General features: G+C 37.3%; 2 protein-coding genes across 5 annotated transcripts; both read right to left on the bottom strand.

Annotated features, from left to right (window-relative positions):
- Positions 1–33,766: 33,766 nt before the first annotated feature.
- LOC113275175 (protein SUPPRESSOR OF QUENCHING 1, chloroplastic-like) lies at positions 33,767–44,472 on the bottom strand. 4 transcript variants are annotated; one of them, XM_026524621.1, is made up of 31 exons: positions 43,808–44,472; positions 43,606–43,706; positions 43,414–43,470; positions 43,242–43,336; positions 42,697–42,796; positions 42,417–42,475; positions 42,114–42,244; positions 41,562–41,682; positions 40,979–41,066; positions 40,729–40,807; positions 40,308–40,368; positions 40,122–40,197; positions 39,746–39,856; positions 39,562–39,657; positions 39,186–39,308; positions 38,907–39,104; positions 38,481–38,585; positions 38,268–38,332; positions 38,075–38,168; positions 37,653–37,810; positions 37,420–37,469; positions 37,213–37,334; positions 37,008–37,115; positions 36,612–36,704; positions 36,483–36,519; positions 36,090–36,337; positions 35,810–35,959; positions 35,121–35,619; positions 34,850–35,047; positions 34,585–34,724; positions 33,767–34,097 (listed from the first exon to the last, which is right to left on the bottom strand). In XM_026524621.1, the coding sequence occupies exons 1-28, from the start codon at positions 44,187–44,189 to the stop codon at positions 35,455–35,457; spliced, it is 3,273 nt and encodes a 1,090-aa protein (XP_026380406.1). In that variant the 5' UTR covers positions 44,190–44,472; the 3' UTR covers positions 33,767–34,097; positions 34,585–34,724; positions 34,850–35,047; positions 35,121–35,454. The 4 variants fall into 4 exon arrangements, with proteins under 4 accessions (XP_026380406.1, XP_026380404.1, XP_026380405.1 ...); XM_026524619.1 differs by having other exon boundaries at positions 34,850–35,052; positions 35,147–35,619; XM_026524620.1 differs by having other exon boundaries at positions 35,147–35,619.
- A 1,849-nt stretch (positions 44,473–46,321) lies between these two features.
- Positions 46,322–50,014, bottom strand: LOC113275176 (peptidyl-tRNA hydrolase ICT1, mitochondrial-like). The gene is made up of 8 exons (XM_026524622.1): positions 49,653–50,014; positions 48,773–48,832; positions 48,579–48,661; positions 47,945–48,009; positions 47,822–47,855; positions 47,536–47,606; positions 46,734–46,852; positions 46,322–46,620 (listed from the first exon to the last, which is right to left on the bottom strand). Exons 1-7 carry the CDS (start codon positions 49,924–49,926, stop codon positions 46,762–46,764), a joined length of 678 nt encoding a protein of 225 aa, XP_026380407.1. The 5' UTR covers positions 49,927–50,014; the 3' UTR covers positions 46,322–46,620; positions 46,734–46,761.
- Between the last annotated feature and the right edge of the window lie 22,075 nt (positions 50,015–72,089).

The following is a 72,089-nucleotide window of genomic DNA, read 5'->3' as shown; positions in this document are numbered from 1 at the left end:
TTCAGGTCTCCACATACCTTTTAGTCGATGAAGATCCACCAGTTCCTTGAGTAGTCCTTCGTCTTGTATGATGATTGGCATGGAGTCTTGAACTCAACTACACTTTTGTATCCTAGTCCGAGACCTTTAGCTATATAGGCTAGAAATCAAGACTTATAGTTTTGATCACTAATATTGACAAACATGCTTGAGATAGCAACGCATGCGAGTTCGACCAAGCAATGCTCTAACAAATTGTGTACTAGAAATCAAGATATGGTTTGACAACTAAATTTAAAAACAAGCTTGAGATAGTAACACTTATGAGTTCGACCGAGAAATACTCTAACAAGTTATTTAGGAGTCATTCGAAATGGCATACGCATGCGTATAATCCGTTTTTAAAATACTAACTCGGTGCTCAAAATTCGGATATTGAATAGGACTTTAGAATAGAACATCACATAGAAAATATGATATAAATTTGATATATACATGATATAAGAGGAGATATTAGCAATTAGGGCATAGTCACATAGTTATGGTAAGGAGTTCAATACCCCAGTATTACAAAAGAAAAAGAATTATACGCAAAATTTTACAAAATAGGGTAGTGGGTATATATATATTCACTATCAATGACCTTGATAGTATTTTTTTAATCCTCCGAAGACTCATCTGTTACAACTCGTTCGGTTGGGATAACTGGAAACCTAAGAATCCAATTACGGGGTAATCCAATTCTTGGATTCCAAGGAATTCGATTCAAATCCTAAAAATTCATGTTCGGTTGAGGTAATTCAATTACCTTTGTTTTTATCCAGGAATCCAATTCCATTGCACTATTGGACGCAACGCAATGGAAATCTATAATTTTAGAGGGAATTGGATTCCTATGAATTAACATTCTTAATAACATAGAGTTCATTCTCCCCGTTCGGTTCAAGGAATTGTGTGCATTCCCTAGGAATGGATTATCCAGCATCCAATTCCTTGAAACAAAGATGTTGTTATATTTTAGTTATCCATATGAATCAGTTGTAATTAAATAAACAACTTAATATTTTCCATAATAACCTATGAGAGGCTGAAATACTTGCTTTTTCCATCGCTTTATGTCATTCTTTGTTGGCATCTATATTTCTCGGATTTTGGAAATGTAAACCGATGGATTTTGGTAGTTGTGGTGTTTAAGGCTTCTCCAATGATCATTATGTGTGTTTCTTATGTGGCAACACAAACAAGATATCCCCTTCCCATTTTTCCTAAAAATTAGCGAGAAAGAAAAATCGATCGCCAACGGTATTGTATTTGGCATATTCTTTTGATTAGTATAGGTTTTATTCAATAATTTAAGCTTTTATTAGATCTGATTAGACCTAAAAATTGTTATTTAATATATTAATGTCAATTTAATTAAGTAAAAGCTGACATCTTCAAGGTGAATGCCTATTTTTAGACATTTATCTTGAGGATGTCAACCCAAAATTAAGCCACGTCATCTATACGTTTATTAAAGAAGTTAGGGTTGGAGAAGAATCTTAGCGAAAATGAATGTATATCCTACGTGGATTTAGACATTTATCTTCACACACATTCAATTGGAGAATCTCTTAGTATGTGTTAGAGCATAGCTTGGTTGTACCCTCCAAGTGTTGGTATGTCAAGTTTGGTTGTCATATTTTAGTGAACCAAAACTCATTTAAAGAGTCGCTTGATTATTTATTAGAGTCAACTTCGTATAGGTTATCCAGAAAGTTACTAGGATATGAGACTTACAAGTATTACGTGAACACTTGAAGAATGTGAAGAAGTAACAAGCTACATCGACGACATCATCCTTCCTCTTGAGGTTAGTAATATTTGACTTGTATTGTTTCATTCCTAACGTATCTTTCAAGTCGTGCATATTGAAAACATAACTGCGAAGCTGTGAATGATTATACTCTAGTTAGACATAGTATTAAGGAATTACAATACGAAATATAACGTCTATCTTTTGGACTTCGTATATAAGACATTGACATAATCGTATGAATGCTATTGTGATTATGTATGGGTATGAGTGAAGATTTCGTCCTAGGAAACAATGTTTTACATTTGTTTAAAGGAAGTACAATTCATAAACTTGTTTTGTGAATCGAAAGGTAAATATCTAGGCATATTGGTATTGTTATTCATTGCATATCTTTGGATTACCAATATGTGTGTTTAGTATAACCATTCATAACTTGTTTATGTATCTTGGTAAAACTATTCACAATGCCTGACTTTTGTATTGGTATGACTTTTATTAGTGAAACCGATCTTAAGTAATCACCTGAGATGGTACGATCGATATATTGTAATTGGTATGACCAACTCTAGACATTGGGGAACCGATCCTAGTAAGAGGTGCAACTGATCACAAGCATGTGGAATCGATCCTTGTAATTGGTAATCGATCCTATGACTTGTGCAACTGCTCACAAGTAAAATACCATAATTATGTGGTAATCGATCCTAGTACCTAGTCAACCAATTTTTGGAAAGCTAGTGTGACCGATCCTAGTACCCGCATGGAGGTAGAACCGAAGCTTTGTTTTGGTAGAACCGGGAAACCCATTAATGGTGATTTGATATGATAATCAACCACATAGTTCTTGGAAGTCAGATAAACCAATTCTAAACTCGTTTGGAAGTGTGGAAAATCGGTTCCAAGATTGTAAATATGAAAAAGGATTTACAAAGAAAATATGTCAACATACTTTGAACATGTGCAGTAATTCTTATCTTTTATTATTCAAATATATTCTTTAATAACTAAAGGAGAATCCCGGATCGAAATAAATTGAGAATCTTTTAATTAAGGTTTTTAGTTTTATGTGCTTTTAATTTCCAGCAATTAAAATGCATATCTTTAGAAAATAAAAATCGGTAATGTGCATTTACTAATTGGAGATTTTCTACTGAGATTTCGTTCAATATTTGGACAGAGCATTTCCAGAAATTATGAAAATCGAATTTGGAAATATATTGCATATCTTGAGAATATTTTCGGTTTTGGAAATTCCTTGGTGTCCAAACTTCTTTGGTCTATAAATATTGAAGTTTGCATTTCGAGCAAACTAATCCTCAGAGCCAGCAAAACTACCTAGTTGTGTTGTTACTGGTGGAGTCGTCTATTCAGAGAGGAAAGTACCCTAATTAGGAGAAATCTCTTACGACCGCTCGTTTTAAAGACTTCTTTGGGATTGGGAAGCTCTACGAGTACCGTTGGTGGGAAGCTAGATAATTGCAGTTTATTATTAGTTTTCGATTGATTTGATTGACTAAAGGTTGTTGAACTTTGATTGCACCTAGTTTGTTTATGCTTGAGAATCTTCTCTTCTGATATAAGATTCACTCAAAATAGATTGAAGTATCGACGTGGATCTTTAGAATTGTTTGTATATCTAAATACGTCTTGTGATAATCCATAGTTAACAGACTCCGTTCTGCGTGTTATTTATCACAAGAGATTCAAGTTGGTTGTGTGCATGTGTTTATTGAAGATCTAAGAAGATTTGAAGACAAAAAATATTTCTTGTTTGAGTTCATAATCTTTGGTGTGCACAAAACTTGATCGGCTGGGGATCCAACTATAATCAGTTTATCTTTGTGATAATCTTGATTGATTGGTTGAGTAGATCGGCATCAATACATTTCTTTGTGATTAACCGTATTGATTGCATCTTGTTATTAGCCTATGGCTATAACTAATAACCTATTTACTACAATAAACATACTCAAACTCACAATGTCTAAGGATATAAAGAACGGGCATATGACATTTCTCCCCTTTGAAAAGATCCTTGTCCTCAAGGATAAAAATTTGGATAACGAGCTAAAATGTCAGAAACATGCTCGCATGTGGCATTATCTAGACTTTAGTAACACCAACGAATTAGGAGTTGTGGGACTGAGTGGTCATTTCATTAGATGTTTCTGTTATCCATAATTGCATTAGATGGCACAATAATCTGACTTTCATGATCAACCAATGAAAGTGTAGGAGAAGGAATAAAAGAACTTATATGGTTCTTGAGGTGAGAAGAACATGAAACACAGTATGAGTGCGTGCTTCAGATGGTAACTGAAACTTATAGGCTAAGGTTTCAATTCTTTTAGTCATAAAAAATGGCCCATAATACTTAGCATAATCTCTAAGTAAAGTCTTCATAGTTGACTCTATCTTAGAAACTAGGACACAAGAGTGCCAACGATTAGTAAATCTTGTTGCAAGAGTCTCTCTATTTATAGATTTTCAAGAATCCTAGTAACTTTGAACTCAAGTTAAGGTTGCTTTGAATTCAAGCAAACACTTTCTCAATATAGATAAAATTCTAATTAGGAATTCATGTAAGCATGTGAGATGTCTTCCTTGAAATTACACTGAAAAATATGCAATATGGTCAAGGGTTCTGTAACCGTGCACAATTATGTTCATAGAGGCCAAGTAGCCTTTGAACTTACAAGCACAAAGTGTTGTTCAATAACTCTCAATACTAATCAATGATCCACAAGCACATGATGATTTTATGAATAAAATTGTCCCACAAGTGTTTATGATAATTGTAGAAAAATCGAACATAAATATGTAGAGTAGTTCGTGACTTCTAATAATAATGGAACTTGACAGGTTTGCAAACCTCTGAAAGTTCGCGAAGTCATGGCACAAGGGTTTGCAAACCTAAAACAGTTCGCGAAAGTCAGGCCACAATGGTTTGAAAAACTCGGAAATTCAGATGATAGGGGTTTGCAAACCTACCTAATTCCCGAACGCATATGTAAAGAGTTTTCAAACCAGGTTTGCGAACCTCTACAGTCTGCGGAATTCAGACTGATTTTGGTAAAATATACAAGTACGTTTACGCTAAATAATTATTTTTCTCATATAATTAACTTAAAACTCTCTCAATAACCATAAATAGTATGCAATGTTTCTTGGGAAATTTCCAAATGATCAGCTTGAAACAAAAATAGTTGATACATGACATCATCAGATAACATACATTAAACTAGATAACTACATCTCATTATTAGAAAACGTCTATAACTTATAACATATTTCTATGATAAATACACCCAAACTCGCAATGGATAAGGGAATCTACAATGGGAACATGACAAGTTATACGTAATTTAAGTTATCCAATGTTTGTGAATTCTTTTTTGTTTTTGAAACGATGTATTCTCTTTTGAATTTTGGTAGTGACCCTTCAAATGGCCAACTGGATTGCGTCTACAACAGTTGTGATTGTTGGAGTTGAAATGATGTGCTTTCTTTAGAATTTTAATAACGACCATTCGTATTGCCCATTGGACTGCATCTAAAACAACAGTGACTGTTGAAATAACCATTTAGTTTCTGATGGCAGGAAAAGTAACTATTGACGTGGCTTCACAAAGATCAAGAATGATAATAATCGCGACATGTGCCGACTTAAGGGTCCCTTTCAAAAGGAGAGGGTACCAAGTACACCACCAACGTTTTTGTTCGGTAACCTGTATGCAAGTATACCGACTTAATGATTTTCGACAATATGTATGTAGAGTTTATATCTTTATCTCTTCTCAATCAGAAAGTCTAAACTCAAGGGTCCATGAACCTGATTGTTAAGAAGAGTACTTGGACTATCTCAAAAATCAATATCCAAGATCAATCTAGTTGTATCCAAATAATTAAATCGGAATTATGTCAAGTTTGAAACTTGTTATTTATCTATCAAGATAAAAATTCTACAAGAACAAGTCTCGTAATCGGTTAAAATTAATATGGAATTATCTATTAGAATTGAATACGTACTACTTGTGTTATTCCTATTATAAAGATAAAAAATATAATACGGAAAAGGAAAACAAACAAGACAACATAAGTTTTGTTAACGAGGAAACTGTAATTGCAGGCAAACCCCGGGACCTCGTCCAAATTTGAACACAAATGGTATTAAGCCGCTATATAAACTAGCATACTATCATACTTTAGACTGGAATATAGTTTAAACTGAATTCACCCTCCAAGCAATTTAGCATTAGTCGTGCTCCTTACGTCTCTTGAACCTCGTGTTATACTTTTGGTTTTGCGGTAAATAAGAATTCGTTGCTCGGACTTGAAAAGATTTTTAAAACAAAAATATATACACAATATTTGTCACAGGATGAAGAGACACTAGGACGCAGGATTTCACAACTTTTCATATTCTTGTGGTTCAGTCATTAACTCTAGACAATATAGCTCAAACAAAAGAAGTTGTGACTCTAATTCTTTGCCAAAACTAGATTTCTTAAAACATTATATGTAAGTCGTAAGCATGACGCATCAAAAGTAATTTAAACTAAGCATGCGACATCAGACAAAATAACAAATAATTAATAGAAATCATTAAACAATTAAATCTATGCAAAAAGTCATATAAAGAATTAATTCATTTACCACAATCATGAAAAGTTGCTTCCTCCGTTGTCTCAGTGATGGGTTCTAGCTCCGCATATTGGAAACACGCTCAAAAGTTGATTTCATTGCTCAAAGGAGGTGTACAAATGATGAAAAGGAGAAAATACTGAAAATCGGATGTTTGCAACGTTTTTAATTGTTGCAAACACCGTTACAAAGAACAATAATTGAAAAGTGTTGTAGTATGTATGACCCACAGATGGCTGTCGTTGTTACTGTAGCTTAAACGATTGCCTCTGTTGGTGCTTTGTTCTTCGTGTTCTCCTTTAATGGCAGCAGCAGAGACAAGCTTTGCAACTTTTTCTTTCTCGTTCCTCTCGGCTCTGTCTCGACCCCAAACTATTCATCCCCTCTCTCCCAATGACTTGTTTTGTATTTATAGTGTTTTAGGACCAAAACTCCCAACATTACTTGCGTATATTCTCCATTTAATCCGATTATTCTCCACTGCCAATAATAACGATAATTTCCAAAATTAACTCTGTCACACGTTAGAATTGGTTCTGCACACTCCAATTCATCTCTCCCACGCCTATTAAGTCGTCGAACGTCCCTTAATCACTTCCATGCATAGACAAAACACACACAATAGCGTGTACAAGGTGTGTTCAGTCCATGTAGCTCTGTTTTGAGCTCGAGAATCAAATCAATATTTCCAGCCAATTCCGATCAAATTCGACACCCAAACTACCTTCCTTAGGCTAAATGATAACTTCCTACCAAGTTTGAGCGATTGAATCGCACCCTAACTCATTCATTTTGACAATCAAAATTCTGCCAGTTGAAAACTTCATTTCCCGCCAAAAACAAAAATTCAAATTGTTGAAGAAGGTGCCCCTTATCCAGAGTGTTGTGGTGCGAATAGCAGGTGTCCACTGAGGTGCCCCTTAACCGATAGTGAGAGTCCGAATAACAATTGTCCTTCAAGGGTGCCCCGGGCAACTTTTCGAGCTGATTTTTCCAAAAATGTTTATTTCCAAAAAATACCTAAAAACACACAAAACACCATAATAAGGACGAAAACGAGTACTAACAAAATACACAAAAGAGATGAAAATAGACACATAAATGCGTCTATCACCTCGCAGGGCTCTACGCAATTGATTCTCTTAGCTGGCGTCCTTTACATCCTATGAGTTTCTTCGGCCCAGGTGAAGACTTTTGACACGAATCTGCCTCTAACAGATAAGCATATTTGATTTCCATTTAGATCAAATAGATTAAGGCTCTAAATCTGTTTGTAATTTCTTCTTTGCAAGAAAATCTTTCAAAAAAAATCTTGATTGTGAGTATATACTAGAAACTGTTTGTAATTTCATATTTCGATATATTTAACAAGAAAATATTGACTCGAATTTCTTCTTTGCAATCTTAAATATACTAGAAGTCATACGACATAGTCTCATAAAGGTAGAATGGTAATGCATGTGAGTAAATAGAATGGTTCAGTCTTCATATACTTCTTTTATTGACGAAGTTATCCAAATATCTTCGTCGATATTCAGTCTTCAAGGGTTATTCAATGATGTATGATACTTAGATACCAACTTATGTACCTAGTCCAGGACTTGACTCTAGTAGACTAGAAATCAAAATATAGTTTTGTGCATCTAACATTGACAACAAGCTTGAGATGGCAAAACTTGCGAGTTTGACCGAGCAGTGGTCTAACACCCTTATTATATAAAAAAATAAAACTTATCATCATTATTCCTAGTCCATTACATTATACTCTATTTCTTCTCTTCTATCTTCTCTCCTTAAAACGAAATAAGTAGTATATGCGTTAAACCACCTCTACAACTCCATTTCCACCACCCACCACCATCCCTTACAATTGTTATTTCACTTTCAGCCTTCCGATGATATTCTGATTTAATAGGGGTATTTTTCTATGTATTTTCCTTAGATTGAATAAGCTTGATGGGAAGCCTTTCTAGAGGAGTCTCTGCTGGTGTTGAAGATATTGTTATTAGATGCCTTTTTAACCGGTCGATTATCGTGCATTATAATTTTGTATTTGGCATCATGTGTTGATTTTGAAAATGATGTTGCTTTGGCTTGTAAAATTCTAGATTAATAACTTACGTCTTCCTTAGGCGGTGTGATCTTCCAATGAAACATGGTTTTATCTTAAAATCATTATATGATTTTTCACTTATCATTGGGAGTTTGTCTACACTTTGATTTCACATATCATTGCTATTTGATTTTCATATGTTATCTTTCATTACTTTTTTTCGTTTGGGTTTTTATGTTTTCTTTTGTTTTAGTTTCTAGGTTTCCTTGAATATATGAGCTAGTGACAATTACAATCTTCGGGAATCGACACTGGTGAAAAATGCGATTTTCACCAGCGGCAATCGATTATTAGAAGTGAAAAGTGTGATTATCATCGATCATGACAAACACAGGTGAGAAATTGGAATTTATCACTGAAATTTCCAACTTTCACCAATCACGTTACTAGGTGGAAACTAATTTTCTCACTGAAAACATCTCGTATAACGTTAATTGCGGGTGAAAGTTGGAATTTTTCTAAATCTCTCGAGGTGGTAGTTGTTTTTTCTATAGAGGATACAAAGTATAAAATGATAGGATCGATAGATAAAGGAGTAAAATAAATTATTTTAAAGAGTTATTATAATAATCAAGTCGTATTATAAATAATTATGAGTTTTCATATATGTAGAATCTCGATGAAGGATTTTTAGTAAAGGGGTAAATAGTTTTGGGTTAGAAAAATGTATCCCAATTTAAAATAAAAACTAACTACGTTAGTTGTGGGACAAAAAAATTGTAAAGTAAAATTAATTTTATTGTAAAGCGCTCTTCAAACACTAAATAAAACCCCATGGCCATCTCTTATTTCTACTCATATTCGGTCTATGAATAGATCTGAACAGGAATTGCTTCCTTGCCTTTGTTTTTTTAGTTCCAATCTTTAATCTAGTTAGTTTTCTTCTTTAGTTCTTCTTCATATATATATATATTTGGAGAATGTTTTAAAATTAGATTTTTTTTGGTTTTATTCCTGCTCTGGCATGGTGTTTGTGCTACCTGGGCGCCTTTATCTACATTGCATGGCGTTTCTTATTGATTTCAACAAGGTTTTCTTTTATGGGTTATTCATGTTATAAATACACCGGAATTCTCTTCCGACCACCGAAAATTTCATCCATAATTCAAGAGCAACAAGATATCAAGCAAACCATTTCTTTCATATATGTTAGAGCATATTTTCATGAAGAAGAAAAGCCTACCGAATTGAAAAGGGTTTTATTGAAAATTCCTTCTACCGATTATATCGGTTCCATCTCAATACTTGTAATCAGTCTTTTTCTGGTATACATACTCTTCTCTCGTTGGTATATGCAACAATGTACTCTTTACAATATTTGGTTACTTAATGTTCTTGATGCACTATTACCTACCTTTTTCTTTAGTTGTTCTTAATGAAAATTTGATCTTAACTATATTTTATGTCCCACTGTTAATGGTATATTTCTAACAAAGGATAAAATCCTAAAATCATAGTTTCGAATGTCTCTGACAAAGCATCAGAAATATATGAAATTCATATTTCTATGTTTTAGAAAAATGCTACAATGATCTCTGACTTATCGTTAACCTCTTCAAAACGTGAATATGTAACGACAATATTAGAGCCTCCGTTGAGATTTCAGTATTTAACGGAAATATTAGAGCATTGCTCGATCGAACTCGCAAGCGTTGCTATCTCAAGCTTGTTTGTCAAGTTTAGTTGATCAAAACTATATACTTGATTTCTAGTCTATTTATAGCTGTGTCTCGGATTCAGATAAAAGTGTGTAGTTGAGTTTTAGACTTCACGGTGTTCACCAATTGAAGAAGAAGATCTACTGAAGAGCTTGGAGGAACTTCATCAACAAAAGGTATGTGGAGACTAAAGTTTATATATCACTCAGAATTCTATCCTATTTTATCTTCTTAAGAGACTAAGTCGTATAGCTATATAGACTTTTACATTATACAAAATTGAAATTTCGATCTGAGTTTGTCTCGTATATAAATTTTTTGGAAATACGCGTTGGAAGCTTTTAGCTTTAGCTTAAACTTCATCATCTACTTGACGAGTTTAGTTAGAGACAATTTATTTGTTGGAAACTAAATATTAAGTCAAGATGATCATGTGAAAATTACCTTGAACATATTACATGATTTGTGTGAGACAATCATTTGATGTTAATTTGGTAAGTTTCGTATTAATCGATTAATCACTTGAAAATTACTTGAGGATGGTGGTATGTGTAAGATTACCATTGTTGTCTTCTAAGGATGTTTCAATGATTAAATGAGAGTTTTAGAATGACTACCAATGCCTGGATATATCACAGTAAGTATACCTTGTATGTGCACTGTGAAGTTCTAGTTCAGGTCCGGAACTCTTGTTTGCGAACGGATTTACCTGTGGAAAGGTCCAAAGCTGTTGTTCGCGTACTCTGTTTGCGAATGGCTAGACAAGGCTAAAGTACGGAACTGTGGTTCGCTTACTTTGTTGAACATAATGGTAATGTTCTAAAATCGGTAAGTATGACTTTTCATACTCATAAACTCAGGTTCGTTTGCGAACTCAGTTTGCAAACTAAAGTCCCTGGAACTTTGACGAAATAAGGTATGCGAACTTGTTTTGCAAACCGTGGCATTATGTTCATGAGTTGGTTCTTGTATAAGTACTTTGTACAATTACAAACTAAACCGATTATGTTTCAAATGGTAAATACATATTTCTATGAGATTACAACTCTCTTGAAACACATTTAGACATTTGATTATCTATCACGATTGTTTGATCATCATATTTTATCTCGAAGTGTTAGATGAATGTGGCTAAACTATAAGTGTTCATGTGGATAACTTCTATTAACTTTTATTGAGCCAACAGGTTATACATGTCTAGGTACGGTTTATCCATATCTAAATAAAGGTAAATTTCATTTGTGTGTATCAAGCTAATACCATCTAACATTGGAGATTGATTGCTTAGTTTCTAAGCAGACTTAGCTTGAATCTTAAATCAGGAGTTCATCTAACGGTGAATATCAATTGCTTTATTACTAAGCTATCTGAGCTTTGATTGAAAGCAACCCTGATTTGAAAGACTATATAAGGGAGAACTCTAGCATCTGGAAAACCTAATCCTGACGCGCACGTGTGTCCTAGTTGCAAACTAGAGTCGATTCTCTATTAACCTAGGTTTTCCAAAACCATTATTAGGTTAACGACTTGAAGACTTCATTTGGGATTCGTGAAGCCAGATCCAACTATTTTATCTGTATTTTGCGTATTCTGATCTTATTTTTTCTATCGTATTGGGATTTATCTTCTCTAAGATTTACTCGAGATTTATCTCCGATAGGTAAGATATAAAAAGTAATCAGAACAGTTCTTCGTCTTAGTCTCTTGTGATTCCGCAGTAACTTCTTCAGTTAATCAGTTAGGTTATTGTGAGGTGACTAATATTTCCAGGCTGCTCTTTGGGAGTATAAGACCTGATTATTAGTTGAGTTTCCTGTTCACCTTGATTTATATAAAGATGGAAACGAAACCAGAATAGAAATATCTGTGGGAAACAAATTTTTTTATAAGTCTTCGACTTTGGGTCGTAGCAACTCTTAGTTGTGGTGAGATCAGCTAAGAGAATCAAGTGAGCAGAGTTCTGCTGGGATTCAAGAGGCGTAAGGAACACGATTGTACCTTAATCGGTGTGAGACTTGGTTAGGGGATCAACTACATTCTAGTCTGAAGTTAACTTGTAGTATGCTAGAGTCTGTAGCGGCTTAATACAGTGTGGTGTTGAAATCTGGACTAGGTTCCGGGGTTTTTCTGCATTTGTGGTTTCCTCGTTAACAAAATTTCTGGTGTTTGTGTTATTTCTTTTCCGCATTATATTTGTTTATATAATTAAAATATCACAGGTTGTGCATAGTTCCATCACAGTTGATAAATCTGACCTTGTTTGTTGGATAGAACTTGATTGACACTCGGCCATTGGTCTTTGGTACCATCCGAGTTATTCTCATATCAACCAGTCTCATGGATATCTATCTAGTTGATTTACTAATTGTATTGAGAAAGAGATAAATCTCTTTTGATATATTTATTGATTCAGTCTCGCTTTTAAGTTGGTGCTCTCATAATTATGTTTTGAGTCCATACAGATTGTCGAACGAAATATTGGGTGAGGTTGTTATACCCCCGCATTTTCATAAGCGCCTCCATTGAGCATTCAGTATTTTACATATTTCAGCATAAACATATAATGGCAATATTAGAAACTCCCCAGCCGAGCAATATCCTATATATTTTATATTGTACGATTCAGTGTTCACCTTTGTGTTGAATCTTACATGATTGGACATCCCCTAGATGGATTGACCGCTAGTATAGAGCAATAATGTCTTCAGGATGTCGTTAGTGTTGATGGTAATCCCTCATCAGATGTTCCCTGACCTTACAGAATACACATTCATAACGATGATGCTTCTGTCGTCCCATACCTTGTTCTCGAAACAGGTTTCCTACTAGTGTATAACGATTTATAAATAAATTATAATGCTATAAAAAAATACAGGACCCGCTTGCGATGCTACCGGCGTCGTGGATGGTCCCGCACCTTTTTCTACTTTCTTTAAATTTTATTATTATGTTATCGTTCCTTTTTAAATTTAAAGAAAACATCTTGATTTTCCATATCTTATCAAATCTTGCTCCATAGATCATACGAATTACAAAATAAATGGTCTCGCTACCATTAGGCCTTTACGCCATATATTAAAATATTATTAATTAATATTTCCAAATATTGGTCTTTAAAACAAAATCCTACTTCCTATTCAGAGTAAAATTAAGAGTTCCAATCAAGATTAAACTCTTCTGAAAGTACCAAAATAAAGATCGAAGGACCATCAAAAATAACAAAACACTCGGGAATGGTCTGCAACCACCATCATGGCCTGTCCACCACCATGGAGGGTCCCTGATTGGTCCCTTTTGCCACCGTGGATAATCCCTTTTTACACATTAGTTAATCATTTAATCAATCCTATGTAATCCATGTTGGTCTATCCTCTTTACACCAATTGGACCACATCCACACACCTCCTAGTTGGTCCCATCACCACCAATGGCTGGTCCTTTTATCCAGTTGGTCCCTCTCTCTATTATTATTAGGTTTTACTGTCTAATGCTCCGCGGAGTATAATTTTAATCAGGTATAATACCAATTAATCCTTTTTACACCAAATTAATCCTATGCGATCGACTTTGGAAAATCCTCTTCAAAGCACTTGGGCACTGCACGACCGGTCCCATCACCACGAATGACCGATCCCCTCTACCCATTGGTCGGTTCTCTCTCAATTTCTCCTTGGTCCATTACATACCTGATCCAGCTATTAATATTTTAATTAAATATTTTTATATTTGGTCTTGATACCAGTACTTTCATCCATAAATCAATTGGTCCAGTTACCAACATTTAACTGATCTGCGAAGTAATATTTTCATATTGATTCAACTATCAATATTCAATTGCTATGTGAAGCAAGATTTTCATATTGATTCAACTATCAATACTCAATTGCTATGCGTAGCATTTGCTTATCAACCAATATTTTATTGGTTTGTCTATTAATATTTTAATATTATAATATTTGTTTCATCATTCGGCCTACTCATGACATGGTGGATCGAGGATGAATATTCTATAATCACTCAGCATTATTCATCTTCATATTGATTCATGTCACTGCTTCACACATCAAAATATATATTGGTCTATGATTGATCCAACAATCTCAAGACTTATGCTTATCAATCGGAATTTTTAGAATATCATTGTTGTCTCAGATACAATGATATGTCACAATCATCAATAATCCATCAGACTCAACGTATATAATATGTGAAACATCATTGTTGTCTCAGCAGACACTTTATACTTCATCAATCATAATAATGTGTTACGAAGCATTCCACACTCATCACTGAGAATCATGCTCAACTCATCAATGTGCTAAGACTCAGAGTCTAGCACTCTAGCTAGGTCAATAACTGACCAAAAATATATTCTTCTGTAAAGTAAACTTCACATGAGACATCAATCGTGTCACATAGGGGGGTATTCACCAGGGTTTGGATCTGGCGTCCTGCAGCCCGTGCGGTATAGCAATACATCCACGATGAGAAAGTGAGTAAGTCGTGCTGGCAGTTGAAGGAATAAATGGATTAGCGAACTGACAATCAACCAATTCTCTCTCACAAAGCAGGAATGGTTGAACCATGTGTTAGAGCACTGCTCGGTCGAACTCGCAAGGTTACTATCTCAAGCTTGTTTTTCAAGTTTAGTTTCCAAAACTATAAGTCTTGATTTCTAGTCTACTTATAGCTAAGTCTCGGATTAGGATAGAAAGTGTAGTTGAGCATTAGACTTCACGGTGTTCATCGATTGAAGACGAAGAACTTATAAGGGGAACTTGTGGAACTTCATCAACAAAAGGTATGTGGAGACTTGAACTCATCTATCACTCAAAAGTCTATCTACTCTATCTCCTATTTGAAAGAAAAGTCGTGCAACTATATAGACTTCGATTATATACATTTGATATTTTGAGCTGAGTCTAACTCGCTTACATATTTCTCGAAATATGTGTTGATAACATTTTGCTTTAATCAAGTTCATCTTATATTCTTGACGAAAGTCAAAAGATGACCATGTGAAAATCTCCTTGTAACATCTTACATGATTTGTGTGAGACAGTCAATTGATGTAGACTCAGAATGTTTCGTATTGATCATTCGATCACTTGAAAATTGCTCTGAAGCTAATAGTTTGTGTGAGACAGCTATTGTCGTCTTCTAAGAATGTTTCAATGATTGAAATGGGAGTTTAGAACAAATAACCATGATTGGATATAGCACAGTACATGTACTTGTATGCTAACTGTTTCAAGTTATTCCAAGTCCGGGAACCAAAGTATGCATACCCGTATGCGTACTGGTTGGTTAGTGAAAGTCCGGGAACTTAGTATGCGTACTAGCGTGAGTTTCTAGTTCAGGAAGTTCAACTGAGTTTGGAAGGTATGCATACCCGTTCGCATACAAGCGAACCCAAACTTAGTCCGACCACTTAGGTATGCGTACTCATTTGCATACTTGAGTAGGTTATGTTCTAAAATGGGTTTGTTCATGAACTAATACATTTATATATTAAGGAATGCAATCTTTTGCAAACCATGGCTATAATGTTCATGAAATGATTTGAGTGAATCAAAATCGATTTTGCTTCAATTGTGTATTGTATACTTCTATGAGAATATAAACCATTGAACAACTCTAGAACTAGTTTCATTTGAGTCATTTGAACTAGGTATGGTTAACATGAATATGGTTGATATGAAAGTGTTCATATGGCTAAATTCGGTTAACTATTGTTAAGCCAACAAGGTGTACACGTTTAGGTACGGTTACTCATATCTCAATGAAGTCACTTTTCATTTGTGTGTAACAAGCTAAGTTCGATCTAACGGTTGAAAGATATTAGCTTGAGTCTAATCAGGTTTTCATCTAACGGTGAATATTGAATGTTTTGTTACCAAGGTAACATTGATTGCAAACCCTGATTTGAAGACAATATAAGGGAGAACTCTAGCAACTAGGAAACTTAATCCCCACACCTCCTGTGTGATACTAGTTGCAACTAGAGTCGATTCTCCTCTAACCTTAGATTTTTCCAAAACCCAGTAGGTTAACGACTTGAAGACTTCATTGGGATTGTGAAGCCAGACCCAACTATTTTCTCTGTAGTTGCGTGTTCCAATCTTGCTGTTTTCTTCGTGTTAAGTACTATCATCTCTAAGATTTGCTCGAGATTTAATCTCCGATAGGCAAGATAAAAAGTAGTCACAAACATCTTCCTCTCATCGTTTGTGGTTCCGCAATATCTTGTTTCGCTACCATACGATTAAGATTATTGTGAGGTGATTGATATTACTAGGCTGTTCTTCGGGAATATAAGTTCGGTGTATCAATTGGTTCATGTTCACCTTGATTTATCAAAAGACGGAACAAAACTCATAGTTATATCTGTGGGAGACAAATTTATCTATTCAATAAACTTTTCTATGTGAGACAGATTGGTTTATCAAGTCTTCGACTTTGGATCATAGCAACTCTTAGTTGTAGGTGAGATCATCTAAGGGAATCAAGTGCGCAGAATCCGGCGTGGTTCTAGAGGCGTAAGGAACGCTACTGTACCTTGATCAGTGTAAGATTGGTTAGGGATCAACTACATTCCAGTCCGAAGTTAACTTAGAGTAGGCTAGTGTCTGTAGTGGCTTAATACAGTGTGGTGTTCAAATCTGGACTAGTCCCGAGATTTTTCTGCATTTGCGGTTTCCTCGTTAACAAAATTTCTGGTGTCTGTGTTATTTCTTTTCCGCATTATATTTTCTATATAATTGAAATATCACAGGTTGTGCGTAAGTTCAATCAATTGTGAATCCAACCTTTGATTGTTGATTAAATTGATTGACACTTGGATATTGGTTTTTGATACCGTCCAAGTTATTTCTTATATTCAATCGAGCTTGCAAATTCCTATTTGTTTGATTGCAGATTGAATTGAGAAATATAAACATAACTCTTGGATATACTTTTCTTAAGATTGAGTCTGACTGTCTAGTTGATTCTCTTGAAAGTATATTGGAGATAGTCCATACAGATTGCTAAGCGAAATATTGGGTGTGGTTGTTAGACCCCCACTTTTTCACCATGATTTTCCACTTCCTTACTCTTCTACTCCTCTTCAACCGTCACCACTTACTGGAGATCATTGTGTTAACTACTGCTGCTATAAAAATAGGTTCCTCAACCTATGACAAAAAGAAGGATCAGTCACGGATCAGTCACACGACATCTTACCACAACAAAATACATAAATTTTCTCTCGGTCGAACACAAAGAAATCATATTCAAAGCAATTGAACAAATCATTCTCAATCAATCAATTACCACTGATCTCAACACATTCTCAGCTTTTTCCCTACTGATCAACCCTTCTCCTGCCATTGTGACTGAATTGAATCCGGAACGGTCATTTCCTGGCTTAGACCAGAGTCATACAAATTAGTCTCTGAAACTCAAAGTACTCCTGTGCAGTACATTTGTGCAAGGGTTTAGATGATTTTGTTCATCGAGAATCTGCCTACTCCACCACTTTTACTCATTAACCAGTAAAACGTTTTTACCCACAAATACCCATGAAATTAAATAAACAGAAAAAAAACCTAAAACAAACATATTTTTAGCACATGTTAATTCCTATTTTACCGAAAAAGAGATTAGTGTTTGGTATTATATGTCCCACGAACATATGTTGTTTGCAGATGACTGTCTCATTTTCACTCAATCTAATTTAACCAGTATGAATAATCTACTTCAAATTTTAGAAGATTTTAGCTCACAATCTGGTCAGGTCATTAATTTTGACAAATCCTCGGTGCATTATAGTAATAATATGGATCCTTCTGTGTGCAATACTCTCAGCAGTATATTGGGAATTAATTCTATGAAGGAAAATGAGAAATACTTAGGGTCTCCACTTCTTTTGGGTAAGTCCAAGGTTAAGTCTTTGATGAAATCAAATTGTCATTTGAAAGAAGACTTGGACATTGGCAAGGTAAAAAACTTCATCAAGCCGGTAGGACTACTATGGTGAAAGTTGTTCTCAATGCAGTTCCTATGTATCAAATGAGCACTTTTAAAATGCCTAAGAAACTTCTTAGAAAACTTGATTCTCTACAAAGGAAATTCTGGTGGGGGTACAAAAGTAATAGAGGTTTGAACTTAATTGCCTGGAGTAATATGTGCATTTCTAAAGATCTGGGTGGATTAGCATTCAGAGATCTGGAAATGCTTAATCATGCTCTGATTACCAAACTAGCTTGGAGAATCTGTCAGCAGTCCGATCACTTGTTAACAAAGATTCTTAAGGCTAAATACTTTAAAAAAGAAGAGTTTTTACACTTGACTGGAGAAAGGAAGAATTCTTCATGGACTTGGAAAGGTATTGAGCTAGGACTGTCCATTCTGCAGAGCAACTACTTCATGGAAATTAACAATGGCAAAGGGACAAAAATATGGGCTGACAAATGGTTTATTGGTCTTGACCACTGTAGATCTGAAATTTGGATAAGGGGCAAAAGCGTCATCTCAAGACCGTAGGCAAAATTCAACTCTCACGAGGGAGATTAAGCCCTTGGCCATCAAGGCATTCTTAGCCACAATTTCTAGTATACGTCCCCGCGATACACTGATGGTCGTGATGCCGTGACTCCTAGCGCACATCCTCAACGAGATATTGCTGGTCACGTAGGTTCTGTAGAGCGTAAAATGTCCCCGGCAGACTTATGAACCAGAACAGCCACAATTCTAGCATATCTTCGCGAAACGCAGCTGATTGTGATGCCATGATTCCTAGTATGCGTCCTCAACGAGATGCTTCTAGTCATGTAGGCTCTGTAGATGCGTAAAAACGTCCTCGGCGGACTTATGACCCAGAGCGGAGATTTGCATATCTCCTGTAAGCACAACTCACCCTATATGAGATCAAAGACTGATTCCTAGTACATCATCGCGAGATACACTGGTCATGTCTGCTCTAGGCTCTGACTATTGAGGTTTCCGGATAACTCCTAGGACATCCCCGCGAGACACACTGGTTATTCTACCTCTGAGCCTTTTGACAGACTCCTAGAACATCCTTCCAAGATACACTGGTCTTGTTGGCTCATCATATGGACACACAATTGATTCCTAGCACATCTCTGCAAGATACGCTGGTCAAAGACAAGTGATCCAAAGTCTCGAAGAGACATCAATCGGGCGTACAAAGCCTTTTCTTTCTATCCAGGCTAAGTCCCAGCTGACCGCAAAGAAATACGGATCCGTTAAGAAAATCTTTGGGGAGAGATTTTGATCCGTCCACAAAAATCTCGGAGAGATTCAAATCTCTCTGCAAAAATCACAGAGAGATTTTTGAGCCGTCCGAAAAAATCTCTGAGAGATTCAAAATCTCTCTGCAAAAATCACAAAGAGATTTTTGAGCCGTCCTCAAAAATCTCTGAGAGATTCAAATCTCTCTGCAAAAAATCACAGAGAGATTTTTGAGCCGTCCGCAAAAATCTCGGAGAGATTCAAATCTCTCTGAAAAATCACGGAGAGATTTTTAAGCCGTCTGCAAAATCACGGAGGAATTCAAATCCCTTCACAAAATCTCGAAGAGATTCGAATCTCTCCTCAAAATCTCGGATAGATTCACGCCTCTCAAGTACACTCACGACTAGTAAATTGAGCCTGAACTATACATGGCTATCCAAAAACGTGGATAAGTTCTCTTGAGCACCGCATGCTCAACAAAAGGACCTACAAACAATAATACAGTTTTTACATGACATATGTGACCGGCCATGGAGAGAGGGAGATCAGCCTCATATCCTCTCACACTCTGCACACGATTCCTAAGGAATTCCATTCCTTTTCACGTGACTCATCCTAGTCATTCTCATAAATCAGAGAATATCTCTCTATCTTGGTCAACTCGTCTAAAGAGAATATTTCTCTCTCAAACACTTCATCACAAAGGCTGACTCAGCTTCACACAAATGGGGGGATATCGATTAGGGTTTTGGTCTGGCGGTCTACGACACGTGTGAGAAATATCCGGCTTATTTCTCACCGCAGAAGAGAATAAAGGCGGTGGAATAATGAGATAAACTCAACCTAGTTTATCCTTATTCCTGAAGAAACGGGAGAATTGTTCCGCACGGCATGGAAAGCAATCCTTATCTTCACCGACTTAGGATCAGAGAATTCAGCTATAAATAGGTCATCTATTTTCCAAGCTATGATCATCTTTCTCATAACCTCTCAGAGCAATAACTTGTTCTCTGATCTCTCTCTTCATCTGCTTTCCTCCATAAGACCGTCCCTAATCCTTCTTCCCTGTGACTGAAGCAGCCTTTGAATGGCCACTGTGCGTGGTTTAGGCAAAAACTGTTCGTGCTTAACCTCCCGTAATTCACTTTCAGAAACCCAAGAATCCCACTTCTAACCTTTCTCATATTTTAGGTAACTACAACCACAAAGTAGAACCACTACATCCTTCCCATCTTCAATGTGTCTTTGTTAGTGAGCTGATCATCACAGAGACTAATTCCTGGAATGTTTCACTCCTTAACATGTTATTCTCTCCAGACATTGTTGAGAAAATTAAGAAGATGCAACTATCTTTACATGAAGATGATAGCATTAAATGGGTTCCTTCTAGAGATGGTAATTTTAATGTCAAATCTGCATACAACAAGCTCATGGAAGTTAAAATTCAACAACAAATTGCTTTAAATGTTGTCCCTAAGGCAGTTTTGAAGACACTCTGGAAGATGAAGTTACCTCATCGTGTTAATACTGTTCATTTGGAAGTGTCTAAAAGGTATTGTTCCTAAAAGAATGAGATTGGCTCAAACTATGCATACTATGGAAACTCATTGTGAGATCTGTAAACATGGTGATGAAACATTATTTCATCTACTAACCAGTTGCAGTCATGCTAAAGCTGTTTGGAGAATGCTCAATATCAACATTGAACAAGTTTCAGTTAATTGTCATTCAGTTCAAGAATGGATAATCTTTTGGTTCCAAGATGTGCAAAATATAGGAGTGGATGATCTGCAGAAATGGTGTGAATTAATTATGGTTGGTTGCCAGATTATTTGGAAGGAGTGATGTGATTGTGTCTTCCAGGATAAAACCTTAAACCCCATTAACACTTCTACTAGAATCCAATATCAATTCATGAGCTTTAATAATTCTGCGCATGATAGAATAGTTGATACTGCTACTTCTGATTCCGTGTTTGCATCACATGATAAGTACTCTCATGATCACGTGCATAATAGTCACTCACACTACATTAGTGCCTTTTAAGATTTTTACAGATGCTTCTTATGATTGTGATACTCATGAGTGTGGTGCTGGTGTTGTTTTATACAATGTTTCGGGAGAATGCACAGGGTTTAATGGAACCTATGCAGCTGGAGTAGTTGACACGGAAGCTGGAGAATGCATGGCAATATTGGAAGGCCTGCGATGGGTACAAGCTATGGAGCCGGACAACATTCATATTATTGTTGATGTGGAAGTAGTGGTTTAATGCTATTAATAATACCTCACTGTCTCTACGATGGGGAAACAAGAAAATTCTGAGAGATATTAAAACTCTTTTAGGTTCTTTTAAATTTGCTAAAGTCAGTCATGTAAGGAGAAATGCTATTCAGTTAGCTGACTCCATCTCTAAGTCTGTTAGGAAGAATAAGTCAATCCTTGAAGAATTTAGTTGTAATTTTTTGCATATGAATTCATTGTTAGACAGGTTTTCTGATCCTGATAAAATTTAAGTAATAAAATCCTCAGTTATCTAAAAAAAATCTATGTCCCACGAAATTAAATACAAAAAGAGGAACGTATAATAAACATATTTTTAGCACATCTTAATTCCTATTTTACCGAAAAGTAAATGATTTCTTTAATTTCGTTCATCGGGTTAGTGTTTGGTCTAGCAACACCCTTGATTTATTTTTCCTCGTATTTTTTTTAATAAATAAACCAGGGACTAACCCTAGAAGTTACAAGTAACATACAGGACGTGACACACAATGATTTTCATAAGTAACCAGAATCTTCTTGTAATTAGAATCCGCCGTAACCAGAATCCAAAATCAGTAACCAGGTTATCCGACAGCAACGTAACAGTATCATCCGCATACAAAATATTTTTCCTCGTCGTTTCCAAATGATTTTTTTTTTCTAGTCAATGCCCCGAAACCAAAATATTTTGGCAAGTTGTTCTTATAACAAGGGCAAATTACTTATATTAGCACACCACAATTCTCCTAATAGCAGATCCGTAGCACTCCTCGTTTGTCTAGAATTACTATTGTTATGTTACATTCCCTCGTTTGACTTTTTGATGATAAACCCAAACCTCTAAATGACTTTTAAAATGGTACGTTTTGGCTTCGAGAACATTGGGTTTGAAATGGTTGGGTCAAAATTGTACTCCAATTAAAAGACCCTGGTGTGAAATGATGCAACGAAGTAGGTTTGCATTGTTATCATTCCATTAAGACTAAAAGGGTTTGATGCAGACTTTCACATTCATAACAATCATGTGTTGTTGTTGATAGTTAAACTACACATTTTCTACCCTACCACCACCACCCCTAACCAAAATGCCACAAACAACAAATAAAGTCGAGATGTTGAAAACAACAAACAACATAAAGTACATATTAATTGGTAAAACTCCATCATTGTAGATTCTCTGTCCAAAGACACTGAACTATTATTACGCAACTAATGCAATTGTAAGGGCAGGGGGCCAAAGGCTACAGCTCCTTCTCGTGAACTAGTTTGGCCAAAAATTGGCTACTAATAACAAGGATTATGTGATAGATTATTTTACCTGGCTAAATTGGAGTCTATAGAGATTATTTGGGGCCTATGACTAAAAAACAAAAAGGGTCATTAAGAAGTAATATCTAGAAACCCCTTATCCTCCTATCTATGTTAATGTCTAATATGCCCTTATTCACTAGTGATGATTAATCAAGTTAGTATTAGTTAAACTAATTAGTGTTTGAGTTTGATTATAGTATTAGGATTAGAGTAGAAATTCATTTCCTCTTTTAAGGTTTGGAGGGAAAGAAGAAGTAGAGGGAAAAAAGAAAAAACTAGGGTTTGTGCTTTTCTTAGCAGAAATGAAACTTTATAGTGACGATGAAGACTCTAGTAGTGATGAAGAAGTGGGTGCATCAGATAATCATGACTGCGATCCTACAGAATTGGATAATTTGTTGAATGAAGAAGAGAATGTCAACCAAATAATGCTTGAGGATATTATTCAAGCACAAGAACAATTTCTCCGGGAAGAAGAAGGTGATAATGCTTCAAATAGACAGGTATGAGTTGTAATGATCCACAAACATGTATTTGCAAGTCTAGGTCGCCCAAAAAGGGAAAACTTTTCAAAAAAAAATCCCCAGAATCGGTTTATTCGATATCACCACATAAACTGATTCTGGGTAAAATCCCCAAATTGGGTACAACAATCGGTTGTTGTTCATCATCATATAATCCGATTGTAGTAAATTTCTGGCGCGATGAGTACGTGACCAAAATCGGTTTTTGTTGGTGATGTGCATAATCCGATTCCTTCACTTGATAATCACGTAAAATACACGAAGTTTACAATCAGTTCATTTACGTGCATATGTAATCCGATTGTGAAGACGAAAAGTTCCAGGAGAAATGAGGTTCAAAATCGGATTACATGTTATGTAACGTGAACCGATTGTGAACTTTGAAATTTTTTCTCAGAATTAGTCAAGTCCTTAATCAGACTTTATATTGGCACATATAATCCGATTCCTGACAATCGGGTGTATCGACTGTGACACATAAACCGATTCTAAATCCTTAACTTGTCGATATATGTTGTAGATTGTTGCGGCGTTTGACGAAGATCAACCCAAACCCGTATCTCTGCTGGGTCCTGATACCTCTGCCCACTATTTCACCGATTTGGAATGGAAAGAAAGAAACGATGCAAAGCAAAGGTTCATAGACAAGGGCATAGAGATTAGATGCGTGTTAGTTTTAGGCCTTCTTTCAACTAAAGATAGTTTGGAACTTGTTTGTGAGAGAGGTGGAACGCAAGAAAGTCACTGGGCAAAGGACAAACCGTACATGAAGAATACGACAAGGGAATACATTACTAAATCAAAGAAGTATGATTGCCCGTTTCAGATTATGGTTAATAGACCCAATGGACCCAGTGGTAAGGTATACAATCTCTATAAAGTGATGAATGGTTGTCATAATCATGATGATCCGGAATCTCTTATTAGACACGCGGTCGTTTGTGGGTTGAAACCACATCAATTGAAAACGGTAAGGTCGATGAAAGCGTGTAAATCAAGTGACATCCTTAGGAAGATTAAGGAGGATGATAAGAATAACTTGTCCACTTTGAGGCAAATTTACACGGCAAAAGCAGCCTTTAGGAAGAGGGAATGGGATGGTAGAGCGGTTATGGAACAATCTCAGTGGTTAGCCGATCAACACTGATACACAATGAGGAAGAAGGTATTGGAAGGCACAGTGACTCGTATTTTCTTGGCGCATCTGGAGATGATCAAGTTGGCCCAATGCTTCTATCAAATTTTGTTAATAGATTGTACGTACAAGACCAACAAGTACAACATGCCATTGTTAAACATTGCTTGCCATACTTCCGACAAGCAAATTTTCACGGTAGTATGAGGGTTTATGGATCGGGAGAATGATGTGAGTTTTACTTGGATTCTATAGACCTTGAAGGAGATATATTGTGGCGATCAAACTCTGAGGATCATAGTAACAAATAAGGACCAAGCACTAATGAATACCATCAGAGTGATTTTTCCGGACGCTAAGCATTTTCTTTGGCACATACAATGCAATATTAGAAGTAATTATAGGGGTCATATCCAAAATCCAAAGCCACAAAAAGGTACCGCTCGTGAAAAGGACGAAGATGAGCGTCTTCAAAAACTAACACCGGAACAACGAGAGGAGGACAAGAAGAAAAGCAAATTAGAGTATGAAGCGAATGGGTTACTATGGAAGGCTTTTCAACATCATTGGGATTTAATGGTACACTCAATGTCCGTGGCCGAGTTCGAATCCTATTTGGAGAAATTATTGGGCTATGGAAGAAGGATTACGAGAAATGTGTGGTTTATTGCTTGAAGGAATTGTTGGATCCGTACAAGGAAAAATTTGTCTACGCTTGCACCTACCAACACATGCATTACAAGAATGAGGCGACAAATATCGCGGAAGGATCTCATGGACGTTTGAAGAGCTTTCTTCGAGGGAGACAAAATAGTATTGTTAAGGTACAACAAGCCATCCATGAATACACCAAGGATGATATCATCAAGATAACCGCGTAAATGGAAGAGAGTAGGATGAAAATCATCACAAGATACAAGGATTACCATTGGTTGATTAGACGTTTAAATTATAGGGTGTCTCACTGGGCAATCATTTCTGTGATGAAGGATTACAAATATTATGTGGAAAACGAGATGGGGAGAAAGAGAATTGTATGTTCATGTATGACGATGACGGCCTTGGGATTTCCATGTCGTCACATGATTGCGACGTACCAACAAGGAATTCCTTTTGAAATCATTGACCCATTTTGGAAGCAACTAACTTTCAAACCACCCCCAACCGAAGAACCACTCGAATCCTTTGTGAACACGGATATTGGAAGAGAAATCACCGAGAAATTCTCAAAGAAGGATGGTTGGGACGAAAAGTATTGATGTACGACTTAAAAATAGTCGCTAACCCCCATATGTTACCGGTCGGAGAACCAACGGTGTTACCGCCGATGGGTAGACCACCTACCAACATGGATAGGAAGGAAGAAAGGAAAGAGTTTACGGTTGCAATGAGTACCAGAACAAACACGTTATTGAGTCATAAAAGAAACTTTTCTCAACATGAGTATGAAGACGCTAAATATGAAGAGGCGCAGGTTCCAAAGAAAAGGGGTCGACCAAAGAAGGGGGAAAGCGAGACAAGTAGAGCACAAGCCAAGAAAAATGTTCCAAACGTTCCTTCAAAAATTGAGCATGAAGAGGCACCGGCTAATAGGAAAAGGGGTCGACCAAAGAAGGGAGAAAGCGGGACAAGTAGCGCACATATGGTCCTTTAAAATGATCCAACCGCTCATTCACAACATGTGGATCCAATCGATCCTTCTCAAGAAAGTCAAGCGCCAACAAAAAACGATGAGACAAACAATCTAATCGTTCCTTCTCAAGAGAGTCAAGCGAGTACAACACGAGTATGAAGGATACATGCATGGAAGGTACACGCAAGACAAATAGGTTCTACGGTGTCTCTAAGGATCTCTCTTGGTGATGGAAGCACGCCTAGGGATGAACGAGGTAGACCCCATAGAACGTGTTACACCATATTCGAGGATTATTATTCTAAACTTCCTGAATTCATTAAGCCCTATGTGTTATCTACCGACGATGTGGATGCGGATGAGAATTGTGGTTACCACGTCGCGTCGGAACAAATAGGTCATATAATTTTGGTGGACGATGAGAACCTAACCCAATGTCAATATTTTAGAAAGACGATGGCCTTACACCTACAAGAAGACAAGGATTTTTACATTTCGATGATGAAGGAATGATCAAGAAAGGATAAAGAAGTGAGATTTAATGAAATGGTTGCTAGTGTCCAAGGGCCAAAGGGGAGTGGACCAATTACCCCAGAGTATTAGATGAGCATGCCTCTATGTGGTCATCTTCTGGTGGAAACGTGGATTTACGTTGTTCATTTATTTGGTCAGGAACATATTATACATACACCCCCAAGTACACCATTTGGGATGAATCGCTTAAGGATCGGAGAATTGCTTTGTTCCACCCTAACAACATACATTATATCGGTCTCAGGCTACGTGAAGATTGTCCATTACCACCGTTGTGTAGGTTACAATGACTCATAGCTCACCAAAAAATTGCTAGAAAAATACGAGCCCAACATCAGGCATTGGGAAGAGTTAGTCGAGCCAGATCAAGTGGAGGGTATCAAGTGCTGGAGTGAGTATTTTATTTTTGTTAAGAACTTGAACTATCGGATGCTTATATTTTTCCGCTTTCGTATATTGTATGTTGCAAACCGAACCAAGCTTAATGAATGAAAGTGATTTGTCTTTTTTGGATACGTTGGACTCATGAAATTTGTAACATAATCGGTCTTCTAATACGTTTTTAAAGTCCGATTTTAGAGGTAGTTTGCTGCAGCTTTTACAGAATCGGTTTATACTGCAACTGTTATAAACCGATTCTGAATTCAAAGAAGAATCGGTTTACGCAGGAACTATTACAAACCGATTCTGAACAAAACTTGTCAAGGATTCTTTCGGAATCGGTCTTTGTGGACGATAATATAATCTGATTTTGGGAAAAAAAAGTTACAGAAGAACATACAATTTTTAACTCAATAATCGGATTACATATGGTCTAACATGATCTGATTGTGGACCATTTCCACTTTTCTTAAACTCTTAAAATTGAAACTAGCACGGTTCTATTCTTAGTGTGAGCTTCAACTATCAATGTCGCTTCCAAATGATAAAATCGCTCTCCTCTCCGAGAGGTATATTCATCCAGTGCCGCGAACCTGTCTCCTTTTTGTCTAGCGAGAATCTCGTTGTACTTGATGCATAATTTCCTAACATGATTCGTCCTTGAACAAATGTGGTCTGGTTCATAATTATAGCGTGGTTCCTTGCTCGTTTGTTTAACGAAAGGATCCCAACCAACTTGAAGCCATATACTCTCATCTTGATGTTCTTTGGGAAGATCCTTGACTATGTAATATTTTTTAACCCATTCGGTATCTTCCTCAACATCCTTCATTCTTTCCCTTAGTTGGAATTGCTCTTGACCTCGTTTCTTTTCCTTGAGTTTCTCTTCATATTTTATCACAGCCAATGACGATGATATGGTTTCTTTTGTAGTTATTTGTTTGCTTAACACTTCATCCATTACATTAATATATTTGTTAGGTGATGAAGACGAAGTTGCTTTTGTAGTTGTTTGTTCGCTTCTTTTGCGTATCTCTTTTCCATTGCCGCAATTGATTTGGTTGTTCGCTTGCATCTTCTAAGTATGTGTTCGATTGAATTGGTAGTTGATGATGATGGACTTAACATCTTCAAATGAACAAAAAGTAACAATGGAGAAAGATTTATTTGAATAAGGGAGTGTTTGATAGAGAATAGGCTATCTTGTTTATATACACAAAGTACCAATGGCTATAATTTAAAAAAAAATAGCCGCTAACAGTCACAATCGGATTATATAGATGCATTGATAATCAGATTCTTAATTTCTCTACAAATCCAAACTTGAACCTAGAAACGGTTGATGTCTGCATTAGTGTAAACCGATTATGGTTGATGTTCATCACATCAACCCATAATCGGGTTATGTAGGTGCACAATAAAAACCGATTGCCTGAAACATCTACAACAATCGGACTAATCGAGTGCATACATAAACCGATTCTGGGTTGATTTTCTGGAAAATTTGATGAGTGAATTTCAAAGATTTAGGGGTAAATCATTGTAGAGTACCTCTTAGAAGGAATGGATTAAAGGGATTTAACTCAATCACTTGAATTGTTTTTTTTTGGTTTTTTTTTCAAAACCCAAAAAAAAAATTAGATTTCAATTGTTGTTTGTGATTGATTAGGTTTTAGTTTTGATTTTGATGGATACTGAAAAAAAATTGAGTTTTGATTAATGATTTTTGTAATTGTTAATTAAGTGATTATGATTTTGTATTTGTATTTGTATTAGAATCATTAAGGTTTCTTTAAACGTTAATTTAGTATTTTTACCATCATTTAGACACCCCTCCTTCTCTTTAGGTTGGTTGAAGTAATTCATAGGCCCCAAATAATCACTATAGACCCCAATTTAGCCAGGTTATTTTAGAATCTATCCCTCTTGAAATGAAAGAGAGTCTAACCGAAGGAGTGTAAAATCCACAGTAGGACAGAAGGATAATAAACTAAATGGCTAACTATTTGCCTTTTTTCTTCTTATCATTTTAGTTTCGTAAGGAAACTGTTTGCCTTTTGTTTTTCATTTTAGTTTCATAACGCATACTGATTTTAATTACATAAGGTAAACTGTATACCGTTCTTTTAATTTCATAAGTCAAACTGTTTTTTTTTCTTTTCATTTTAGTTTCAGAAGGCTTTTCCCATTTTAGTTTCATAAGTCAAACAATGTCGCGTAGTGAAGACTTTCACTAAGACCTTCAACAGAAAGAAAAGGTGATTGTGTTTGGGGTGAAAGGGGCTTCCCTCTACCCATAATACCAAATTTGATCAAGTCTTTCATTTTGAAAGAGACTTTCAACCTCGATAATTCTTGCTCTAAGGCAGGAGTGACTCCCCCGAAATTCCAACGCCCCATCGGCCTCTGCCTCATGTGAAAGAGAACACTGTACGATGAACTGTTTGCCGTCTTACTATTTTATTTTTTCGTTTTGTAACCTTGACGGCGAAGGAGCCCTATATATTCCCAGCTAGGCTAGTCTACGATTTGTCTTGAATACACAAGGCCGTTGACATGTTAAATTTCTAGGAAATAGCTCTTAGACTCCTCCAAGCTAGTTTTAAAGTATGAGAAAACGAGTTGCATGATCCCTTGGTGAAGATTAGAAGGTGATCAACCGGCCAATAGACATTGAGATATTGTTTAGGAGTTGAATAACTTGAGCGTGGGTGGGAGGGAAGTAGGTGTCTTAATGAAACGACCATTGTTTATCAACTTCATAATCAATTGCTTCAAAAAAGAAAGCTTCATTTAACAAGAAGTTAAAGGAGACAAAATTAGATTAGGGAACCGTAATAGGGTCACCCACCTTATCGTGTCTTGCAAGGCAAAATATCCATTTTGTTTAATTAATCTTCCCTTTTTCTTTTCTTTTCTTTTCATTTCATTTTCTTTCCTGAAATTTAATTTTATGAGGTTTTTATCCGTCGAACGTAGTCGAATTCGATTGGCCAGCATTCATAATCCTAGTGTTTTAGCTTTCATTAATTGGTGAAGCTATAGGTCTTGTAGTACACCTTTTGAAGAAAAAAAATTCATCTCTTTTTTCTTATATCCGCTGCTTTGTTCCTGTAATGATTAATGGGAGAGGATGCTATGCACCAAAGGGAAACTAAAGGGGAAGAATTCATCCGAACACATGTGGTTTAATAGTTGTTAACTTGTCTTAATTTTAAAGTTCTTGGACATTTCTCTTTGGCAAGAATAAGTAGATAGCATTTGTTGATCCAATTCATAATGATGTCTGAGTCATATACTATTTTAGTTTGGGTTTAATTCCTCCGACCTATTGTTAGGTCAGGCACGCCGCACGCATTATGGTGAGTGTTTCAGTTGGCTATAGCTTAACCGTAGCTGAGGGGAATGAGAGTTCAGCTGCACCTCGTTATGGGAGTTGCGCATAGCTTATTCTAATGAGACGAAACATGGGTTTCCACTCCAACAGTGCCATACGGAATCTCAATTTCTGTTTTTTTTATTCCAAATTTTATTTAGACGGATTTAGATAAATATCTATTATAGATAAAAACGTATTTTTAAAAAATGGAGATATGATAGGTTAAAAAAAAGGAATTTTGGTGAGCAAAAGAGTTAAAAGGAGAAATAGCATGAGTGACAGGTTAAACTGAAAGATCGGAAACTCAGTAATCCGTCCAAAAACCCATGAAAACCGAGTTTCCGTGTGGGAAAAAAAAAGAAAACTCAGTTTTCGTAGACGGAAACCCGGTTTCGGCATCGCTTATCTTAAAAGTGAAGTAGATCTCGTTCCATTCTTTAGCTAAGTTAAGAGAGTTCGCCACATTAAAGCCAAGAAAAACTCCATAGTGATTGTCTTTCGCTACATTTAAGCTATAGCTAAGCATCATAGTGCTCGGTCTTGATTACTTCGAAAAGTAAAAAGAAAAAAAAAGAAAAAAAAAATTGCTAAGATGCGTAATTCACAGGTTTCATTTTTGAAAAAAAAGAAAGAGAAGGTTTTATCATGCTCGGGCAGTGATTTTCCTAAAAAGATTGGAACTCTGAGAAATGAACATATTGTTAAAACGTATGTATAGCCAAGTTTTATACTCCGGTCATAGGTTTGATCATGCAGATATCATTGTACTACAGTGACATTGTCAAGAGTTTCACCGATCACCCAAAAGTGTAGCTGCCCCAAGTGTAGCAACTAAATGCTACTGTTAAACAGTAAGAATTGAAAAAGATAATGAGAGATTTTAAACCTAGTTTAATTGGGGGCCATCGGAATTAATTGGGGGCCATGCACTAGAGGACAAAAAAGGTCACCAGAACCTAATTTGGGTCACCTCTTATAAAAATATTTTTTAAATGGCTAATGCCCCTAAATGATTAGTGTTAAAATTTAATTAATTAGTGATAATCTTAATTAATTAGTGATAATCTTACTTAGTTAGAGTTTAATTTTTTTTCCAGATCTTTTGTCTGTCTGCAATTTTTAGTCTAAATTTTTTTTTTTGCCCAGATAGTATGAAAAATCGTCAACGTATTAAAAAATTTCATTGACGACCCTCAACAGTCGTTAATGTTTAGACTGTTTAAGTGACGACTCTTAACTGTCGAAGATTCATTAATGGTGGAAATGGACGACAGTTTTGGGTCGTCATAAAAATGATCAATTCCCTGACGACCCTTTGGAAGGGTCGTTACTGTTTTGGTTACGCATTTGACGACTTAAACATTCGTTAATGTTTTAGAAATGTCGTTATAGACTGTCGTTAATCTCTAAAAAGAGTCGTTAGTGTATGACAATTTAGAGTCGTTATTGTTTTGATCATGATGTATATGACGATCCTAACTGTCGTTAATATCGGTGAAGGGTCGTTACTTGAAAAAATAATATTAATCAAGGATAAAATAGTATATTCATTTTCCGATTTTTACACCCCTGAAAAATTTGGGAGACAAATAAAATTCCATGACCCCAATTGGAAGTTATGGCCCTAATTAAACTAGGATTTTAAATGGTGCTAATTGTTTCAGATAGTTTGTTTGAAATGTAAACTGAGGTAAGTAAGTAAGAAGATATGAAATCAATTTTCGAAATGAGATTGTAAAATATTGCATGTTGCGGCTGCTGCTGCCTCCTAATGTGGGACAGTCTTAAATAGCACAGAATCAGACCTAAAATTTCATCATCAGCTGTAAGCATGTATAAGTCAATCATGATTAGCATTTTAATCCCAAAAAACATAAACAGTGCAGATGGGCACCCACCACCACTACTTGTGTTCAAATAATCATACAACTTTATACTGTAGCTCACATGCAACATAAACCTGATACTGTATATAGCTTTTACTCCATCATCAAAAGAGGCAAGCGACATGCCAATGTCCATAGCAACAAATGTACGAAGATTGCATCACATGCCGAGCTGAAAAACCCACAGATAGAATCGCCAAAGATTGCCACTTATTAAGTATTGTGCAGTTTGTATGCTTAATGCTCTCGATGATTTTACGATAGAATGGTACAATTATTAGATATCTGTAATTTGAGACACTGAGTCTAAAAAAAACTTGTTAGAATCAAACTTCCTACAAACCAACAAAAGAGAATGCAAGTGAACTACTGTGGAAAGAAATCAACAAGTTTTGAAATGATACAACTCGGATTTTCAACCAACTTACTAGTGAGATTTTTTTCCTTTGTTTACTCTCCATTCAACAACTCAATTACTTATTCTTTTAATTGTCTATTCAAAATTCAGATGATTCTTTCTTTAACTCCCCCACTTTTAGTGACAACTTTTATAAGAACGATATTTTAAGTGCCTAGTATAAATAAAATATAAACCACTTGTCCATTTCTATCTAAATCGTCTTGGTACATTGCTCTAAGCCTCTAACTAACATGGGTTTGTTAAGACACTCATGGTTTATTAAAGTAAATTAGAAGTTTCTTTTCTTAATTCATTGTTCATTTTAATTACTATTTATGAGTAGTAAAAAAACAAAAATCTTGTACTTATGCTTCATTTTGACAAGACAGTGTTGAGACTGTTAAAAATGCGTTCTCCTTTTGGGTAGTTGGAATTCATTCATTTGACTGCTACTTACCACTGTTTTATCTAGGAATGCACATATCCTATCCATACCAGCCAACCTTACTCTACCCGTCAGTTTTTTAACCGTATCCTATCCTATCCACTATTTGGCCGGTAGGGTGGCGGGTAAAGATTTTCTTAACCGCCAGTAAACGGGTAGGGTGGCGGGTATAGGCCATATCCTACCCACCCTACCTAGAAGTGCACATACCCTACTCCTACCCGCCAACCCTACCCTACCCTACCCGCCAGTTTTTTAACCGTATCCTACCCTATCCATTATTTGGCGGGTAGGGTGGCGAATAAAGATTTTCTTAACCGCCGGTAAACGGATAGGGTGGCGGGTATATGCCATATCCTACCCACCCTACCCGTTGTGCATCCCTAGTTTTACCTGTCAGTGTTTTCACCGACAAAGAATGAAGTGAAAGTAAATTTACTCTGACTCTAAACTGTTCTACATTAAAAATTACAAAACTAGTACAAAGGTAGTACCATTTACTCAAAGTCTTTTTACCATAGGATGTTGAAAAAACCAGAAAACCAAATAGTGGTGTAATTAGATTTCACCAACCAGGCAGATTCCAGACAGACTTGTTGGAATTGTAATAGACATCAGGTTCAGAGATTTGGTTGTACAGAATTGTAATACACTATGGACATTTGTATGCAACCACAAAATATCCTCTGGTGACTAACCGGTTCCAGCTCTTGGCGCTTCATGCAGAGTTCACTTTTCAGTTTTCACCATTGGAAATAACTTTTTACTCCACCTAAAGCCATGGATATTTTTAGGGTTTGCAGGAAGCAAGTGCATAAACGAAATCTTACAACATATGCTACATAGGAAGCTAATCACTTTGCCATTAAAGACTCTTAGCATTTTCAGTGTACCAAGTGGTCCAAGAAACAGCATTTTAGCTCCATTCTTACTCTCCACTGATTTTTTTCCAGTCATTCCTTGTAACAAAACAAATTGTTATCTATATCATCACACTAGAATTTGCACCTATCACTGTAGCATAGTAGTAAGGTGATGGTACCGGATGCCTGAGCCTGAGTTCGAAATTCGCCACCATCCATCGGGATAAGGGTTAAACTACACATGAATTTGTTTTCTAATTTTCTTTTTTTCTTTTGAAGTAATGTCTGTTTGATTTTCATGGTGGGTTAAGCTGTTTTCTCATGTGCACAATAAACAAACAACACTAATAACATAAATATATAAACATGAATGAATTATTGAGTAGAACCACTTACTGTTGAATGCGTTGAAAACGATCGAGTACACGTGATTGCACATGTTTTGGTCTCTCTAAATTTGAATTTGTGATTGCACATGTTTTGGTACCTCTAAATCTGAAAATTTGCATCTTTATTCCATCATCATCCACCACCACCTGATGGACAAAGGAAAAAAGAAAAAAGAAATCAAACTTCATCGGCTATGCACATGCTAGTACGAACTTATTAGTGATTTTTTAAAAAATAAAGGAAAGGTTGATATCTGTGTAAGTAAGAGTACCGTTTATGGGAACGTATCCAATTCAGATTTTACACTTTCTTGCCTGTACAAAAACAAACTCCAACGATCATGGCCTCAACATAGCAAAATGTGGGTGATGCGTAGAACGTGCAGATTGTACGATGCATCGAAATGTTGGCTAGGAGATAACTCTCGTACTGACTTTCATACTTCAGGCAAGTAGTTGGAGTCCCTGCGCTGCACTACCCATTTCCAAAAAATGAAGATACAAAAAAATCGCAACGATTATTCTTGAGAAGATTATACGCACCATTCTAATCTAAATGTAAGACCTACATTGCACATTGGATTCTGAAGCTTGGCTTGACATCCAACATGGCCCTCATGTACAACTGCTAATCGAACTATAGCATGATCCAGAGTCAAACCATATATTGAATCTAAAAATACATTTGAAAATTGAGTAGATAAATTCTAGCAGTTCAAGTTGGTGAAAAGTACAGATTTTAAACAACAGTCGTTCCGCATAGGTAACATAAAATGCAATTGCTTGTAACTTGGGGAAAAATATCTGGGTGGTCTATAATGACATGTGGTTTTCTTATGCAGATATATGCTACAGTATATGTACATTACGACTTCTTTTAACGGGCAGCAGGTAGTTCCAAGCCACCTCCAGGGATTCTGGGCTGAACCATAAATGGAAGTATAATTTCTGCAGTAGCTGAATTCGGAACTTCCTCGCGGAAGGGTACTTCAAAAGCCACAGATTGATACAGGCAAACCTCATCTTCCTTGCAGTAGTAAACCTGCAAAACTCATAAGTCACAATCCTTGGACATTTCCTGTCGGTCAAGCTGACTAATTCATTTATGAGACTATGATGTAATGCACAAGGAAAAAATAAGTATGTTTTGCTGGTGGTGTACGTAATGTGGACATCCCTTTTCCCTTGTTATGATATGGCACACTGAATAGAGCTTCTATTGAGAACCATACCTTGCAGTATATTCTTCCCACGGCAGGGGAAGTTGACGGTCTCTTAAAATGAAGTGATGCTGACCCGTCTGGACTAAGAGTCCCATCCAAGGGTTCAATAACTACTGAGTTTTCTGGCTCGAGTTCAACAGTGAATTTGCTACGTGCTTCCTGCAGATGAGAAGATTCATAAACAAAAATTGATGAGCAAGGTGAACCTGTTAACGAAGCTAATGTAGCCTATGGTTAAATCATGCATTAGAAAGAATAAATAATGAACATATACAGTAAGAGGAGGGACCTTAGAAAAATGATATCCTTCAGGTACTGATAGTTTAAGATACAAATTGCCTTCTGCTGAAGAACCTCCGTCGACCGTAATACTCTTCGTGTCATCTGAAGACCGCCTTCTAAGGCGTTTCAAGGACCTGGGTTTTTTTGTGGGAGGCTGAACTCCTTTTAGCTCTAAAGTAAGGAGTTTGGGGTCCTGGTCGTTCAAATCTATGTATCTGATCTCACTATTGTTTGTGTCAGCAATCAGAAGTCTTCCTGCAAGATATTATGCAACGAGTTCTTAAAGCCATTTTTTTACCGGTGATTAAGGTGTGAAAAATGAGAGGGTGATTAAGGTGTGAAAGACGAGGGATTTGTTAGAAACAATATTCTACTATGCGTTATGGGTCATTCCTATTACCGTTTCCTGCATCAACAAGTCCTGCCGGCTCTGAAAGCTGCATAAACCAAATCATGCACATGTTAACCAATATAAGCATGAAATTGAGAATCAACAACAAATAACATAAGAGACCAGATAGTTTCCAACCTGTGCTGATAGAGCAGATCCATCCTTAAAACCAGCACGTCCAGTCCCCGCCAATGTGACCACTCTCTTACTCGTTGGGTCTAGTCTCTTGATCTGCCATTTTGAAGATAATTTAAAATTGAATACACCCATTATTCAATGTTCATGAGAATATCAGTGCTAAGTAAAAGACACCTATTGGCGTGACTGCCAACTAAATGAGAGGCTAATAATGCCATGGATAGTGGTCGAAGTTGTATGAGAGGATCAAGCACCATAACCCTCTAGTATTCAAATAGATAAACGAACTCTAGAGCAGTTTCCCAATAAAGTTAACACATAATATTCGACTCTTCATGAACGCATTTGCTACTTTTAATATTTGTACAATGTTTACAGTTCCTAACCAATGTCTACCTTGTGATTATAAGAATCTGCCACATAAACTTGACCATCTTTTGCACATAAGACACCCAACGGGTGCTGGAGTAGTACATCAGAACCCACTCCATCATGATCGCCAAACTGCACAGATGTGTACAGTTGAAAATTTCTCGAGTTAGATAAACCTCACAAAACCCTGGTAAGAAAACAAAGACCACACTGGCTAAAATCAAGGTACCTTAAATAAATTGTCTGAGAAAACTGGATCACCTCCAGCTAGCAGTTTTGTTCCTCCTGTTTTCAGGTCAAGTACCCTGACTGAACTACTTTCACTATCCGCAACATAAATCTCCATCTTACCTGCAGACAAATGAGATAAGAGCCTGAATTTGATTGTAATAGCAAATGTCAAGAAAGCAAAAAACTGAAAAAATCTACATATTACCAGGGTATAGTGAAATTCCAGAAGGTTGTGCAAATGACGAGCTCGAAGAGCTAGCTCAAAACAAAAACAAACAAAAAAAGGAGAAATGGTCAGTAATGTATGACGAACATTAAGCAATACAGTTACCACAAAAGAGGACTTCTGGAGTGAGGAAACCGTGAGAATAGGAATCCAAACCAGCAATCACAATAACAATAATATGAGAGAAAGATAGAGTAAATGTGCTATATTACTTTGGACCATTCAAATTTCTTTCATAACCATCACCACTAAAAGCTCTAGTAACTCCATCTGAAGTATTATGCTCCCAGATTTGATGCTGACCAGCCAATGCAATGTAAACCATCTCACTGGTGGACTCAAAGCAAACATCCCATGGGGAATTGAGGAGCTGAAGAAAAAAAAGAAACAGTGACCAACCAAATTAAACATCATCCTTCTAGAACAGTGTATTTAAGTAAGTAAATAATAAAGGTCTGCTGTTTAGTGGTCAATTAAGGAAAAAAAATCTGTAGATGAAAATTGAGTGTACTAATGAATGATGTCGGATGCACGAGCAATGGGACTCGACCGAAATGTATAGCGTATAAACAGACAGGTTCCTAGAAAAACAGAAAATAAATGCGCCTCAAATAATGTACATGTCGACACTTGCCTGAGTGGTCCCTTTTCGCCCTCCCTTATAGTCGGAACCTTTGGTTCCATTTCCAGCAAGAGTCTTCACCAGCTCATTTACAAAATCTATCTCCCTACGTGAACAAAAAATATCCAGTAAATACAAATAAGAAAATCTTATGAATGAAACATCAAGAGACAACAAGTAAATATAGCTCCCATTCTTGTAGTACCTCAGGGCATGATTTTCAGTGTCGGCGACATATAGACAATTTTTCCTTGGGTTGTATGCCAGTCCCTGCAATTAAAAAACCATAATTGTTAGGCTTGGAGGTATGTATTCGACATGACGCTTACCAGAAGAACATGAGAGGGTATTTTGCAAAATGTATGCATGTCTAAAATAATAATTTGCATTGATTACAATTAACAGATTCATTAGTTACCTGAGGACGGTTGAAAGTGGCAGTATCGAAAGTACCATCCTGTAGACCCTCCTCGCCCGTACTTCCAATTTGAACAACAAAATTACCCTCTAGGTCTGTTACAACCTGAATTCAGGAAAAACAAGATACCACTAAGATATGTTTCAAACAAAAGTTCACCTGCTAAAATCAAATGCATCTCTATCCACAATCCATCACAGGCACAATAAAGATGTTATAATGCTCAGATTAAGTTATAAGCTCAAGAGTACTGTGGGTTTCCCATGTTATACTTATTATGTGGACCAGCCCCATAGAAAAAATATTTCACCAGGAGTATGACACTGCTTGTCAAGGAATTGATTAATTAAACATTGAAACCAAGAGGGCTTACAATGCAGTTATGGTTCTAGGAATTGATTATACATTAAAACCGAGAGAACTTACAATGCGGTTATGGTTACTGTCTGCAATAAATAACTTATTGTTTAAAAGATCAACTGCCAGCTTGCCAGGAAACTTTAGTGGAGACGTCAATAAACGTGGATCATTGTCCTTCTCCAATGTCAGAGGAAGAGGAGTGCTGTCTAAGATCTCTTTCTCACCGTAAAACAAAAGAGCCGCCTCCACTAAGTCATCAAGATCCTAAAGCATAGTATCATGTGTATTTTAGAATTATGAAGCAACTTCAGCAGATAGATAACAGATAAAGGAAGACATCAATACCTTACGACGACCTTCGCCTGCTATTTGTGCTAAGAGCTTACCACTGGGACTAACGATAGCAAAAGTGGGCCATGAACTTACACCTAATTCTCTCCATAAATACATATCTCCATCGTTCACAACCTACAGTGATTAATTTGAGAATAAGATTAGTAATGCATAACTCCAGGAAATGAACAAGACGCGATATTGAAATATAAGAAAGCTGTCACCTATGGTCTCAGGATATTGGTCTCAGAAGTTCAGCCGTGGAAGCAATTAATTAAGAAGTCAAGAATTTCAAAGTCATTCAGACTGTTAAGTGCGTCAATTTAAGCAGAATCAATCGGATAAAAGCACCAAACATATGTAGAGAACGGTCAGATGGTTAACATACTGGGTGAGTGATGTCATAGCGTAACACCGCATTCCGAATAGCTTCTAGATCCTTCTCGTTGTCAAATTTAGCTGAATGCACCCCAACGACAGTGAACTGCAGAAAAAGAAGATGAAACCCAACACCTCGAAAGAAGTTCTGGAGCCATTAAGTAGTAAATCATGAGAAAGAAAGAGAGACTCACTGGCTGATCCTTATACTTTTTCTCCAAATAATCTAGGTCTGGAAGCACATGCATACAGTTTATACAGCAATAGGTCCAAAAGTCCAACAACACAACCTTTCCTTTCAAATCCTGTCCAGAACAGAAAGCTTTGAACTTTTAGCCACAATTCACAGTAAGATTATCAGTGTTAGTATCTGGTTGTAGTTGAAGTGCTTATACGATACTAAACTCATGCAGAGTGCATTAAATGCAAGATTGAAACAACCACATATTACATGATTATGGAATACTTTCTTAATAATTGCAGACTTCTTCCATGAATCTCAGAATATGAAGCAATATGGTTATATACGGGATGTTATATTTATTCTTCCATAGTGCATAAACATTTTACCTTGCGCAACTGAAGTGGAGCTGTATTAATCCAATCAAGTCTAGATGGAAACTCAGGCACAATTTGAGCAGACCCCCTTGCATAGCAGATATAAGAAAATCAGAATCATACAGCTAAAATCCTTAGTTGATTGAATTCAAGATTACGTCAAGCCAAAAAAACAAATTTTCCACTTATGTAACATACCTGGCCTCCACATCTGCTATGTAATTCACAAATTGTTGGACTCTTGCGGATTGTGCTTGTCCTGTAGATAGTATAGTAGGTAGAATTGGTTTACCATGAGTTATTCGGAGTAGAAAAGTATAAGTAACCAGTAAGATACATGAATTTCTAATCAATTACAGTACTGACGACCATGTCACACAGCTCTGTAGTCTAACATAGTAACATTATCATCAAAAGGAATCCACAGATCTAGAAAACAGAACAAAAGTAAAAACTCAAAATGCACTTTTCTTCAAGAGTTTGCTTGAGCATAAGAACTCTCCAAAGAGTTCATGCAGGAGTATCCAAAAGATAAGAACTCTCATCCCTTTCCAACCAACCCACATCTCAAAGCAATAGTATTGGAGTAAAATTAGACAGACATAAAACTTTCTTATACCTTCATTCTGTCCAAAAGTAGGACGGCTGACCCCAAACAACAAGTTCTGAATAGCTTTTGGAGACGTATACTGCATTGCCTGAACATCCAAAATGCTTGCAAATTTAGACAATGCTACATTCAGAGATACAGTAGAAAGGTAATCCTTCTTCTATATCCAAAAAGTGCACTGATGAGACTTACGAGACTAAATTAAACATAAAACCAACATAGAACTTTCACTGTGTTTATCTAATTGATTAGGCTATACCTTCCAATTGCTGACTGCGAAAGCGACACAAGACAGAGCAATACCCAAACTTGCATATTTCAAGATATTTCGTCGAGAACCCTGAAACCTGTCAGTAGGTAAGTTCTGCATCCTTAATGTTAGTTTATTGACCCATATAAATTTCTCACAGGTCAGGTATTACTTCAGACAGAAAACAATGACAACACTGGTTCAGAATTTTGAAATATTTGACTTCGTTTCAGCTTAGCTAATACTAGTTGTTAAAATGAGGGGTACCTGCTTAAAGCACTGTCTTAGTTGAAGTCAGTGTGATAAGAGTGTTACCATCCTTGAAGATTCAACTACTGAAAAAATTGTAATACTAAAACCTCTAAAAGTTAACTTATTGGTCGTCTTCAATTATCTACCAGTTTCAACTCCTAAAAAACTAAGAGAGGCAGACGAACTACTTGGTTCTTCATTGTGTTTGCTAGGCCAACTAGGAGAAACTTCGTATAAATCAAAGCATATTTGTAGAAATGAATTAAACAACTAAGCACCTTTTGTATGACTTATTATAACTGCCAATTCACCGAAAGTTACAAGGTTGAATCCATCTTACCCTCCAGCAGCAAGGATTTCCTCCTTGCTAGATTGTGTATTCGTGGATGAAACACCTTCTATGTTATCTTGAAACATCTCCCCGGAAGTTTGAACCACAGAAGAAACATACTGAGCATCATCTGCAACCATTTTCTTTGTTAGACTTCAAAGAGAACAAAATGTAACTAATTTTAATCACTGCACCAACAGATTATAATTAGCAATGACACTAGTATTGGCAGACAACACAGCAATCTAAAGCTGCATTTGCAGTCTTTTGTCTCTTTATTGGATCTCATTGTGACACATGAAACATTGTTAAACTTGTATACAAGTGAACCAGCTAAAGAGTAACACTAAAATGGCAGAACTCAGAAGGACACAAAACAATCAAAATATAAACCAGTAACCACTTCCTTGAAAAGAAATATTTACTTCCACAACACGATAAACCATTATCCATTAATAGTTCTTTGAAATTACTGCAAAATGTATCTTCCAGCATGCCACTATTGATGGATGCAACAGGGTATTCAAACTAAATAAACTACGCAATATGCCCATTACATACTATCACAACCAGAAACACCACCACCACCAAGAATGTCTTGAATTGAGATATTTTGGATCTCCTTCTTGATAAGAGCTGGGCCAGCTTGTTTCAGAGTTTCTTCTGGTAATGATGTTGTCACAGCTATACATCTACATGAAAATGGAAAACATGTAATGGATTTTTATTTTTGCAAAAGAACCAGGACAAGTACAAAGTAAGTGTCCAGTCTTCAAGAGAATGCTTTAGCCTTTAAGTATAAACAGAACCCTGTGTGAGTAAGTTTTCAATATGTATGTAAAAAAGGTATCCGAGGAGACTCACCTCATATGTGCAGCTTTTGCAGCTTGAACTCCAGCTAGTGCATCCTCAATGACAATACACTGGAAAGCAGGGAGGAAGTAAGACGGTGCAAAAGAAAATTAAGCAAAAATCATCAAATAGAGAGTGGAAACCCTCAATTTTGGGCATGATGCAAGACCATGAGGATGTGGTAGAATATCACATACGAAAGGATGCTAAACTCTACAAACATTAGTGACCTTTCTACAATCTACAATGATAATATCCAATAGCCCTCTGGAAAGTCTGTTAGTTGGTATACCTCAGAAAGGGGCACATTCAAGTATTTTGACGCAGCTAAAAAAATATCTGGCGCAGGTTTCAAATTTTCAAACGCATCTGCTGATACAATTGCATCAAACCTGGAACAAAAGCATAGTCACATCAAGCAAAGGTCGATGAGGGTAAGTTAAAAAGCAGCGTATCGCTCAAATCATTGGAAAAGGATTCAGGCAAAATCACCATAAGCATCCTTGATATCACTGAGCTGCTTAGGCTTACATGACAAATTAAATATGTGAGGACCACTTTTTTTTTGTTTCATTTTATGTTAACAGAGTCGGAGACTTGAAGAACAAGAATGAGCACGGGCAACATAAGGGAGATTACAACGTTTTATGTTTCTAATTTTAGAAATCAGGGGCTGAAATAATCATTCATGTATGAACTACAGATCACTGCACAAATTGAGATGGTAAGTACTCAATAGGCCACGACATTGATGACCGCTAAAGGAGGGAACCTGGCAATGCAACTTTGTTTTGCCATGGATGTATAAACTTCAGCTGAAAAGTTATATTGGCTTACATTGATAAAGGTAAACCAGCAGCTGCTAAATTTGCGTCAACCTTGATCCGATCAGCACTGGAAGCAACGGCTACTTTCAGACCATTTTTTTTACACTGAAGCATAGAAACTATAAGTCACCTATTGGGAAAGCAAAAAATACGAGAGATGAACCACTTTCATCATATCTTACCTCTGTGATGAGTTCAAGAGCACCAGGAAATCCTATTCCAGAGTCTGGTTTTGTAAACTGCAGGAAATTTTGAATATTCATAATATTAACAGCAATTCCAATACCAAAATGATCTGATAGACTGATACAACACTCAAATATTTTTTCCTTTGCCATTTTAAATGAGTTCTGGAGAGATGATACATCAATTACCTTACTAAGATATATTTCAAAAAAACGCTTCTTTGCCACCTCAGTATCAAATCCCTCAACTCCCTTCAGAGAAGCAACACCTCCTAGAAAATTTGCCTCCCCTGATAGTCCACAACAACAAAACACAATATAACAAATTATCATTTGCAGCCAATGACACAAAGAAAATCTTAATGAAATTATTGTGTATGCAGAAATTTACCAGTTCCAGTAAAAGGTGCAAAATCTTCAGCTGTAACTTCCACTCCCATCTCCGCAAACAAATCAACCCCAGCCATTCGAGATGGTTCTTCACTATCACAAAGAACACCATCCATATCGAACAACACAGCCGATACTTTCCCCCACTTATTTTCAGTTTCACTAACATTTTGCTCTTCTAGTTTCAAACAAGATGTAGTAATACTCTTCCTAATATGCTTTCTACATTGGCGAGAACTCACTAAACTTTCTCTTCGCAATTGATGAATCAAACTCGACTCAGAACTAAAGAAGGATAACGAATTTAACTTCGAGAAACATGGATAACAAACAGGAATTGAAGCTTTCTTGGTAAGCGATGGCATCAACAATCGTAACGCCATATCTAACAAAATTACCTGTTTGTGGCGGGGAAAGTTTTGATACACTTTTATATAGACATTTATACACCTCTGACTAAAACACCCTCTTAAATCTCCAATCTAGACATACAATTGAAGTGAGGCTTTGCCCCTTGCATCTTCAATAGAGTAATTTATACCAGTATAACACAACAGCACAGCAAATTCAATTCACAGATAGTGACCAGTTCTCTGCTAACCAATCAAATTTTCCACATTATCCACTTACTGACCATTGGATGGTAAGGTTTCTAGAGATTTGCGGGAGAAGCATCTCATAAAATGGCTAATCAATCTCTAAATTATCAAGAAAATAAAATCACAGAATTTTCTCAGTGAATATCTGAATCTATTTATTTACCAATAGTAATAGTAAAAGTAACAGTAAGAGTTCCTCAGTAAATCCGGTTACATCATCATCATCATCAGCTAATTTATTGTTCATCACCAATACAATCAGAAGTAAAAAGATCTAAAGATGATCAAATCTAACCGTACAAAATGTGATGAAGATGATCAAATCAAGTTGGCGGAGGAGTGAGGGATATCGATACTCCAGATGAGCTTGACTTGGAGAGCAAAATGATCAAAGCGACACCGATCCATGTAGCGAAATAGAAAATTCCAACTCGAGCCTTCACACACATAAACTCAGAAAGGTCATCATTGAGATTTGTGCCACCGATCTTCAGTAACGATTTCAGCCGAGTCAAGTCAATCCCAGATCGCTTGAGAAGATCTACCATCATCATCTCCTCCGCGTCCATGTTCTCTGTCTTCTTCTTTGAATGTGATGAAATAGCTTCTGATTCTGCAGATTCATTAGGCGAAATGTTGCTGTTGATGACTTCGAATGAAGCAGCGAGAGTTGAATCATCAGGGAACTCAAGATTCTGCAACGAAAATACATTAGATTGAAGAAAAACATCATTGAATTGTGTGAAAATTTAAAAATTACGTGAATAATTACTTTGGAAATTTCTGTTGCGTTTGAGATTTCAGATTCGTCAGATTTAGCTTGACTTGAATTCACTGTGTAACTGGCGATTTCAGATGAAGCTGAGAGAGGTGAAGATTTAGCTTGAGCCGGAGTCACGGTGCAACTGGTGATTTCAGATAAAGCTGAGAGAGACGAATCGGTGTCGAAAACGAGATTCTGGAATTGAAGAACATAACAACAACATTATAATGGATTTTATTCCGAATTTATCAATCAAATTTTGAGAAAATATTAAGTAATTTGAAATTGGATCATAAAACAAACTTACGTCATCTGCTGTTGGAGTAAAAAAGAAAATAAGAATCAAGAATCTCTACAGATTCCATCGATGATTCTACATCAGGTGACCTTACTTTAGTTTCTTCAGGAACGGGTGAAATCATCATCGGAGATGGAGAAACAATCTTCATAAACCAAAAACAGAAACAAAACACAAAATCAGTATATGAAGTAAGAAGAAAGAGATTAAGATAGAGATTTTGGTTTTGTTCTGGTTTCGATCTTACCTCTTTGGATTCGTCGTGAAGAAGATTTGCAGTTCGTTTCACTGGAGGAGTTGATGAATTTCTAGGGTTTCGTTGTTTGCGAGGTGTTTGAATTGGAGTTTTCATCCTGGCGGGAGATCTCTTTTCAAAGTGAGTGAAGTATAGAGAAAGACGAGCATATCCGGGCATTTATACGAGTTTGGAAAGTTCTATCCCTGAGACGTGTATCTCGAGGAATTTAGGGTTTGACGTGTATCTAGATTTTATTCCAGGCGGTTTAAGGTTGTGCACGTCAATTGTAAAGATGCGATTCTAGCGCAACTTCTGCAGTTTTGGCTGGTGCTAATACAAGACACCCATCAGATTTACAATTATGCACATTTTCTGATACGACCCTTGAGCTCAAATATGTATTTTTTACCCACTCATCGGAGCTTAAATATGCACTTTCGCTTCAAGAAAAAGAAAAAAAATCGAAGTGAGGTGAGGTGAACTGAATGCAGCCAAACCGAGCAATAGAGTGTCTAGAATTGGACTGCACTGCAGTCACTGCTAAGCTAGGCTATGAGAAATTTTTGAAGACTTTTGTATGGTTTGTGATGGTCTTGAGAAAACAAGCTTTAATCGAGCTCAACTTGGCTTGACATGAATGATTCGGAAAAAATCTATATGGCCTTAATTACAGACTTGTGATTAAATTTGTAGTGGAACAGCTTATACAGCAAGACCCTGGAAACAATAAAGCTACACAAGAATGGTGATTAGCAGATTCATTTTACAGTAAACATCCAAGCTCCCAACTTCATCAACGAGTGCAAGCACTTTTCCGAAGTAGTTATAAAATTGTTATTTTCATTAGCACATGCAGAATAGTCTGTATCATACCATTTAGCAGGTCAAGCTCAAACAGAAATCCTGGAAGTCCCACCTGACAAAAACATAAAAGAGCAGTGGCGATGGAGAACGCCTTTAAGTTAGGGAACAATGTCAAGATAGTTTTTAGGAGCAATGAGTAAAAAAGAATCTAATGTTTTGAAATACCTCAAAAGATTTGCAGAATTATAATATTTCAATCCCAACCATCACGGGATCTCCTGAAATCTTTCTTTTGCGAGAGGGCTTTCTTGCTCTGTAGTCTCTTTTGTTCTCCAATAGCAGCCCTACAGTACATGAAAGACATCTATAAGAAGCATTTGGAAAGTTATGTCACTCAATTAACATCCTGCTGCGTATCTCCACTCCCAATTGCAAAACTAGTGTCTACATGATGCCTACAAATGAAACGACCATACCATACCGTGTCTCTATGTTATCTAGAGAAGTAATGACAAAACTGTGTCTCTAAACTATTTACAAAGAGAAACAGCTTTCCTAGTAAGTGAGGAAACCAGTAAAATCGTGTTGAACCTAGGATGAAGTCTATAGTCGTCAAAGAGCTCTTTTACAAAGTTGGCAGTAATAGAAAATATTAGTATGTTAATCATGTTATACAACCACCTGAAATGTTTTTCTAGCCAACTGATATCACTTTGTCCTACGCTAAAGTTTTATGCACGAGGTTATTTAGAATCCCAAGCATCAATGATATACTTTACATCAGACTCTTGCCGTTCTTATCTTTATGTGAAGTCATAGGATTAAAACAACCTAAAATGAAGTATTAAAGTTTCCACTGGTCGAGCGTTTCTGCTTCTGTATGCGGGCGACATTAAATATGGCAGTTACAAACTTACAATTTATTGTCAACAATGAAAAGCATACTAAAGAAGGGAATATCAAGAATGAGGTTGCACATACAAACCATAGACTGAGCTGAGGTAGAGCAAAAGATTAGAACACTTACATCTTAGCAATCTTTTTCTTCTGCTCTGCTGAAGGGGGTGGTGGGACATATGAAGCAGCATCAATGATGGCCTAATCAATTTTGAAAATAAGAAATGAAGGATATAAAACATGCGAGTCTTATAAAACTTCAAGTTCAAGTATCAGCATGATGAACAGTAAGACGGTTTTAGCAGGCCATCAAGATATTACAATTAATATCAGTTCTTCATTTGAGCAAAAGAAGGGAAGGATATTCTACCACGATGGCAGATGAGAGGAAGAGACAAACCATGGGTGTATGGTACCTGCAGTTTCTCCAAAGCATCTTCTATGTTACCCCTGAAGAAGAGTGGAAGAAAGAAACTAAATGCTTTGCTCAAGACATAAGCGAAATGGATAGGAAAGACGAGTAGGGGACAGAAGCTAACTTCTGCGTTCTAGTTCTTGTAGAAGAAATCACAAGCTCCCCATCTTTGTTCATCCGATTCTTCTCCTGCCAACAAGCATAGTATAGAAATTATAACATGTACAAGGACAGACCCACGAGAAACTAAGTGATGCAACAAACATGAACTATTACAAGCTAACAGGACATGTCGCTTTCTAAATATACATGCTACTGACATATGAGTGTATCCACCAGGATTAAGAATAAAAAGTAAGAAGGCTAGTGAAAAAAAGAGAGAAAAAAAAAATCTGAAGGAAGAATTAATTTGCGCTTCCATTTTATTTAACCATTGTGATTAAAAAAAAAGTGTGGGTAAAGTCTGGTCGAGGTCCAGCCTTCTCCCGAGTCAACTGGTCATCCTGACAAGGAGATCTCAGTAGCTTCTGAACTTGAGCATGCCAGAGTAAATTCATTCAGATTACTAGATCACTTTTTCCGTTGTTCACAACCTAAAGGAGAAGGTAACTTTGTTTCATTCCCTAAGGTTTGCTATACCTAATCTTTTTTCCAGTAATTTTAATCAGATGGCTAAAACATTTGGTGACACTAATGATGCATCACTATATAATTGAATTATTACATGCAAACTTGAATTACCAAGGTTAATGATGTACCATAGACATAATCTTCTCTTTGACTCTGTCGCTCAGCCAGTCAGCCTTATTCACATTGAAACGCATATCGACCTTGGTGTTCACTGTAACACATCATTTTATAAGTGAGTAAGCTGCATTAGAAATGTAGAAACAAGAGTATAATAGAGAACCACATTTAAAAGACTGGGAGTCAAAAAGAGATACTAACAAACCTTTATTGACATTCTGACCACCAGGCCCGCCACTTCTTGCAAAACTAACAGTAACATGGTCTGAAGAAAGAAAATCACGATTCAAATCAATACCAGATGAATGAGTTTACCCCGATATCCAGCACAAACATCAAGATTCGGACAAAATGTATATAGTACAGCAATTCAAACATTTCCAATCTCTCATTCAGAAATAAGATGACACGTAAAGCACATGCAGCAACAAACTAATAAAGAACTAACAAGAACTACTATTCTATAATTTCAGTGAATCTGTTCTTGTATCAAAAGCCCTTTAATTCAACAACTATTCTTTGCCATGTATCACCATTATAAAGGTATTTGCAGTTCCACAATTTCGTTTAGCTTGAAAATTTGTTTGATGACAAATGCATAATGTATCAACACTGAAGTTTCTAGGTTCAGCACAGCTGTAACATAGTTGTCTGTGACTTCCATATAGGGAATCAAGACATTTATCGATTAGGAGACCACTCCCATATCCCATACTTGAAGTTGCCCAAAGTTGTTTTTCCAAATATATTCAGATAAGAGAAAAAGGATGTCAAAACATGGTAACTTCCAGAATGTGTTATATTAGTTCTACATCAGCTTTTTTTATATCAATGCTATAATTTCACTACGGAACATAGCTACAATGTAACGCAAGTATACTTAAAAGATTTCAAATATATAAACAACATGTCATCCAAGAGAAAAATAAGTATCCATGCCACTAATGCATTACATTAGGTTCCTACTGTACAGATCAAAAACCAGTTTGTACCAATTTGTTAATCAGAAAAGCTAAAAAGTATCAATTACTAGACTCCACGGTAGAATGTTCACCAGAAGTAATAAAAGCTGGACAAATTCATACCTATAGTGATTTTAGGAATAGGTTCATTTCCAGCAGCAGAAGCTCTTTCTTCGGCTTCTTGCATAAATTGATTAACCTGAGATAAACGTGATGACATCTTCTTCTCACTGGAAGCATCTGAAGCCATACATACAATTCTTCCATAGCTGATAATAGGGTTGCAACCAACAACTCCATTGAATCTCACTAATGTCCATGGAACTACTGGATTAGGTTTAAAGAATAATGGAGAGATACGGGCAATTTCTCTAGTAATCATGTTTGTAGTCATCATTCTAATTGCTGCCGTTTTCGTGGCAGAGTAAACCCTAAGGGAGAGATAAAGATTTTTTGAGGATTACAATCTGTTGGCCAACTTTGGCCTGTAATGTCCAAACCATTATACTTACTCAAGAGTCAAGAGATTAAACGTTTCGGTTCTCCATGAAAAGAAAACAAAATGGTTCGCCCTTGAACGGGCCTTGGTTCGTGCTTTGTAGACAAATGCGTAAAAAGACTTTTGTGGTGGTGGAAATTTTGCTTCTGAATAAATGAAAAATTCTACTCCCTCCGTTCTTAAATAATAGGCTGGTTTACATAAATAAAAGTTTCAAGAAAATAGGTTGGTTTTCTAATTGGGAAGTAAAATGTTACTTTAGTTCTGTGGGACCACTTTTTTCTTAATTTCTTTTGATGACAAGTGTCATGTGGACCATTTCACTTTACTTCTTTTATCGACAAGTGTCATGGGGACCATTTCCCTTCACTTCTTTTATTGACAAGTGTCATGAGGACCACTTTCAATGATTAGTTCTCTTAATTTCCTTAATTCTCTCTAAAAACAAAACCAGCCTATTAAAAAGGAACGGAGGGAGTATATAAGAATCAGGTTCTAGGTTGATTTCCGAAAACCATATGTCCATATCCATATGTTCACGCCGATATCTTAAGTTGACATTTAACACGTATAAAAATATTAAGTTATGCAACTTCATTTAAAATTAAAAATATATTTTGCATAAAAAATTTAAAAATAGTTGTCAAAGATTTTTTTTTAGAGATTACTCAGACAAATCGAATGCACGTGTTTTTCGCGTCATATTTCATGACATGTACTTGTCAAAAATCAAAACCTATCTTTTATGAGATGTATTCATATGCATGTGAAAATATGAACACTAAAAGAACAAAATATAAGTTATAAATTCTTTCAAAAGAAAATTAAAAAAAAAAAAAAGATATTTATTTACCTTTGTAGAAAAAGTAAATTATGGAAGAAAATATAAGTATTTGAAAACTTAAAATCTGACATTTTTGTTTATGCTCTTTGCATAGAGAATTCGAAATACTTTTCGATAGTATATTTTTTTTCAAAAATTTGACAAATAATTTGAAAGATTAGAATTTTGAAGTTTCCTTTTATGAAAATGGCATTTCTGTAAATAGAATGTATTTCTGATTTATGAAATGAAATTGACCCGCACGTTTAAATATTCAGATGGAAGACGTATTCCTTCCGCGAAAATCTTATGTCGCTTATCAAATGTTCACACGAAAAAGATAATTTGGATCTGACGGCTGAATTTCTGTCTGCTTTCAAATTATGTGAGAATTTCATTATGGCTTCCGCGCATTAAAGGGGTGTGGGATAATCCTTTCTTCTTAATTAGGTGCAATAGGATCTTGATCTGGGTAAACCATGGGAGTAACCAAACACTTAAATTGGGTAAACAAGTATGTGGGAAAAAGAAGAACCAATATTGATTGTATTCAAAATGAGACTAGCTTATGGCTTACTGAAAGAGGTGACATTGCTGATAACTTTAAATCTGATTTTCTGAACATGAGTAGGACTTCCAATCCTCATGATCCTCTACATATCTCAATTTTATCCTCGTTATGTTAGCTAAGAAGATAATAGGAGGCTAACTAGGATACCAACCCATGATAATGCAAAATATGTTGTGTTTGGAATGCAACCATGAACTACTCCTGGTCCAAATGGCTTCCTACATTGTTTTACCAAGAAATTTGGTACAAAATAGGTAATGATAATATTTCTATAGTGAAATCCATTTTTTATTTCTAAGTTTATTCTTAAACAATTGAATCATAAATTTACTGCTCTTATTACTAAACACAACTGTCCTAAGAATGTTGTTGGTTTTAATTAGACCAATTAGTCTATGTGTTATAGCTCATAAGATCATTTCTAAGCTGATAGATATCAGACTTAAAGTTTTGCTTGATAGGACAAATTTTCCTTTACAGACTGCTTTCTTGTTTGGTAAGTTAATAATTGTTGATGATGACGTTGTCGTTGCGCCTGAGCTAACTCATTTTATGAAGAAATGTTAAGCTAAAATTATTTGGATGTCAGATAAGCTTGATATGTCAAAATCTTTTGATAGAATAAAATGGTATTCCTTCTAGCTACTCTTAAAAGACTTGTATTGCGTGAGGATTAATTGGTACACGATGATATTATTAAAGAATCACTCGGTCAAACTGACAAGTTTTGGTATATCAAACTTGTTGTCAATTTTGTTGATCAAAACTATGTCTTGGTTTATAGTCTATTAAAGTCATCATATGACTATGAATTGAGCATTGTAGTTGATTATCAGAATTCACCAATTGATCTTGAAGATTGAAATCTGAAGAAAGCCAACGTCGACAAAAACTTCATTAACAAAGGTATATGAAGACTGACTATCCTAATTATTAAATAATTGCTCGGTCAAACTCACAAGTGTTGTTATATCAAGCTTATTTTCAAATTTAGTTGATCAAAACTATATCTTGATTTCTAGTCTACAATTAGTCAATTCTCGGATTAGGATAGATGTGTAGTTGAGAATCAGACATCACGGCATTCATCACTGCGTTCTACCGTTCGAAGGCGAAGATCAACCGAAGCTTCTGGAGAACTTCTTCAACGAAAGGTCAGTGAAGACTGAACCACCTATTTCTCAAGTTATATTCATCTTTATATCTATGAGACGATGTCGTATGACTAATTAGACTATTGCAAGCATATCAATAATTTCGAGTCAAGTGTCTCTTGATAATTTGTTCTCGAAATGTAATGACTAAGCTTAATGAACATTTGTTCATACTTGATGAATTTCGGTTAGAACAATTTATTGTTCATAATCTAAATCGTGATTCAAGATTATCATTTGAAAATAGCCTAGAACATTGATATGTGTCATTGGGAATGCTTCAAATTGATTTAGAGAAAAACATAGTTTTATTGTAAATCGGGATACAGGAAAGTATGCATATCAGTTCACATACTGGGAAAACTTTCGTAGGTCTGGAGTCGCAGTGCACGTACTGGCGTAGCTATATGTCGGCAATAACTTTTTGGTACGCATACCCGGTATCCATACCATAAAAAGTTTGTTGTTCGTGAACCAGGAATGGCACGCATACCCAGTATGCATATCATAAAGGAACTGTTGGTTTTGAAATTGGTGTGGTATCACAACCCGGTACGCAAACCGGGAAAATTCTGTGAGTTTCAGAACTCATTTTTGTCTTAAGGGTACACATAGCCGGTACATATACTTTGACGAAAAAAGTCACGAATAAGGTAGAGTACACATACCTGGTACACGTACGTACCCTGTCGAATACTTTCAGATGCACAAAAATTATTTCTGTGAGATAATTGGCATTTGAATAAATCTCTAAAAACGTTATATATACATGATTGATCATATTATAACCTATAGTTGTGACTCAAACTTAAAGTCTTAAGTGTTATATAAAAATGATTAAGCTTATGGTTCAATCGGCTAGTTTCGGCTAACCGTCCATGAACAATGTCTTTGTACACGGTTAGGTTACGGTTCATCCTAACCAGAGTGTATATCTTGTTATGTTAATCATATTTGAAAGACTCATCTAATGATGGATATTGTTTGCTTGGTTCCAAAGTTATCTTAGCTTAAACCTAAAGCAACCTATACTTTGAAATTCCATATAAGGGAGAATCTCAAGCAGCTGGAATCTTTGAATCCCCGACACTATTCTTCTGTTTCCTAGTTGAAAAACTATAGTCGTCCTCTCCTTAAAACCCTTATAGGTTTTATCAACTAAAAAGACTTCACCTAGGGATTCGTGAAGCCAGTTTCAACTATCTTTCATCTTGATAGTTCGTGTATCCAAATTTTGTTTTGATTGTTGATTTTCTCACTCAAACAAGATAGATAGAAATTGCAAATTTCTCTTCGTGTTAGACTTTGTGATTCCACAGGTTTAATACTTGTGAGGCGAATAGTAATCTAGGATGCTCTTCGGGAAGCATAAATCTGGATTTTGAGGTTAGATAGATTTTTTTTTATTGTTATCTTTCCAGTCTCACCTTGATTTATCGATAAAAAAGGAAATCACACATATATGTTTATCTGTGGGAGGCAGATTGGTTTAAAGTCTTCAATTGAGTTGAAGCAACTCTTAGGCTGTAAATGATGTCATCTAAGGGAATCAATTGCGCGGAGTCCTGCTAGGATTCAAAAGGCGTAAAGAGCGAAACTGTAACTGAATTTTTGTGAGGGTTTAATTTGGTTTTAACTACATTCTAGTCTGAAGTTAACTGGTAGTAGGATAATGTCTGTAGTGGCTTAGTACAGTTTGGTGTTCAATCTGGACTAGGTCCTGGGGTTTTTCTGCATTTGTGATTTCCTCGTTAACAAAATTTCTGGTGTCTGTGTTATTTCTTTCCTGCGTTATATTGTTTATCTTATAATTGAAATATTACAGGTTGTACGTAAATCAATCAAAGTAGATACATCCATCATTGTTTGTTGGATACGACTTAATTGATTCTTGGATATTGATCTTTGCAATCGTCCAAGTACTCTCACACGTAAATCAGGTTCACAGTCTTGTCTTTGTAAACTTTCTGATTGTGATAGAAAGATATATAATTCTAAATATTATTCCTTGATTGAGATTCATTAAGTTGAACTCTCGGAATTGTATTTAAGTTTGTTCATACAGGTTGCCTAAGAAAAAGTTGGTGGCGTATTTTGGTACCCCCGCGTTTTCAGTTGGTATTAGAGCAGGAAAACACGTTTAAGAACTAATAAGCATGTGTTTGAACCAATCTGAATATATGGATATGAGTGTTATTTCTAACAACGCATCACCGTTTTAGAATCATTTTGACGATTTTCAAGGTTTTGGTTCACGTGAGAAAACTATCACATCTGAGGTATCATCTAAAACTGTGGATAACTGAGAGACACGCCTAGAAGAACAGTTTGATGAACTTTCAGACGAAGGTGATTCTGATATCGATAACGATGTTGATGAGCAAGTCTCGCAATATACCAAGTTGTTTGTCAATCTCTTAATGAAGAAAAAGTCAATGTCATGTCTGATTGGTTCTCTAACTCCTCTCTTTCGAGAAAACAATAAATTGAGAAAGGTATTTAAAGGTTATGATAATGATTATCATCTAAGACAATCCCTTCTTAAAGATCGCGAAGACGATGTTCTTTCAAAATATTCTGATGTGAAAATCTTAGTTGAAATCTTTTTGTGTTAGAAGAAAAACTTGCAGAGAATGAAGCCAGGATTAACTCTCAACAAATTAGATTTATAGACAAAGAAAGTGATTCTGTCGCACGAGAAAAATGTCTTGAGGCTGATTTAACTGTTGCTCTTGATAAAATCAAGATGTCGGAAGAGGACTGGAAAAAATTCAATACTAGTGCAAAAAAATTAACCATTATGGTAGGAGAAAGTAAAAATCATTGTGATACACGAGGATTGGTTTGTAAGGGAATAAACGCTCCAAGTATTAGTAAAGAGGTAAAAAATTTCAAGGCTAGTGATACTTCTCAACCGAAGATTTCCACTGATGGTAAAAGTGAAATACCTACACCAGCAGTTAAGGTTCGAAAAACAAAATTATATCAACCTCCAAAGCCAGCACACACGATTCCAGGTAATAACATTCCTTATGTTTGCTATTATTGTGGAAATAAAGGTCACCTGCAAAGGGGATGTCATTTTCGTATAAAGAATGAAAAACTTCACGATGTTCTTATTTGGGCATCACAAGAAGTGATCAAACCTAGATCATATGTTAAGGCTAATACCCTTGATATTACGGGTTGTGAGCGTCTAACCATTAGGAAAAGGAATCAGTATTGTGATAAACCAAGATTTGCCTATAAACGTCGTACAAAGCCTTTTCACAATTGTAATGATTATCAAAAGTATAAATTTGTAAAGACGAAGACAAGATCCGATGTTCCCAATTGGAAAAAGACTAACTTGGAAAAATAGTCAGTCTGATTCTCCTTCTAGAAAACATGAAGAGAATAATGGATACCAAATAAGGGTCCGGTTGTTCTTAAACGCACTCAGAAGTGGATACCGAAGAAAGCTCTCTCAGAAACACATAACCACACAGCTTCGAATCTTCAGACAAGGATTAACCGATTGCAGAACGCAGATTACCCGATTGCGAGGCATTAAAAGGACAAAGAAAAGGCTATATACAAGTAAGAATTATATCTCCTTATCCCTTAGTGATTCTCCTAAGATAAAATGTGATAAATACATACCAAATACTAAACAAGAAAGTATACCAAAGAATCGTGTTTTCATGATGGCCATTTGATTGATGCCTACCAAAAGACAATTTGATTATTATGGTAAATAATGCATTCTTCTGTAGCATGAAATTAAAGGAGGACGCACAACTTGCTCAAGAAAAGTAATTAATTCCTTCTTGACACATGTTGTATCTTGTTTTGTGAACATTTTTTCTTGTAATTCTGAGTCTTTCCATAAGGTTTCTCTTTATACGGTTACATCAAATATCTTGATGTGATTATCAACCACCTCTTGTGCTCTAAATTTATATTTGTTGAGATAAGAACAAGGTTGATTTATATTTGTTTATCTTGTAAATTAGTTTGGTCACAAATTTCAATAGATTCTAGAATCGGTAACCGTGTGGTTTCCAAAGTGGGTCCAAACCCATGAAAGTAATGAGTTAAACCTCTTCAGAAGATTTTAGAAAGAATCTTTATTCCTCCAGTTTCCGTAACCTAACTGTGAAAAGTATATATACTTAAGGTACGCCTACCTTGTGTATTGTTTGTATGGTAAGATATTCTTCTACCTCAAACACGAATCTGCTTTGATTGATTGATGATCGATCCGCTGCTTTTTCTTCAATTGAACAGTGTTGTGGGTACCTGCAAAAAACCCTCTGATGCTTAAGTTAGCTTAGGTTTTTCACAGATTATTTTAGTGGGGAAGATTGCATACCTTCTCGGGTTGCGAACCCATCTATTTATATGTTGCAAATTAGGCCCTTAACCTAATTTCGAGATAAGAATAAATTGTATTAATTCCCTGCATGCCTCCCTGTAGTAATTCCCCTGCATGCCTCCCTGTTTTAATTCCCTTGCATGCCTCCCTGGCATAAATTGTATAACTGGCCCTGCATGCCTCCTAAAATATTATTCCAGAATATTCCATTGGTCAATAAAACTTTGCAGAAACTTCCTCTAGGGTTATGGAATTAACCAAGGATGAGGTATCATTAGTCAAGCCCAAGCAAATGGGTGCAAAAGGCAAAGCCCATACAATGAGGTGTAGATAACCAAAGGTGTAAGAGAAGTGGGTGTAAGTCGACGGGGCGTAAACATCCGCAGGCAAGACATACTTGGGATGATACATCCCCACGCCTCGGTTCGGCTTGAGTCGGCTAGCGGCTCGGCTCAACTGGCTGACTCGACTCAGCTGGGTGTAATCATCCTTCAATGCAAACAGAGTGAGGTGGAAATAGCCTAGTATAACAATATAACACCGCGAAGCACTGGATTGAACTTGGCCGCCAGGCTTGGCCACCGGCCTGCAGATGGTCGCCGGAGAAGATGGCCGGAGACGGAGACGACCGGTGCTGGAACATAAGTCTGGTGGAGGTGATGTCATGCTGACGTTGCCGACGGTAACGCTAACGGCGTTATCTCGAAGCCATCTGATTCGCTGAAGCACTAACGACGTTAGACTAAACTGACGGCATCAGGAATATGACGACGGTAGCGGAATATTCTGTAAGGTAAAGTATTGTTGACTGTGATTGCTGACTAGACTATCCACTGACGTGGCAGACACTGGTTAGTCATTGCTACTGACGTGGCAACTGTGTGCCGACGTGGCAGATACCGGTTGTTTATTTTGCTGACGTGTTACTGCTAACGTGTCACTGATGACGTGGCACACTCTGGTTGGTCGACTTTGTTGACTGGCACTCTGACATGTCACCTACTGCTGACGTGGCAGTGGTGATGGGGCTCCTCACTTGTTTGATTTGGACATATGCACATGGGCTTCTATGTAAGGTATTTGTGAGGCCTAGTTTGCCATACTTGGCTAACTAGATGAGCACATTAGGCCCAATGAACCATATGTAGCTAAAGAGATGAGCTTTCTAGGCCTAAGTAAGCCCATTTTTGGGTGTGAAATATTAGGGTACAAACATTGCCCTCTCTTAATCGATAACTCGTTATGGGTTAAGAAGTTCGAGTTTCCCAACTCTACTGGCAATTGGATTTGCATCATTCTGGAGTGTTGCATAACTCGCCCCCAAGCGCGTCGTTCGGAGTGTTATGCGACTCGCCCCCATGAATGTAATGATTGCGTTGGAGTGTTATATATCTTGCCTCCAAATGTCTGAGGTGATATATAACTCGCCCCCAGTATGTAGTGGTGTCATGCTACTTAATGCTCGTGCAAGGGTGCACTTCTTGCTGAATTTTTCTCGCGCATGGAATGAGAAGTTGAGCTTTTCTGCTACCTTGAATTCGCGCAGGGGGGCAATCCTACTATTCAAGATGCGCGTAGAGTTGAGATGTGTACATTTTCACATGCCTGGACAGGTGAAAATGTTCGCTACATTTGCTGATGTCCCATTTGATGGGGGTACATTTGGAATAGGGTGAAAATGCTCGAACTGTGCATTCACCCTATCTGCGAGGTGTCAGAGATGCTGCTGACAGTAGACTTGAACTGTATTGTTTTGCCATTTAGGACTGACTGCGGATTCGGACGTCCGCAGTAGCTTATAATTAAACACGAACAATTTTGATAAAGTGTGGAATACCAAAATAATGTTGAATTATATTTCTGAATAGAAATAACAAGATAAGTACCTACTGCTCGACAACAGCTGCCTCGTTAAAACCTTTGCGTGGAAAACCCAGTGAGATAAAACCATCATAAAGGAAAAAGAGTGCAGCACAGCAGGAAACTACTCCTACTGATAAAACTTCTTCAAGCGGAATGAATTCCATGGCTTCCATGGTTTTGAATCTTGAGTACCATCGAGGTTCCTTAGGTAGTAAGAGCCACGAGACGTTGGCCTGTCCATTGTGTACGGACCTTCCCAGTTTGCTTTGAGCTTCCCACAGTTTGGTTCCATTGTGGATGCTCGGGTTTTCTTCAAGACATATTCCCCTGGTTTGAATGACCGTTCTCTGACTTTACGATCATAGCTCAGCTTGATTGCCTGCTGGTATCGGACCAACTGTTGTAAGGCTGTTTCTCTTTGTTCTTCTAGCAACTCTTTATCCAAGGCTAGTTAGCTGTCATTTTTTCCAGATTTGACAGCACGAGTTTTGGTAGTCTTGAGATGTACCTCGGTGGGTATGAATGCCTCTGTCCCATAAGCCAGTGTAAATGGTGAAAATCAAGTGAATCTTTTTGGGGTCGTCCGATAGGACCATAAGACTCCAGGGAATTCTTCTGTCCATTTTTCCTTCGCTTTCTCCAGCCCTTTCTTGAGATTGTCCATAATAACGCGATTGGTCGCTTTCGCCTGCCCGTTGCCCTGAGCATTATAAGGAGATGAGAAATTGTGGCGAATATTCAGGATGTTGCAGAAGTCTTTTATCACCCCATAATCGAACTGCTTCCCATTGTCTGATATTATCTCATCTAGGATTCCAAATCTGCAAACGATATTCTCTCATATGAACCTTTTCACATCATGTATGGTAACGTATGCCAGTGCCACTGCTTCGACCCATTTGGTGAAATAATCAGTAGCGGCTAGTACAAATTTAACGCCTCCAGGAGCTTTGGGAAGTGGTCTGACGATGTCTAGTCCCCACCTAGAGAATGGCCAGGGACTAACAATTGGATGCAATTCGTTGGCGGGCCTTTTAGGAATTGGAGCGCGCTCTTGGCATGACACGCATTTCTGCGCGTATTCTTTAGCATCTTTCTGCATGTATGGCCAGAAGTATCCCTGGGAAAGTATCCTGTGCGCGAGACTGCACCCTCCAGAATGGTTTCCACATATTCCTTCATGAGCCTCCGTCAATATCTTTTGCCCTTCCTCGGCTGATGTGCACCGCAAAAATGGCTCCAAAGCTACAGGTTTGCGGTACAGCTGTCCGTCGATCATTGAATATCTCCAAGCATTCTTTTTCACTTTTGAAGCGAGATGTTTATCTTCTGGGAGCTCACTGGTTGTCAAATACCGAACATAAGGTTGACGCCAGTCTGAAATGTTTTCAGATGGATTGATTGAATCATCTATCACTGGGCTGTCAACATCCATATTGTTGTCAATGTTCTCGGTATCTCCATGTGCTGATGTAGTTGCCCTCTCGCCCCCACTAGCATGTTCGAGAGCCAGCACAAAGTGGCTTTCGGAGATGCTAGGTAATTCTTGGAAATCCACTACAACGAAACGGGTGGTATCAGTATCGACTATGGAGGATAGGTATGCTAAAGCATCTGTGTGCCTGTTTTCCAGCTGTGGTCGCTGTCCAATAGAGAACTGGTCGAATTCATTTGCCATCTCTCTCATATGATCCAAAAATATAGGACCATCCTCTCTTCCTTGGCTATGTAGGTCCCCAGAAACTGGTTAACTACCAACATGGAATCAGTTACCAGTTTCACGTTCTTCGCATCTAACTGTTTGACAGCCTTTAAACCGATAATTGATGCTTCATATTCAGCTTCATTGTTTGATGCTTGAAAACCCAATCTGGTCGCTTTCTCGATCCTCGAACCTTCGGGAGTAAGGATGACACATCCAACTCCATCTCCACCAACATTTGATGACTCATCAGTAAATATGGTCCATAATGGTTCAGGTGTATCGATCTCCATTGCGGACTCGCCCCCAGTCTGATCACTGGCTGGCTTTATGGGTTTGAACAACTCCTCTTCTTCTCTGGCAACCGTTTCTATGTCGTCCACAGGAAAATATGCTAGTAGTGCAGCCAGGGCGTTCCCTTCTATGCAGTTCTGGTTTCGTACTTGATTTCATACACCCCCAGAAAATTTGACCATATGGCTAGTCGGCTGGAATCATCAGCACGTTCTAGGATTCTCTTCAGTGGGTATTCTAAGTAGACTACGATATGCCTCCCTTGGAAATAAGGTTTGAGGCGACGAGATGCATGCAACATTGCAAGTGCTATCTTCTCAATTTTCTTGTACCGTGTTTCCGCCCCATCAAAGATTTGCTGACGAAGTAAACAGGCTTTTCATGTGGATCCGTAACAAACAACACTGCACTTACAACGTTCTCCGTTGCATCCAGATAAACTCCGATAGGTTGTCCAGTTTTTGGACTCACCAAAACTAGGGGAGTTGACAAATATTGTTTGATCTTATCGAAAGCTTTTTAGCACTCATCCGCCCAACTAAAATTCAATGTTTTTTTCAAAACATCAAAGAATGGTTTGAATCGATCCGACGAGCGTGAAATGAAACGATTTAAAGCTGCTAATCGTCCCGCTAGCTTCTGGACCTCCTTCTTCGTTCTTGGGGATGGCATCTCTCTGATGGCTCTGATTTGCTCCGGATAACCCTCGATTCCTCTGTGCATCATCAAGTATCCAAGGAACTTTCCCAAGGATAACCCGAACGAACATTTTGCTGGATTGAGCTTCATTCGATATTGCCTCAAGATATCAAATGTCTTCTGCAGATCAAGAAAATGTGAATCCTTATGCTCAGATTTCACTACCATATGTTCAAGGATCTGATTGGGAAGACGATGGAAGTATATTCGACGATATGGTAGTGAAATCTGAGCATAAGGATTCACATTTTCTTGATCTGCAGAAGACATTTGATATCTTGAGGCAATATCGAATGAAGCTCAATCCAGCAAAATGTTCGTTCGGGTTATCCTTGGGAAAGTTCCTTGGATACTTGATGATGCACAGAGGAATCGAGGGTTATCCGGAGCAAATCAGAGCCATCAGAGAGATGCCATCCCCAAGAACGAAGAAGGAGGTCCAGAAGCTATCCTTGAACATATCGTCGAATCCAAATGCTGGTAGGTCGCCCCTGCGTTTTTTAGCCGGAACGACATTACAGTATAGAAGTAAACTCCTTTGTCAGTCACAAACGCAGTATGCTCTTGATCTTCCTCGAACAAAGGTATTTGGTTATACCCCGAAAAACCGTCCATGAATGACAGTCTCCCATACCCTGAGGTTGCATCCACCAAATCTCTTATCCACGGTAGCGGGTACGGATCAATCGGACATGCTTTATTCAAATCAATAAAATCGATACAGACACGAATTTTACCATTCTTCTTTGGAACGAGTACAACATTAAACAGCCAGCGAGGATATTGCACTGGTCGAATAAAGCCTGCTTCCAACAGCTTTTCGACTTCTGCAGTAACTCCATCTTTTTTGCTTTGTGCCATATTCCTGATTTTCTGACGAACTGGATGAAACTTCTCATCGATATTTAGCCTGTGGCAGGCTACATTCAGATCTATCCCAGGCATCTCAACAAAACTCCATGCGAAAACGTCGGCGTTTTCCCCTAGCAATGTAATCAAACCATCACGTTCATGTTCAGGAAGATCTTACCCTATGAACGTTGTTTTTTGCTTCTCATCTCCAATCTGGACCTCGATCAGTTTCTCAATTGTTGGGGGTTCATCTGCGTCCTCTCCCATATATGATTCTGGAGGGAGAGGATTCTGTAATTGTTATTTCTGCTCGACTCGCATGATTTGGTTCCCGCTAACTTCTGACTTCTTGTACTCATCCATTGCACTCTCGTGACACTTGTGGGAGGCCATCTGGTCGCTTCTAACTTTCACGACTTCTTCAGGGGTAATAAACTTTAGACATTCATGATAAGAGGATGTGACTGCACTGATCTCATACAGACAGTCTCATCCTATAATCGCATTGTAGGGAGCTCGACAATCAAGCAACAAGAAATTGCCTAAAACGGACCTGTCATCCACTGTTATAGGTATCTTCACTTTTCCAATCGCCTTTGTAACTTCGCCACTGAAACCGATAATTGGATTTTCATCCTCTTAGATCAAGTCGTGTGGGAGATTCATAGAGGAATAGGCTCCTGAAAACAGCACGCTTACTGAGCTTCCTGTATCCACTAGAATCCGGTGTACACGAAACATGCCAATCCAAGCAGTTATAACGATAGCATCATTGTGGGGAGCATATACACCTATCATGTCTGCTTCAGAGAACTCGATCTTTGTGTAGCCAAGCCCCCGAATTTCTGCTCCATTTCCACTGACAAAATCGATATGATTAGTCAAGTACCATTCTTTTAACTGCCTGAACTTTCTCCTGGTCTCATCTTCCGATGCCCGCCTGCTCATTAAATGGATCTTGGCGTGACTGACGTTAATCACATGTGTTGTGCCAAACTGTCCAGGACCTTTCCCAAAATCCTTTTTCACATACTCTTGTAGATTTCCAGTATCTATCATTCGCTGGACCTCGATCTGTAAAGAGCGACAATTCTCAGTCTTGTGACCATGGTCTTTGTGAAAGTTGCAGTATTTGCTCTTATCACGTTTATCACGCGTCTTCGCTGGCAAAGTCCGAGGGGGAATCAAATACTTGCTTATTTTCTCATATAACTCTGTAATCCGTATGTTCAATGGTGTCAGCTTCATATCATGATATTTCTGATATCCAGTTTCCATTCGTTCCCCCTGGTTTTTCTCTCGAACTTCACCTCGATCGTTATGTTGTCCGCTCGAACGGTTCTTTGACTTTTCTTTCTTCCCATCATTTGGATGATTGGATGATCTGTTAACTTCTTCTCGAGCTTTAGAATCATCCTCCACTCGGGCGTATTCTTCTGCTCGATCATATAGTTCTTCCAAAGACTTTGGTGGTCTCTTGACCAAGGAACCGTACACACCTCTTTGATCATGTTGGTATGCCTGTTTATAGGCTGCAATGATAACTTGATCGTTGGCTCCATCCACATCGGCCAACTCTTGCTTGAAGCGTCGAGTGAACTGTCTGATGCTTTCTTCCTTCCGAATTCCCAAAAGGAACAATGAATGGCATCCCTTCCGATTACGTTTGTTGTATTTGTAGATATAGCAAAATTCGTCGATAAACTTATGGTAAGTCTCGATCGATTGTGACGGAAGATGATTGAACCACGTTATTGCTCCTCCAGTCAGTTATTGTGGAAACATCTTACACATCAACTCATCGTTGTACTACCATAAGGACATGGCAGTTTCATAGTGTAAAACATGCTGTTCTGAATCATCTGTTTTCTCATCGAATTATGGCAGCTTGGGAACTTGAAAATTCATTGGCGGCCGGAATTATCTGATATTCAGTTTGAAGGGAGTCCCAGCGGCTCGATACAACCTTTCCATCTTTTCCTCTCTGGAACGCTTTTTCGACATTACTTTCTCGATCATCTTGCAAAGGCGAGCTTCTGTTATTGCGTCCACATCGCCATCTGAGGAACTATCTTCCTGCTCATAATCTCGGTCCTCTAGAATATGAGCTTTAGATATCATTCTTTTCCTTTAGGGTCCAGTGGGATCTCTTCCAGCTCTGCCTGCTCCGAACGAGCATAGTAATCGGGCGAAAATTCTCTCCCATCGTGCCGATCTCGAACCTCATCTTCATCATTCCTGAGACTTTTTGAATATGTGGTAGTTCTGGCCGCACTCTGTTAAGTCGCAGCTGGTCGGGTCCCTGCTCCTCGGGGTCGTACACGCCTTCGTTTAGGTAGATCTCCAGTGACCAACAGATTTTTCTCTGGCCGATCAAGATCGATCACTTCTCTGTTTCGGTCTGCAGCGTGCGGGCTAACTCGACTTCCAAGGCGCTGCCATACAGACCTACCCTTATGGTTGTTCAGATTACCAGTCCTAGGTCGAGACTGGTTCTCACACTCTAGTCTCAAGAGAGCGTTCTCTTTCTCCACCTCGTTCAGCCGATTGCGCAACAATTCTTCCTCTGTACTAGGAGTTGTAGTTCGTCCGTCTCACGGGTACTATCGATCGTTATTTCTCCTTGACGGATTGCCGAATACATGATCTCTATTTCCTCAAACTTGTGGGTTTTCCCCATCAACATCCATCACTTCGTCTTCGATCACTTGTTGTTTTTCTCTTATCCGATTCAGATCTGGGGTTTTGTCATGGAAACGATCTCGATCACGATCTAGGGATCTGTCATGAGCACGATCTTTACCCTTCCTATTTCCAGCGGGTACTGTCGGAGCTGACTGAACCTCAATCTCGTGCCTTTCAATTTCTTGTCTCCTACGCTGTTGATAATTGCTAACAGAATCGACCCTTCGCGCAGTTTGTTTGACTACTTGCATAACTCGATTTGGGAAAAAACGATTTTCTTTTCTCGAAACTCTTGTTTGGCGGCATTGTTTGTATGGTAAAATATTCTTCTACCTCAAACACGAATCTGCTTTGATTGATTGATGATCGATCCGCTGCTTTTTCTTCAATTGAACAGTGTTGGGTGGGTGCCTGCAAAAAATCCTCAGATGCTTAAGTTAGCTTAGGTTTTTCACAGATTATTTTAGTGGGGAAGATTGCATACCTTCTCGGGTTGCGAACCCATCTATTTATATGTTGCAAATTAGGCCCTTAACCTAATTTCGAGATAGGAATAAATTATATTAATTCCCCTGCATGCCTCCCTGTAGTAATTTCCCTGCATGCCTCCCTGTTGTAATTCCCCTGCATGCCTCCCTGACATAAATTGTATAACTGGCCATGCATGCCTCATAAAATATTATTCCAGAATATTCCATTGGTCAATAAAACTTCCCAGAAACTTCCTCTAGGGTTATGGAATTAACCAAGGATGAGGCATCATTAGTCAAGCCCAAGCAAATGGGTGCAAAAGGCAAAGCCCATACAATAGGGTGTAAATAACCAAAGGTGTAAGAGAAGTGGGTGTAAGAAAACGAGGCGTAGACATCCGCAGGCAACACATACTTGGGATGATACATCCCCACGCCTCGGCTTGACTCGGCTAGCGGCTCGGCTCAACTGGCTGACTCGGCTTAGCTGGGTGTAATCATCCTTCAATGCAAACAGAGTGGGCTGGAAATAGCCGAAGTAGTATAACAATATAACACCGCGAAGTACTGGATTGAACTTGGTCGCCGGCCTGCAGATGCTGTCGCCGGGGAAGATGACCGGAGACGACCGGTGCTGGAACAGAAGTCCGGTGGAAGGTGACGTCATGCTGACGTTGCCGAGGGTAACGCTAACGACAAGTCATCTGATTCGCTGAAGCACTAACGACGTTAGACTAAACTGACGGCGTCAGGAATATGCCGACGGTAACGAAATATTCTGTAAGGTAAAGTATTGCTGACTGTGATTGCTGACTGGAGTATCCGCCGACGTGGCAGACACTGATTAGTCATTGCTGCTGATGTGGCACGCTGATGCGGCAACTGTGTGCTGACGTGGCAGATACCGTTTTTTTTTTTGCTGACGTGTCACTGATCTGGTTGGTCAACTTTGTTGACGTGGCAGTGGTGATGGGGCTCCTCACTTGTTTGATTTGGACATATGCACATGGGCTTCTATGTAAGGTATTTGTGAGGCCTAGTTTGCCATACTTGGATAACTAGATGAGCACATTAGGCCCAATGAACCATATTTAGCTAAAGAGAGGAGCTTTCTAGGCCTAAGTAAGCCCATTTTTGGGTGTGAAATATTAGGGTATAAACATGTATATATATATGCTGATATAACTCGTGAATCATCATAAGTTATGGATACTTATAGTATTGAAAAAAACTCAAAGGAAGATAGCAAAAAGATGGAGGATGGTGGTGCCAAAGGAATTGTTGATGAAAACACTGGGGGTACCAAAATACACCACCAACTTTATCGTAGGCAATCTGTATGGACAAAATCAACACAACTTCGAGAGTTAAAACTCGGTCAAGGAAAGTATCTAGAGTTATATCTTTATCTCTCTTACGATTAGAATGTTTACATAATTAAATCCGTGAACCTAATCACAAAGAGAATTCTTGGACTGTACCAAAGACCAATGTACAAGGATCAATCAAGTCGTACCTAACAAACTAGGTCGGACATCTCTACTTTGATTAATCAACGCGCAACCTGTGATATTTCAATTATAAAGATAAACAATATAATGCGGAAAAAGAAATAACACGAACACGAGAAATTTTGTTAACAAGGAAACCGCAAATGCAGTAAAACCCCGGGACCTAGTCCAGATTGAACACCAAACTGAATTAAGCCGCTACAGACCCTAGCCTACTGCCAATTAACTTCGGTCTGAAATATAGTTGATCCCAAACTCAGTCTCCCACTGATTCAGGTACAGTCGCGCTCCTTAAGCCTTTTGAATCTCAGCAGAGCTCTACACAATTGATTCCCTTAGATGACGTTACACCAACTAAGATTTGCTTCAACTCAATTGAAGACTTTAAACCAAGTCTGCCTCCCACAGATTAAGCTTATATAGTTGATTTCTTGATTACGATCGAAACGGATGATCAAAATCAAATGCAGGATCAAGGTGATGGAAATCGATAGCAATTTGACAAAAGTCTAGCTATCCTCAAAACCCGGACTTATGCAACCCGAAGTGCATCTTAGATTATTATTCACCTCACAAGTACAAAACTTGCAGAATCACAAAGTTGAGACGAAGAGAACTTTTTGATTTCTATCTATCTTGTTCAAGTGATAAATCAACAATCGTACAAGATCAGGATACTCAAGTTATCAAGATAAAATATAACTGGACCTGGCTTCATGAATCCCAATGAAGTCTTTGATAGTCGTTAAACCCTTAAAGGGTTTTTAGAGAGGACGACTCTAGATACAACTAGGACACACCAAAAAGTAGTGTCAGGATTCAAAAATCCCAGTTGCCAAGAGTTCCCCTTTTGTAGACTTTTAAAGCATAGGTTGCTTTAGGTTTAAGCTAAGATAGATTTGGAACCAAGCAAACAATATTCACTATTAGATGAAAACTTTGAATCTGATTCACATAAACAAGATATACACTCTGGTTAGGTAAACCAAAACCGAACTGTGTATAAGGACTATGTTTAACATGGTTAGCCGAAACTAGCAGGTATGAACTTAAAAGCTTAACACTCATTTTTACGAATACAAAAACATTAATCTTGAGTCACAATCATGTGATCAAATAGGTCTAGTGTTTTAGAGAATTGATCAAATGAAAATCATCTCGTAGAAATAATTTAATCGAATTTGAACACATTCGACATACTTTGTAAATACAAAAAGTACAAATACTTGAGTTGTTCGTGAATTTATTAAGTCATGGTAAGCGTACTGGTTTGCAAACTTATGAGCATAACCGAGTTCCGGAGTTCACAAAACTTTTTGAGTTCACGTACCGATTTGCAAACAAAGGTGCAAAACCGAGTTCCAGAGTTGACAGAACTTTTTCAGTTTGTGTACCGGTTTGGAAACTCTAAGACTTTACCGGTTCCGGAGCTCATAGGACCTTTTAAGTTTGCGTACCGGTTTGGGTACTAAACTGGTTCAAGAACATAGAACTGTATTGGTTCGCATACTGGTTTGAATACTTAAATCTGGTTACGTTACCACAGTTCCAAAATTGGTTTGTATATGAATATACATACCGATCCAGATCACGAAACAAACAGATTTTCCTACGATGTACATACGAATATGCGTATCACACAAATCTGTAAGTCGATATATAACTACTATGTTACGTGTACGAGTACATATAATACGGCTTCAGACGTATAACAGTTTTCTCAGTTTGTAAGACTGATAACACTGTCTTGTATTCCGAATATAGTAGTTTTATTTTATTCTCTAAATCAATTCGAAAGATTCCCGAATAACATCAGTGACACATATCACTGTTCCAGGTTATTTTCGAATGATAAACTTGAATCATGATGTTGGTTCCGAACAGTAAATTATTCTCCACCGAAATTGATCAAGTATCAAAAAATGTTCATTAAGCTTAGTCATTTTAGTTCGAGAAATTTGTAAACTAAATAATTAGTTCCCGAATTGAAATTCTTTTCTATGCAATCTAGTCTAATTAGTTACGCGACAAACGTCTTAAGGATATAAAAGTGAATATAACTTGAGAAATAGGTGGTTCAGTTTTCACTTACCTTTTGTTGACGAAGTTCTCCAAAAGCTTCAGTTGATATTCGCCTTCAAACGGTAGAACGCAAATGATGACTAGTTCTTTTCTCAACTACCTCTATCCTAGACCGAGACTTAACTAATTGTAGACTAGAAATCAAGATATAGTTTTGACAACTAAATTTGACAACAAGCTTGAGATGATAACACTTGTGAGTTCGACCGAGCAATACTCTAACAGTTGAGTTTTGCGATAATCCTATTACCATATCTTGTTACTTTACTCAAGAACATGTTGGGATAAAACCGTTTCAAATGTCAACTGATTTGGTTGGACATCTCATGAGAGACTTTGGAGTTGTGTTCGATCAATTATCTGCAGCTAAAAAGGATCTCGAGCATATGGAAACAGAGTTAAGAAAAAAAACTGATAATCTTGGATTGCTAAGATCTCAAGTAGCCGACTATATAAGAGTCATGATTTGTTTATTTCTTCATATTTTTGGTTAAGTACTAGGAAACTTCTTGTGAGGATTTATCCTTGTGTTCGAGAAGAATAACTAAGGTTTGGTATAGCACAAGTTGTGATTACACAAGCTATTTCCAACGATTTTCATATTGCATATTTTTAGATTTATTTATTTAAATCCTAGAGTCTTGGAAGATGAACTTGCAGTATGTAATCATTATTGGTTCAGTATATTGCAAAGTCTTATAAGATATATGTGTCATTTACTTTTTGTAAATTGTACTGATATCTCATATATGCTCAGAAGTTAAATCTATTATGTTTTATAAACTGAAAATATAACAAACTTTGTGAGAATTTTTCGCAGTATCGATTTACTCGTGATCACACTTTTGTGTTATTATTGCACTATACAATTCTTAGGATTTTCTTATGTTGAGTCATACCGATTAAAATTATCTTTTTGTTCGTAACTGGCGTTGAGATTAGTTTAAGCCGATGATAAGGAATCAAATCCATGTGATTTTTTAATGTCCGAGAAAATCATTCTTTTTTCTTATACATAAGGTCACTCATGTTGTTCTTTTAGGAATGACATTAAATGAGGGAGAGTTCTTAAATGAACTTGTGCTTATTTTCTATATCTTTGTGGGGTGTGTGGCTGTGGAATTTAAAGGGGATGGTTGTATCTTAAATCTCCTAGATGAGCGCTAAGTATTTTATACTATGTGATATCGTCTAAATAAAAGTTGATATGTAATTCATTTAAGTCTTGAACTATCTTTTGGTTGTATTCATTACGATCCCATGATTTTCGTACCTTTATCAATTTTTGTTGACAAAAAGGGGGAGAATTAATTAATAGTTTCGCACTACATACATATGGTTTACGGATCATTATGTAGGGGGGGGGGGGGGTGAATCAATATCTATAGGTTTCACCTATTATGCAAAAGATGTAAGCATTGATTAAGGGGGAGAGACATATCACTGCAGTATTACTTCGAAGTTGTGATACAATAGAACTTTGGAGAAGATAATTGAAAAGACGAGGGTACCCAAATACACCACAATCTTTTATTTATCAACCTATAATTCCTTTACCGAATGTGATCGTCTATTGGTGTGCTTGGAAAAGACACACAAAAGACTTGCAAGTATACAAGGCCAAGTTTTAGTATAGAGAGTAAGCAAGGGATCAGTCCACAGGGAGTGGGAGCATACGAGAAATTTTCCTAAGCTAGCAATGGAGACAAGGCACTATGGCAGTGAGCAAGGCAAAGTAATATGGCAATTGCAAAGAACCAAAACAGTTAACAAAGCAAAGATGACAAAACAGCATGGAACCAAGGCTGTGAGCCAAGGGCAGGGGGGAGTTTGTGCACTGATTTCAGTGCACAACAGCTACAAATTGCAAGAAATTAAACAAGCAAAACAGGTAAGGAGATAAACTGAACAGGAAGCAAAACAAGACTGAAATTGTAAGTGACTGAAATAAGGTATTGTGGTCTAAGCTAATGCTTAGAGTCCACCTTTGTGTCCTAGCCAAACAATGTGATCCTAGGTTGAGTTGAATATCCTATGCATACATCTAGAATGGGAGGAAAACTAATTTGCTCACTAGTTTGCCCCTAGCATTGACTGTCTTTTGACAGAACAATCAATCACAGGCACTATGAGCATCAATCTCTTCCCATTGCTCAATCAAAACAGACATCAGGATAACTATCCTAGCAATTCACCATTTGACAATGCACTAGGCTTCATCTGAGCCTCAGCCTAATGCAATTTAGCTCATGCTAAACATGTAACTAGCAATAACATTCATTGAGTATGATAATTCAAGCAACATTCAACATTCGAGATAATTGAAAACAACATGCACACATTCACTGTTAACTGCATAAGAAGAACTGAAATTGGAATTGCATCAAAATAAATTTGTTTCCATTCTCTACTGGCTAGTCCAGAGATGCCCAATTTTACAACCCCTAACACCCTTTTATAGTTACAGCCCCAAAAAAAAAAAACTAAAATCCCCAAATCAGTAAAATTAGGGTTTACTAAAAAATCTAAAATTGACCTTTACCTAATCTCTGAAATCAATCAATGGTCTCGACCCATTCTTCTATTGCTTCTCCTCTTCCGTAATTGGTGGTTTGATTTCACTAACTCTGTTTCTCTCAAACCTAGTTTCTAGGTTCACTGTTTTTGAACAGATAAAAGGGTTGAGAGAGAAAGAGCTAGAGAGTATCATGGTGGTGTCCTTTAGTGATGGAGGGGGTGGCTGATTGATGGGGTACAGTGATGGAGGTGGTTGAGCGGACATGGTGGAGGTGATGGTCGCTGTAGAGGAATGGAGAAGATGGAGTCGATGGTTTTGGGAAGAAGGGTGTGTTTGTTTTGCGGGTATAGGTATTTGGTTGTTTGGGTGTTGAGCGGGCTCATCAAATCTTGATGTTTCGCGAAGGGAATCCGTGGGATGATAACTTCTGAAACGGATCTAACGGCGAGATGGAGACAGATTATGAGCGACCGTTGGATG

This window comes from Papaver somniferum, chromosome 4 (assembly GCF_003573695.1).
Source record: "Papaver somniferum cultivar HN1 chromosome 4, ASM357369v1, whole genome shotgun sequence".
Lineage (NCBI taxonomy): Eukaryota > Viridiplantae > Streptophyta > Magnoliopsida > Ranunculales > Papaveraceae > Papaver > Papaver somniferum.
This window is presented reverse-complemented; position numbering and strand designations above follow the sequence as displayed.

Bases quoted from the DNA above. Each gene is read 5' to 3' on its own strand.
- LOC113275176 (XM_026524622.1), bottom strand. From the start codon at position 49,926: ATGATGACTACAAACATGATTACTAGAGAAATTGCCCGTATCTCTCCA. The intron at 48,833-49,652 runs GTATGAATTTGT...TTCTTTCTTCAG, and splicing joins TATTCCTAAAATCACTATAG to ACCATGTTACTGTTAGTTTT. The intron at 48,662-48,772 runs GTTTGTTAGTAT...GATGTGTTACAG, and splicing joins TGGTCAGAATGTCAATAAAG to TGAACACCAAGGTCGATATG.
- LOC113275175 (XM_026524618.1), bottom strand. From the start codon at position 44,189: ATGGCGTTACGATTGTTGATGCCATCGCTTACCAAGAAAGCTTCAATT. The intron at 39,309-39,561 runs GTATGTTAACCA...TAATCACTGTAG, and splicing joins GCTATGACATCACTCACCCA to GTTGTGAACGATGGAGATAT. The intron at 37,470-37,652 runs GTAATATAGCAC...GTTTTGAGCTAG, and splicing joins AGAAATTTGAATGGTCCAAA to CTCTTCGAGCTCGTCATTTG.